This window comes from Acinonyx jubatus, chromosome A1 (genome assembly GCF_027475565.1).
Source record: "Acinonyx jubatus isolate Ajub_Pintada_27869175 chromosome A1, VMU_Ajub_asm_v1.0, whole genome shotgun sequence".
In the NCBI taxonomy this organism is placed as follows: domain Eukaryota; kingdom Metazoa; phylum Chordata; class Mammalia; order Carnivora; family Felidae; genus Acinonyx; species Acinonyx jubatus.
This window is the reverse complement of record NC_069380.1, coordinates 111228776-111299511: the sequence shown is the minus strand read 5'-3', so window position 1 is coordinate 111299511 and position 70736 is coordinate 111228776. Positions and strand designations below refer to the sequence as shown.

The window sequence follows — 70736 nt, the reverse complement described above, 5'->3', positions numbered from 1 at the left end:
TGGAAAAGCCTGGTCAGTAGTACCCACTCATTAAATATTTATTGAAATATCAGTTTGTGAACTACAGCTCTAACACCCTTTTGCAATTTCATGTTTTCTCTGAGTACACGTTGGGCACCTTCCAGAGGGGTCTGCGGAAATGGCTGGCGTTACTCCCAGGTACTGGGTTGTGTTACATCATACACAGTCACTTGACCAAACCAATGGACATGTCAGTGTTGCCACTTTGGAAGCTGTCACAATCAAAGCTGCAAGGAACATCTTTTTGTGTTATCTTTGCGCATGGCTGTGAGTTCCTCTGTAAGACAAAAAAACAAAAACAAAAACAAAAAAACAACCAGGCCATGGGTCAAAGGGCAAAGACAGGAGAGAGTTCTCAGGAGAGAACTCAAGTCCAAGGACTCAAGAAATGGGTCAGGACTCCTCAGCCCTGTCCCTTCACTCCAAATACACTTGCAGCATTTTTACATGGTTAACCCCGAAACCGCAGACAAGCATATGCTGGGGATTCTAGCATCAGTGTTCAATGTTAGAAAAGACGAGAAGGAGCAAAATGAGGTTTAAATAGAGGAGCATTAGCCAGAGTTTCATTTGGGACATCACTGATTAGAGGAAGAGAGGACATTTTTACATTTCTTGGGAAAAAATTAAAAGTTAATAGTATTGAAGTTGAATTCTACCAAATGACTACCCTAAAAAAACAACCAAACAAAGCATATAAAAGATGTAGATGTCTGTGTGCATGTAAGTGGGTGGGTATGATTAACAGGTTATGCAGTAAACGCTAGCAATACATTGACAGCTTTATGGGTGACTTTTTAACAAAATTTATAAAAATAATGGAACAAAACAATTCGACATGCGGAGCCAGGACAAGTTTCGTACCCCTTAGGTACAAGGGATATGTTCTGGTCTGTCAGCAGCCCTCTGGGGAATGACCCCTCCTGAACTCCGTACTCCTGTCTGATCCACGCGGCCCGGTGCCACTGAAACCGGGCAATTAGACGGCTCGTCCTGGCAATCGGCTCAGAGATAGGTAGGTGATGCAAGGGGAGACTCAGACTGTAGGCGACAATCTAGCTCTTTCATCTGAAATAGCATGGCGTCATCTTTGCCTGTCCCAGAACGAAGCCACATGGTGGTAAATCGGTAAGAAGAAGCAAAGACAGAGCGGGAAAGACCAAAAGAGAGAGATAAGAGATGACAAGTTTGAACACCTCTACTTCGCCAGCTGACTCCTCAGACTCCCCAGTGGTTTGAATCCATACATGTCTCTTCCTCACCTAAGCTAATCTGAGGTAGTTTCTGTCAGTGGTAACTAGAAGAATCCTAAGGCATCATCCCAGCTCCTGCAAGTCTGGGCCACATTCACAGACGTGAGCTGTTGGGTCTTACTTTAATCAAGAATGCTTTCCCCTGCCAGTATGATGTGATTTTTGCCCGAGATAAATTTTTCTGTGAAAGCAAATGCCATTCACAAAGCAACTGCCTCATGAGTAAGGAGAGCTTTGGGGACCTCTTCTTGCTATTGTCCATCGGTCTGTCCTAGCAAAGGGTATGGTTTTGGGGGTGATTCCACCACCCTCAGGCCTTAAACCCTCATCTGCACTTGCTCTATAGAGACCCTCATTCCCAGAAAATGTGGCCCACTCCCACCATCCAGGCTTATCACCTCTCAGTCTCTCCCATGCAGTTAAACTCCAGATGTTTTTCCTTTCAAGACCTCAAAACTGCCCAAGTGTCACCTGACCCCAGGCCTGCACCCACACTGCACCCCCCCACCTGCAACTTTATTCTGAGACCGTCTCCTTCCTTCGTGTGACTGCCTGCCTCTTCATATGTCAGCTTGAATAGTACTTGCAATATTCCTTCTTCTCACATCTTTGATAATTGAATTGAAGATCTTTTACTTTAGTCTTTGCTTTTCTTTCATGGCATTTATCACAAGACATAATTATACAGTTAGCTGTGTTTCTGCAGTCAGGTGTCAAGTATCTCTTTCTTTCTCTAGAGGACAAGCCCCACGCGGGCAGGGGCAGGGTCTGTTTTATCCGTGACTCTCTGCTCAGTATCTAGAAGAGTGCCTGATCCATGGTGGGTCCTCCCTAGATAGTTACTGAATGGGTGAGTGCATGTTCATGACCAGTCTTGGATACACTAGATAATTCCTGGAACACAGAAAGTGGCCTGATTTCAGAAACAGGGCAGCTCTTAAGAGCCTTGCCAATAAGACGTCAGCGGCCTTTGCATGACTTCACAATAAATAATCAGGAAGGAGGGTTTCCAGGAAAGCTCTGGAGACTGGGGAGCAAATGGATGGCATGGAGCCTACACACTTCCATTTGTTTCTTACAGACATCAATCAGGACTCCTGCATCCTCTTTAACGGAGTATTTTGCACCACTGTTCAGCCAGATTAACTAGGATGCCCCTGGCACAATCACCCTTACTTTCACAGCAGGAGAATGATAGCCATCGAATGCAGACGGTGTATTAGAAACACTCAAGCAGCAAAGTTGAAGAAATTTGCCTGATAAAGGTGTTGGACACTCAGTACAGAATAGAAATGGCTTTCATAAAAGGATGCTTTTAAATTTTAGGAGCATTTTTTATTGTTTTCGATTATTTCTTAACGTACAGAATAATGCCAGAGCAAAGATCCTGGAGTCAGCAAGACCTGGGTTTTAACTGGGCCCTGCTACTTACTAGCTGTGTGACCCAAAGCAAGTTGCTTAACCTCTCTGGGCCTTGGGTTTTTTTTTTCCTTCTGAAAATGGAAGATACTATCAGAACCTACCGCATAGGGTTATAATGATGGATGGGCATTAAAATGGCATAATCAGTGCAAAGTACTTAGCACCATCCCTGGCATCTAATGAACTACTGTTGTTAGCTACTGTTGTCTTATGGCTATTGCTACTGTTGTAGATACAAGGAAAGCATCTAGAATGGAGGGGGGTGACTGACACACTGCAAAGAGTAATGGACGAGTGCTACTCTTTTGGGTCCAGCATAGGTGATATTCATGTATTTAACAGCCCTGGCACGAGGCAACCACCGCAAAGCTAGGCATTGACCTTTGGACAGCTGGACTTGCTAGGTGAGGAGTGGGTACCATGGGACATAGGGATGAGGGATGACATCATGATGGCTGTGATGGTTAAGAGTCATTATGGGGGAGTCTGGGCAGGGGCTAGTTACCAGCCAGTGCAAAAGTAGCTCTGCAGTGAACCCCCAGCACGGCCACACTGGTGCAAACCAGCTCACATCAGCACTGGAGCAGGTACTGAGTTGGAACCTGTGGAGGATCCGAACTCAAGGGCATGGCTGGTTCTCACCCAGTTAGAAAATGGCCTGTCAATGCTCACATACACTGCCAGGACGTTAGCAGGCCTCCGCCTCCTTTTCTGGAGCCTTCTTCTTCAGCGGCTGCCTGCACAGGAACCATGAGCTCTGTCCATGTCCAGAGACTTCAGCCTCAACACCTCCTTAGCTGCAATTTGTAAGGACTGGCCTCAGCCCACGTTCCCCGTTGTAACCCTCTCTCCCCACCCCCGCACCAGGCAGAGTTGGGAGCCACCCCTCCCCACCAGCAATCAATATAGCAGCCATCTCACCGTCTGCTCTGTCACCACCACCCCCCATTCCACCCGCCCCTCCCTCCCCGCAGCGTGAGAGCCTCAGGGGCCCTGAACTTTGCCCCCGCTTCCCACTTTCCAGCAGGGGTGCAAGACACTCCAATGGTCAGAAGCTGTAGGGCTGGGGCTGCCTTCCTACCCCCAGCTGACTCCCACTCAGGAAATGGCCAGTCTCTATTTTGAGCAGAGAAACGTGTCACACCTCCCTGGGCCAGGACACCTCCTCTCTTGTTAAGAAACCACACTCCAACTGTGCTTAGCCAATGACATTTCAGCCGCCGTCTGCAAAAGCCCTGAGGACCTTTCAAGTTGCCTCAATCCTCTGAGCCTCCAAAAAGTAAATCTTATTTTCTCTTTCTTCCCCAAAGTCAGCTATATATAGCTCTATGCACAATAGCTAACCTTGGAGGACTGGACTCTTGGACGGAGTTGGCCTATTGTTTCAACACCAGCGCAACTGGCAGCTGTCTGCAGGAAGGGGTCCACAGAGCAGGGGCGGGGGGGGGGGGGGGGGGACCAGTGCAGCCATCTCAGGCCCCTCACATCCCGGCCCTGCCACTCCTTCGCTGTGCACTTTTGGAAAGCTGACGTCATGCCTTTGAGACTCATTTTCGAAACTGTCACACTACTCTAAATTTATCGGGAGGGTCAAAAGGATTATTGTATGCATTTGTCAAGAATCTGACTCAAGGAGGGAGTCAAGTTGGTTGGTAAATAAATACTTGCTGTTAATTATATTACACGGTGACTTTTTGAAGCCTCTGGTTCTTTGGGCACGTGAGAAAAATGTCTTCTGTTTTTGTGTCTCACAAACAGCACGCTCACACATACTCAGAGAAGTCTATTTGCTTTTTCTTAATGTTTAACTCTTATTAATGGCCCATCACGGAACTTGTTCCTGACATTTGTGGAACAAAAAGCAGAGTAACGGGGAGATCAACATACTAGGAGCTTCTATACTCAACAGCTTTATTGAGGTGCAATTAACACACAATAAACTGTATGCAATAGGTTGAACACACGTATACGCCCATGAAACCATCACTGCAATCAGACTGTGAACACATCTAACATTCCCCAAAGACCCCTCCCCCTGTATAATTCCACCCTGCCATACCTCCCACCCCACCCCTACCATCCCCAGGCAACCACTATTCAGCTTTCTGTCAAAAGGGATTAATTTGCATGTTTTAGAGTTTTAGGTAAATGATCCATATTATATGTGCTCCTTTCATTTGGCTTCTCCATCTTAGCATCGTTATTTTTTTTAAGTTTATTAATTTTGAGAGCTAGTGAGTGGGGAAGGGGCACAGAGAATCCCAAGCAGGCTCCGTGCCGTCAGTGCATGTCAAGCCCAACGTGGGGCTTGAACCCACAAATCCTGACATCATGTTCTGAGCCAAAATCAAGAGTCAGATGCTTAACTGACCAGACAGCCCTCAGCATCGTTCTTTTGAGATTCGTCCATGTTGATGAAACTACCAATATTTTATTCCCCTTTATTTCTGGGTAGTATTCCACTGCATAGATATGACACAGACTGTTGATCCATCGACTAGTTTTTGACTATTTGTTTCCTGTTTGGGGCTATTATGAATAAAGCTGATAGGAATATTGATGTACAAGATTTGGTTTCTACACATGCTCTTTCTCCTGAGGAAACACCTAGGAGGGAAGAAGCTGGTATGTTATGAGCATGTTGACTTTTTAAGAAACTGTCCAACTTTGCCTTACACAGGTTTGCCTCATCATTCATACTGGCAGTATGAGAAATAAGAAACTTCCAGCTCCTTCCCACCCTAGGCTGTGACTGCCACTTGGACTGGTCTCTCCCAGTCTAGCCATTCTGACAAATGTGTAGTGGAATAATCCTACTGTGACTTTAGTTTACATTTCCCTCAACAAGAATGATGCTGAGAATTTCTTATCATGTGCTTTTGTGTTATCCCTGTATCTGCTCTGGTGACATGTCTGTTCAAACCTTTGGCCCTTTTTTGAAAAATGAGCTGTTTATTTTCTTGACGTGGAGTGTTTGAGAGCTTTTCTATTCAGTGTTTTTCAGGTCTGTGATTTGCAAAGATTCGTCTCTCAGTCTCTGGCTTGTCTGTTTATTCTCTTAACAGCATCTTTCAAAGAGCAAAGTTAATTCAAATGATCATTTTTTTTTTTCTTTTTTCAATCAGGCTTTTCGTTCTTGTATCTAAAAAATTTCTGCCTAGCTCAAGGTCAAAAAGATTTTCTCCTGGAAGCTTTATGGGTTTTGGGTTTCTCATTTAGGTCTATGATCTGTAAGTTTTTTAAGAAAAAATTTTTTATGATTTCTTTTTATATACGGTGGGAAATATGGCTTAAACTTACTTTTTTATATGGATAACCAATTGTTTCAGCCCCATTAGTGGAAAAGGCCAACGCCTTCTTCACTGAATTGCCTTTGCAAATTGGTTAAGAATCAGTTGTCTATTTTTGGAGTCTCCGTTCTGTTCCACTGATATATTTGTCCATCTCTGTGCCATTATCATCATCTGATTTTTACTTTTCCAATCAGGTAAGGTGAGCTCTCCCATTGTACCCTTTTTCCAAGTCATTTTGGCTAATACAGGTCTATTACTTTTTATACGAATTTCAACATAAACTCATCAATTTTTAATTTAAAAGAAAGCCACATGGGACTCCGATTGGGAGTATATTACATCTATAGAACACTGTGGTGAGACGTGAGAGCAATACTGAGTTCTTCTGATCCATGAACAAACTAAATGTTTTTTCCATTTATTTTGATTTTTAAAATTTGTCTCAGCCAAGTTTAGTTTTTAGTCCATGGGTCTTGCACATCATTTGTCATGTTCATCCCTAAGGATTTTATGACTTCTGGTACTATTGTAAATAGTATTATCTTCAATTTCATTTTTGGTTGTTTGTTGCTGTGAAAGGAAGTAGAATCATAGGCTGATCTTGTGTCCTGCCACCTTGCTGAACTTGTTCATCAGTGCTGGTAGCTTTTCTTTGATCCCGTCAGATTTTCTACATAGATGATTGTGTCATTGGCTCCTAAAAACAGTTTTATTTCTGCCTTTCTGATTTGGGTAACTCATTACTTTTTCTTGACTTACTGCACTGATTAGAACCTTCAGTATAATGTCAAATCCAAGTGCTAAAAGCAGACATCCCTGTTAACTACTTGATCGTAGTAGGGGAAGTCTGTTAGTCTCTTCCACTTTGCAGGTTGTTAGATGGGCTCCTCTTGTAGGTGCTAGTTATCAAGTTGAGGAAATTCCCCACCATTCCTGGGGTGCTGAGAGTTGTTTTGTTTTGTTTTGTTTGTTTTATTAATCAGGAATGGACGTTGGACTTTCAAATGTCTTTTCTGCATCTATTGCTATGATGTGTTCTCTGGGCTTTAGTTTATTAATATAGTGAACCATGTTGATTTTCAAATGTTAAACCAACCTTCCATTTCTGTGGTAAAGCCTACGTGGTCATGATACATTGCATTTTTATAGATTGTTGGCTTCTATATGCTAAAATTTTATTTAGAATTTTCACATCTATGTTTATGAGGGATATCGGTTTGTTTCCTTGCAATGGATTTTCCTGGTGTGGAATCAGACTAACGCTAATCTCAAAAAATGAGTTGGCTTCCCCTTGGGAATGGACTGTTTTAGGGAGGATGTGAGGAGGGAAAGGTTCACAAAGACTCCAAGAGACACTCGGGGCCATTCTGGAGGTGACTTGAGTATCAGTCACCTGGAGTATGGTCTAAAAGGGGCCCCTGATGCCCAGGACTAAGGCACACCACCTCCATGAAGCCTTCTGGAATTCTGACTAGCTGTCATCTGGAGTCTTTGCTTAATATAGAGCTAAACTCTCTCCCTCCATGAAGCCTTGCTGTGTGAGTCATCCTGGTGAAAACACTCTCTAGTGAGTTTTCAACTTCCCTTGGCTACTATTACTGCCTTCCCTACAGCATTCAGACATGTTCAAGGCTCTCATCTTTTTTTTTTTTCTTAATGTTTATTTTTGAGAGAGACAGAGACAGAGCATGAATGAGGGTGGGGGGCAGAGAGAGACAGGGAGACACAGAATCCAAAGCAGGTTCCAGGCTCTGGGCTGTCAGCACAGAGGCTGATGCAGGGCTCGAACTCGGGGATGGCGTGATCATGACTTGAGCCAAAGTTCGACGCCTAACCGACTGAACCACCCAGGGGCCCCTCAAGGTTCTCATCTTAAAGGCCGCTAAAACATGAAGCTCTCCCCAGTCCCGAACCCACGCCACTACTTGCTCCCTCTCTCTCACAGCCAATTTCCAGCAAGAGCTGAATACCCTCCCTCTGTCCCTACATCCCATCCATCCCTATAAAAAGGGGAATGTGATCCTCACCACTCCTGCCAAGGTCACCAACCAACTCCTTGTTGCTACTTGGGAGCCCTTCTCTGCTTCCCCACGCACACCCTTGGGCACTGCTAGCTGCACCTCTGCCTGGGTTCATCTTCTGCTGGCTTCTGTAACACCCGGTCCTCCTCCTCTATCTCTGCCTTTTGCACGTCCACAGACCCCTACACATTGGTGCTCCCCTGAGGTCTATCTTCTCTTCTCTTCTTACTCCTCAGACACATGCCCTAATTCCAGGCGACATACCCCATCCTCACCAGCAGCCACATGTTTGCTCAGGTTGTGCGTGGCCTGACTACGGACAGCACTGTTCACACTGTGGTCATTCCTCAGGGCAGAGCCCGGATTTGAGTTATGCACAACCTGGCCATATGTGACTGCTCTGCTTCTACACACTCCCAGCACGCCCCTTGACATCTTCCACAGCAACGGTCTCTAGACCGTAAAGCTTTTAAATGCCGAATTTACCCCTTAATCATCTTTGACAGGCCTGGTGCACCGTAGATGATCTCTAATGGTGTGCTGTCTAGGGGAAGTCCACAACCCTGTCGCAGCCACTATAGATTCCCCCCCTGAGAAAGGCCACCAGGTCCCAAGTGGGGGAATGTCCTCCTTTCAGACTCTGTTCTTTTGGACCAGAAGAAGGGATTGAGCCTGACTCTAGGGGTGTCTCTTCCTCTGCCTCTTTGGGCCTGAGTTTGTTCAGCGAGCACATAATACGGTCAATCTTACAGACCGTGGGGAGGGAGGGTTACTGAGGCAAACGTCCCCTGCCTTCTGTCCCCCTGCCTCATTCCCAGGGCAATACCTCTAACAAAAACCTACCCCAGGAAAAACATTTTCTTATCCCATGGAGACAACAAGAGCCCAGACCCCAGCAGGTATGTCCTGCTTGACCCCTGCGAGCTCTCGAGGTCAGTTCTACTCCTGCGTGTAATAGCGTCATGTATGTATTCACTCGGCCATTCTTCTAACAAGTGCCCAGAGCATGCCATCGCCCAGGGGCCAGGCCGGGCACTGGGAGCCAGGAAGCACAGCTACGACAGATACGGCCCCCGTCCTCAGGACACTACACTCCTCCGCACTTGGACATGTCTGAGCTGATCTAGGTGTGGACTTGCTCACGGAGGAAAAACACCAGCTGCCGTGACAAGGAAGAAGGTGGGTGCTAACACCCGTTGGGCAGTGTTCATCGAAGGGCCCTCTGAGGAGGTAAGTGTTAAAGAACGAGACTGAAGGGCGGGGAGATTTTTTGAGACACAGCACAGCAGTAGAAAAGGCATGCTTGAGGAACCAGAGAGGGCAGTGTGGCGGCGACGCGACAAGGCAACAAGAGAGGGGCACCAGGTATCATCGGAAAAGGAGCCAGGTACCGGATCACCCGACGAACAGAGTCTGGGCTGGGTTGTAAGAATGGGAGGCCTTCGCTGAGGGTTCGGAGCAGGCATGGACGGGTCGGGGTTAGGCTTTCCAGGTGGATTTCCTTACTGTCAAGGGACATCTGCCCACCAGGGGGAGCACCCGCAACGTACCCGCTGAGTCCTCCCCTTCCTGCTGCCCAGTGCTTATTCCTCAACCCAGACCCCAGGCTCCAAAGCCTGAGCCACCTCAGACCAGCAGCTGGATTGCAGAGACGTGATTGGCGGCAGGTGAACTGAGTTCACAGCTGACAGAATCCCATGCACCTGGCCTGAAAGAGGGACAGTATCTCGGCACAAATTCCTAGGCCTCTATCCCACGTGATATTCTTAATACCCTAATTTTGGATGGCAATTTGGTGATTACAGTTTTGAATGTGTAAACGACTGCCCAGCAAGTCCGCTGCTGAGAATTCACCCTCAAGCAACACTCATCTGTTTCCGTGAAGAGACTTGTACAAAGACGTTCAGCGGAGCAAGATTGTAAAACTGATTAAAAACAAACAAAGTAAGAATCCAGAAACAACTTCAGTGTCTAATCCTACCAGGGGAATGGCAAAATACATCGTGGTTCATGTCCTGGTACTCCGGGAGAGCTATTATAAATAAGGAGAGATCTCCAGACACTGTTGTGGGATCGTTTCCCAGACACAATTGAGTTTCCCACAAAGCCGGGTCACTGGAGTCCCATCCTATCCAACAAAACAGAGACATAAGTTCACACGTGGTTCTGTCACTGAGTAGTTGTGCCACTTTTCCATTTCTTACTGTTTCAGTTTCTTAAACTCTGAGTCTGTTTGTCTACAAAATGGGGCAACATTACCAATTAGGGTATAAATGAGACGGCTTAACCCGGAGCTTTTCATGGTGCTGTATTCTCTAAACGGGTATGTTATTATGCTTGAGGTTTGAGTCCCTTTTTTAACACTTGTATATGTCAGGTCTCTATCCAGCTCCTGAATCCTCCAATAGGAAAGAAGTGGAGACCAGCCACGGGATGGGAAAAAGGAAGGACACTTAGCCCTACTTTATCCCTGGGAGAGGACTTTCTTATGAGCTATGAGGCTTTCAAGTTTTTTTTTTAATTTTTTATTGTTTATTCATTTTTGAGAGAGACAGAGTATGAGCAGAGGAGGGGCAGAGAGAGAGGGAGACACACAATCCGAAGCAGGCTCCAGGCTTCGGGCTGTCAGCACAGAGCCCGACATGGGGCTCGAAACTCACAGACCGTGAGATCATGACCTGAGCAGAAGTCGGCTGCCCAATGGACCAAGCCACCCAGGTGCCCTGAGGCTTTCAAGTTTTGAGCCTCCGAGCTCAATTCTGGGCTGAACCTTGGGGTCCAGAAGCCGGATAATCCTTCATTAGTTCACTCACGCCCCATCCCAAAAGCATTTGCACATCACGAACTCCGTCACTAGGGGCCAGCTCAAGGGCCTGGCATAGAGATGAAATGAGCTTGTCTCTTAGCCCTAGGCAAGATCACAGGCTGTAGGGGGAGATTTTACTGAGACTTGGGCTCCCCGGGCCTGCTCAAGGACACCTTGACAAGTTTCTAGCGGGGGAGGACTTCTCCAAGTGCTGGCTGCTTCTCATAGCCCTTGATCAGCAAACCCATCCCCTCCCTCCTGATTCTCATCCCCTCCCTCAGCTGTGCGGGAAGGGGAGGGCCAAGAGAACAGGACAAGCTCCCGGGGAACAGGCAGGACTGGGCGAGGCCACCAGCTCTGGGGGCGTGGAGAAATGCAGCCCTGCCCCTAGACGTCACTCCACACCACTGCAGCTGAGAGGTTGAAATTGCAGGCTGGTGCTCGGGTCGGCTTTAGCTCAAGCGGTTACTTCGCATGTGGTTACTCAACCTTACAACCCTCTCGTTGGGGTTCGAGACCCGCGGGTGCTTTCTGACCCTTTTGGCCTCAAATTCTCTGTATTAATTCCTTCTTTTTGAGAATTTTAGATTATGTTCTTTCAGTCTTCATTTTGCCCCGTTACTTATCTGTTGATAATATATATTGGTGTAGGTTTGATAGCCTGAAGGAGATTATGAAAAGGGTCACTTCTGGGCCCAGAGTCAGATTAGTTCTGTATGACAGGCTGACCAGTCAGATACCTGCAACGGGGCGAGGCGGGGGAGGGGGGGGGCGGTAAATGCCAGACAAGAGAGTCAAGGGGCAAGAACCAAACTGTGTAGTATGGATCATGGATTTCATTTCAAGTTTTAGAGAGCCTCCGGAACTTTAATAACAATTACTGCCATTTTTTGTTATTTTACCCTGCCAGACTATTTTGTTCGCGTATACCAAGCTCTCCAAGGACCTGCTGGCTCAACCACAGCTGAGACCTCCCCCTCCTATCTTACCCCAGATTTTGCTTTTAAGTCCTAGAATCCCCCTGTGGCAGCCTGTCGCTGTCTTACTCACATGGGCCGTCCCTACGCATGCCTCCCTCCCAATCAAAAGGCAATCTCTCCTTTTATCTACACCCCCACCCCAGTACCTTACTGGTTTCCTCATAACGCTTGCCCAAATCCTAGACATTTTATGGGATTTTGTTTAATGTGAGGGGTCTTTCTGGAATATAAACTGCATGAGGAGGGCAGCATCTTTGACCCCTGGTGTACCCAGGGCATCCAGCCCTTTCAAGGTTAGATTGAGTTAAGGCACATTTGAGGGCGTTAGATACTCGCAGCCCAAATTTCCTGTGGAGAGGTCCAGTTGGGGTGGGGGGTGACCCTTGGTTCCCCCCAAAATGCCTACAAGCCCCAGGAGGCTGAGACTGTGCGTGGGGCAGGGGATCCTGACATGATTGTGCTCTTGGGCTACAGTTCCGAGCCCTGGTCTCAACACTGCAGCCCTTCCGGGACAGGCGACCAGCGGTCCTGCCTGCTATCCAGCCCCCTTGACTCTGGACAGGCTACATGCATTGTGCAAACCACACTTCTAAGTCTTTGCATGTTTCCGAGTCCTTGCAGGCGCCCTGTTCTGCCGGCTGGCTGCACTGGCTCAGCCCTGTTGCCTCCGCACCCCGCCTCCAGGGGCTTGCCTCCCCTTCCTCCGACACTGTGGTGGGGGGCAGGGAGGCAGAAGTCCCGGGCGCACCCCCTCTGCTCCCTACCGGATAGGCACGAGATCCTGAAAGGGGACTGGGAGCAGGGAGCAGCGAGCAGCAAGCAGCCCCAGCCCACCAGCAAGCACCAGCAAGCACCAGCATCTGGGAGGAACCTTCCCGGCGCAGAAAAAGGAGCATGGGTCCATCATAATCCACCCGGATTCCCCTAACCTCCTCCCACATCACCGACCTCTCCCCCTCTACTGGGTTCTTCCCATGGTCCTACAAACTGGCCTTAGCATGGTCCAACCCTCCAAAAACAAAACTAAGACCTACACCAACAAAGAGGTTCCTTCTAACCTATGTCCTCTCCTGACAACACCCCCCACTTCCCCGCCCCCCCCCCACCCCTTCTTGGCAAAGCACCTCTGTCTCCATTTTCTCAGCCTTCAATTCTTTTCTCCTCTCACTGGGTTAAGAGCTTTTCTCTCCAGCTGAGGTACCCTCAGGCTAAGTGCAAATGTCAATTCCCTTTCCCAACCTTATTCTGTCCCACCAACTTCAGCCACACTTGCTGCTCTAAGCCTCCTGACACCACTGGTCCCCTTTTCCCACGTGCCTTCCTGGCCTGTCTTTCCTGGTCTCCTCTGCGGACTCTTGTTCTCTGGACTCCCAAGGGTTGAAGGCCCCATGGCTCTCCCATCTTTTCTGTGACTATCCAGCCCTCTTCCCTCCCCCTGTAACCTTACTCAACCCTCAGGCATTAAATTCCCAGGCTGCAGATGATTTCCAAACGCAGATGTCAAGCCCAGGTTTTTTTTGACCTTCACATTTTAATATCCAATTGCTTACCTGATATATCTCTGACATTTCAAATTTGATTAACCCAGACTCTTGATTCCCTCCCTCTACCCACCCAAACATGTTCCTCGCTCCTTCCCATCAGGAAATGGCAGCACTACCCACTTGGATGCTATCTTTTGGTCTTCGTCATCCCCCCCCCCCGCCCCCCATTCAAACCATTAATGAACAAGTCCTAATGATTTTACTTTGTAAAATAAATCTTTAATTCCATCACTTATCATTGCCACTGCAACCTGGTCCCCAAACATCCTGACTCCATCACCTTTCACCTAGACTCCGTGACAGCAGCCAGCTGGGCTCCCTGCTTGGTCTTAGCACCCTCCAGTTCACCCTCCACATGGCAGGGTCACCTGCTAATGGTCTATGAAAAAAGCAAGGAAATGCTCAAAGCTGTTGGGGTCTTATTAGAAGGATACAGAAGCTGGATGTTCCAGAGGGGCAGAGAGATGTGACAGGAGCTCCCTGGGATCCCTGAGCCTGAATCTGGGGAGGATGGCTGGAGACACCCAGATCCTTAATCCAACAGCTGGGGCAGGGATGGCGGGGTGGAAGGGGGGGACCACACTGCAGGGTGAAACATCCACATATTTATGTATTTGGCAGAGGGTGAAGTGGAGACCGCGTGCTCCTCTGCTCTGCCCTCCATGGCTGGCTGGCCCTTGAGGCTCACTGCTGCAGACTTGTCACAGCATCCCTAAAACACGGCTTCTCTCTTCTGTGAGGAGCTCTCAGCCCTTAGCTATCAAGAGACCTACAGGTGGTGTCCTGCTATGTAAAAAACCTCTGTGCGGGGCCAGGCAGAACAGGTGGACTTTGAAGGGGGTCTCATGTGACTGCCCAGCTCAGGGAATAGGGAGCTGGAGGGCTGGACTTGTTCTCCTGGACAGAAGAGGCCACTGGGCCCCCATTGGTCCCAGGCTCTTGTACTTCCTGCTCCTTCGCCTTCAGCCCTGAGCCCTTCTCTCTTCAGGACGCAAGGTTCCAGCTCAGAGAGGCATACCTATTATTTCATGCTCTACTTTTAGAAAAAGGGAATCCATCAGAATGCCCCCTAAGGCCCCTGTTTAAAAGCTAGATGTTCCCAGAATGTAGGAATGTGTCCCTATAAAGGGTACCTGGTGACCTGTAGGGGAGAGGATCCTGGCACCTGCCTCTGGGGTAGGCAGGGGGTTGGTGGGATGGGGTACACAATAAATGTTTCTGCCATTTCTCACCCTGCTTCCTAGCAGAGGGCTTGGTATACACCAGGCATTCAATATGTACTTACTCAAAGAAAGACTGAATCAATGTTCAAAGTGAGAAATAATCCCACCCTCTCCTTTCACAGAAGAGCTCGCTTTATTTCCTCAAGCCAGGGAAATCCCACTGCCTTCCAGAAAAGGGTATTTAGGCTCCAGAAACTGATGCACTGAGAAAAAACTCGACCTAACTGTGCTGCATCCTTCAAGAATGTTCAGTTTTCCATATTTGCCTCACAATATCTACCTGGCTGCCCCAGACCTTGTCAGGAAACTAGGGAATTTTTGCTGGTTCCAGTGTGGCTGCTGGAAGCCTTGCCTGCTTCCTGTTCCACTGACTTGTCCTCCTTGGGAAACAAAGCTTTGCCTTTGGAGCCCAAAGCAGAAACAACGAAGAGAACAGACACCCCTTCTCTGCCAGCCCTGAGCTGCTATCCCAGATATGGCCGATTTCTTAGTGGTTCTCAAAACGTACCCCACGTCAGAATTACCTAGAAGGTTTATCCAAAATGCTGACTCCACCCCCTGAATTTCTAATCCAGTAAGGCTGAGGTGGGGCCCCCCAGTTTCCCTTTCTGTTAAGTTTGCTCACCATGCTGCTGGTCCCCAGACTACACTTTGAGAAACATTGGTCTAGGGTGCTTCTAAGTCTGCTGGGGCATTGGCCACTTCAAATGTAGCCCCTGGACCAGTACCATTCATGTCAGCTGGAAACTTGTTTAAAATGCAGACTCTGAGGTTCCTTCTCAGACTTATGAATTGGAATCTTCATTTTTACCAAGTTTAAATAGCACGGACGGCTATTTAGCACACACGGCTGGGTGTGAAATATGCTAATTCTTGGTCTTTACCCCACCCCAGCTGAACCAGTCTCCCAGGGAGGCCCAGGCATCTGCGTATGTAAGGAGGGCCCTAGTAAGGATCTTTTGCATAACACTGGCGGAGAACCTCGGTTCTTCACCTTAAAACCACCAGGAGAGTTTCTCAACTATTGAGGCACAGGTTCCTTTAAAACCATTCATGTCCAAATATCTGTTGAAGTCCAGGCCTAGGGGTTTTAGAAGGTTGCTCAAGACTCTAACATGCAGCAGGATAAAAAACACTGCTCTGGGTTGTTGCTGAGGCAGTCCTTCCCCGTGGCTACCCAAGGTAGTGAATGGTGACAAGAGTCTAGAGTCAGAGCGGGATCAGAATCCCCACTTAATCATTAACAGTGCCTCCTTGGGTACATTACACAATCTCTTGGACCCTCAGCTTCTCCCTCTATAAATGAAAACAATAATGAAAGAGAAGGTGAGTGTAATAGGGAGCATAAGGCTTCACAAAGCTAGGCTTTCAGTAAGAGAGGTCTTGGTTTATTACAATAGGCACCAGAGGGTGAGATTGGTGGAGCCCCAGAGTCTTTGTGATTCAATTTCTCTCTCACGGGTCAGTCCTAAGGCCACCCTTGGCGGCTATAGAATAACAATTTGCAGGCTTTTCCGTGTGTTAAAATGCAAAGGTGGGGACTTGTTCCCAGGAGGCCCTCTGAATGCTCACAGGCTCCTAATTTGTCAGATACACTGTGTGGATGCCCTGGGGGTGAGCTAGCCCACTAGGGGTGTGCCTAGGAGCACCCCCAGCTCAAAACAAGTCTCTTGTGAATCTGGGAGAGCTTTACGGGCAGGGACTCACACCGCTTCGTGGAGTGGGTGCGCAGTGGGGCCTCACACGGCCTGGCCCTGAATCCCAGCCCCAGAGACCCCATCTTGACACAGGCTTTCCCTGGAACCAGAGCAATCGAGAGGCCGCTGCAGATGCCGAGTAGAAAGAAATGAAACTAAATCCACAAGATTATTCCCCAAAGTGATTTTCCTAATATTGAAAATACAGTTAGAACGATAAATGTGTTTTCCTTTTTAATCATTCACTAGTTTAAATACCTACATTAGTTTCTACTGCCGTGTAAGAAGTTACCACAAACGTAGTGGCTTAAAACAACACTAACTGTTGCCCAGTTCCATGAGTGCTCTGAGTGGGTTCTCTGCTCAGCATCCCCTAGGCTGACAGTATGGCGGTGGGGGGGAGGGGAGCGGCTCTTACCTGGAAGTTCTGGAGTAAGATCCATTTCCAAACTTCTTTAGGTGGGTGGTCAAGCCGAGTTCTTTGGGGTAGTAGGTTCTAAGTCCCTATTTCCTTGCTAGCTTTCAGTGGGAGCTACCCTCACTGTTAAAGGCCGCCTGCTTTGTTCTCCACTTGACCATCTCTGAATTCAAAGAACAACTCTGCCTCCAGCCTTCCTAAAACACCACGTCTGCCTAACGTCCTCTCCTACCCGTAGCTGGCGAAAACTCTGGTTTTCAATAGTTGTGTGATTAGATTGGACCCACCTGGATCATCTCCCTTTTGCCAACAAAGGAGTAACACTAGAGAGCCAAGGTCATGGAGGCCCCCTCCAAAATTGCGTCTACCACAACACCTGTTTTGTTTTTATTTTGAGACTTGTGAATAATTTATTTTAGCACAATTAAGGGAGATTATGAGCTGTTACATATGCTCACATTTGCCTCAAAAACAAAATCTGGCAGAACCTGCTCCAATAATTTGACCAAGGTTGTCCCTCGTTGATAGAGGTATAGATGATTTTTACTCCCCCCGCCCCCCGCTTCTCTGTATTTTCTGAAACTTTTACAAGGAGAAAGTGTTAATTTCACAAAAAGAAAAAAAGTTATCTTCAAAAGCAAAGAAATCTGACTCCAAGGTGTTAAAAGATGTTAAATTAACACCAGTTGATGGGGTGTGGTACAGGTGCCAGCACAGCTAGGTAGATGAAAGGAACAGAAGATGAGAAAACATGGTCCTGAGACACAGCCGATATGAATAAAAATCAAAAGTATCTCTGAGAAGACAAAACAACATAATAGGGGAGGAAGTAACTGTTGAATTTCTGGCAGGGGGATAAAAGATTGGAGGTGACATTATTCATCAAAACCTTGAATTTTGGGGGTGCCTGGGTGGCTCAGTCAGTTAACCATCCGACCTCAGCTCAGATCATAATCTCACGGCTTGTGGGTTCGAGCGCCGCGTCGGGCTCTGTGCTGACAGCTCAGAGCCTGGAGTCTGCTTTGGATTCTGTTTCCCTCTCTCTCTGCCCACCCTCCCCCCCCCCCCCCACTTATGCTCACACTGTCTCTCTCAAAAATAAATAAATAAACATTAAAAAGAGAGACCCTGAATTGTTGTCTGAAAGTAAATCAAATTCAAATCAAATTTAAACATGAACACGAATATGATAGATGCATTAGGAAATAAAACTAAGTTCACAAATAAGATTTTTCTCAAGCTAAAAGGTGGTTAGAAAGATGACTGAAGGGCTTTTATTTCAATCACTTACTGGTATAAATTCCATGATTTCCAAAAAGGTGTAGGCTATTGAGAACCACCTTCCCAGACTGACTTTCTGTATGGGGTGTCCTTGTGGTCGAGTCGACACAAGGATATAAACTATAAACCCCACATAGTGGTGCTTCCCCGTCACTCAAGGGCACAGGGGTTCCCATCGGGGTGGATTCTCTCATGTTAAAAACGTTTTGAGTTCTGAGGAAAGGTCTTCTCACACTCCTGACAGCCGCGGGGCTTCTCACCATTTCCATCTGCACCGGTGGGTGGGCCACACCATGAGACCCCAGAAGGCCTTTCCCCATCAGGCCTGGTGAGGGCTCTCTCAAGTCCCTTGCTGTCCGGCTACCCCTGTGCCTCTGACGGACAGCCCGTGTGCACTGTCACAGGCTCAGAAACTGGGCTGCTGTGGGATGGCCCACATTTTATATTTACTGGTGTATATTTTATATTTTATATAAATGTTTTATATTTCTTTTATAAATATATGCTATCTTTATTGGTGTACATTGTGTGTCCAAGTGGGATGCTGGGGAGGCAGAGAACTTGGTGCCAAGAAGCTCGCAGTGCTAGAGAATTCCAGCCAGTACGAAATGTGCTTAGGGCGGGGCTCAAGGGCAAGCGGTCATTCAAACTGAGTATAGGCGCCCGTGTCCCTGGGAGAGGGTCCCAGCTTGCATCAGGAGCTCCGGGCTCAAGGAGGGTGAGGAAGCCCTGCTCTAGGCTGGAAGTCGACGGGATCTGATTGGTGGTGTTTCCTGTCACAGTAGGATTGGGATTTGAGGCTGCACCCTGGCAGGTCAGAGTCTGTTCTTGCTTTGCTCTCAGATATGTTCTGAGCTCCTGTGCCTGTGTGCTGGAAGAACTGAGGATACAGGAGTGTGTGTGTGTGTGTGTGTGTGTGTGCGCGCGCGCGCGCGCGCGCGCGTGCACGCTAGCCTCGGGTCACTCCCCTCCTCCACCGACCACAGTGTGGTGACGCCACCCCCAGGTCTGTTTGCCTCATTCTCCACCTCTGGGAGCCCGACTGAGCGCTGTCATCAGGGAAAGGTCCCTGTATGCAGATGGCTTCCTTGAGCTCGAATTATTTATGGGCTGTTGCCAGGAAGCCATAGGGACGTACTGGCCCCAACTGACAGGGGAGAGAGTGGTTTTTCCATCTGTTCCCTCAAAAACTCATTTCCGCCCAAATGAGGATATTTAATCCAAAGTCTTTTCCCTCTGTCTCTGCTGCTTCCCAATCGCAGACCTTCTTCCTTCAATAGAACTGGAGGGAGAGGATCCTGCACACGGTGAAAACTACCTAAGCATGAAACTTCCTCCCCAGAGGGGTTAGAGGGTCAGGTCACCCGCTCAAGATGAAGTCACCTGCTCGATGGCGTGATTACCCAGCCGTATGTCTGCCGTCTGGACCAGACGTCCTCCTCCACCTGGGGCCTGCTGGCCCACGGGTGTCCCCCTCTGAGTGAGGGGGAGGCCTCTTAGCCAAAGTGGACTGAAGCAGAGCAGAGCAGAGCAGGCCACCCTCTGCTTTCCTGGGAGAGACCTCAGGAGAGCCCTGGATTCATGCTTCCTCCCATCCACATGCGTAACAGCCTCCAGAGGACATCCCCCGTATCTGGGAAGACTCCTCTTCCTTTTCAGAGAAGAAAAGGGGCCTGAGCCCACCTTGTTGAAGAAAGGAGCTATTGCCTGTCTGGAAACCAGGCTTTGGGGTAGTTCCTACTGAGCACTTACCGCGAGCTGGGCCCTGTGCCAGGTGCTGGGACAGAGTCCCTACCTGAGAGCAGCTCACTCTTTAGGAGGGGGAGGCAGAAAGGAAGTGGAAAACTACTCCAAATAAGTAATGAAAGCTATGATAATGGATGCATGGGGGATGGCGGAAGGGGCTTCTGAGCCAGACATGAAGGGGGAGGCTGAACGAATAGACAATGTCCAGGTTTTTTTTCCCCCCCTCCGGGGCTCTCGTTCCCTGAAAAGGGCATCTATTCACACACTCAGACCACAAAACATATCTGTCTCACCTTTGTGCCCTCCCACTCCAGATGCAGTCCTCTTGCCTCCACTGACCATGTTCTTGCCAAGGCTACTGAGGGCATTCATGTGGCCAAATCCCATGGGCATACCAGTAACTTAACACAGCTGACACTCTATCCTTCTGGAAAGGTTCTCCTCCCTTAGCAACCAGGGCTCCACACACAAGTTTTCGGGTCCCTCTGCAGCTTTCTCTGCCTCGGCCAGTCCTCTGGATGCTGCAGAAACCCAAGGCACTCTTCTTGACCTGTGTGATCTCACCCAGGCACCGTTTGTGAACAACCCTTAAGTGTCATGACTCCCAAACACCGCAACTCGGTCCTGACCTCTTCCCTGAGCTCTAGGCTCGGATATCGAAAAACCTCTTTGACACCCGAGCCGGATGTTGAACTGGCTTCCCCAGCTTCAAACATCCAAAGTAGAGCGATTAGTTTTCTTCTCCCGACAGCTTCTCCCTCATTCTGCATTTTAGAAAAAACTGGCACCACCTTTCAGCCGGATGTTCAAGGTGGAAACATTAGCACTTTTGAGTTCTCCTCTTGTTTCACACCACTCCTCCAACCCAGTTCCAAGTCCTATTTGTTGCACCTCCAGAATAGATCTCATCCTTCCATGTCCTCCCGTTTCTAGTGCCACCACCCTGGTCCTGCGCTGTCCCTTGACCGCATGACTGTAACAATCTCCTGACTGGCTTCCCAGCTTCTTTCTACTCCCTCCCTCCACCCTGAAGCCAAAGCAATCCTTTAAATACAAACTGGAAAATCAAGAAGACAATGCCATTTCCAATAACATCAAAAAATTAAACACCCAGGTATGAATTTAACCCAGGTTCTATGAAGGATTTACACACTGAAAAGTGTAAAACATTATGGAAAGAAATTGAAGAAAACAAAAATAAATGGAAGATATCCTGGGTCCATGGGCCAGAAGACTTAATCCTGTAAATGTGTCAATACTACCCAAAGTGATCTACATTTTCAGTGAAATCTCTACCAAGGTCCCAATAATGTTTTTTTGTTTTTGTTTTGCAGAAATAGAAACATCCATCCTAAAATGCATTTGGGATCTCAGGGGACTCTGCTTGGGCAAAATACTCCTGAAAAAGAACAAAGTCGGACAACTCACGTTCTTGACTTCAAAATTCACTACAAAGCTACAGTAATCAAAACAGTGTGGTTTTGACATAAAAATCAACATATAGGCCAATAGAAAACAGATCCCAGACATAAAACCTTGCAGATATGGCCAAATGATTTGCAAAGGTGGTGCCAAGACCATTCAACAGAAAAGGGACAGTCTTGCCAAGAAATGTTACTGAGAAAACTGGGGTCTGCATGAAATGAAGTTAGACCCTGACACCACACCTCAAAATGGGACAGAGATCTAAACATAAAAGCTAAAACGATAAAACTCTTAGAAGAAACATAGGGCGAAACTTCACAACATTGCATTTGGCAATGATTTCTTGGGTATGACACCAAAAGCATAGGGAACAAAAGTAAAACAGATACACTGGGCTTAATCAAAATGAAAAATTCCCATTCATCAAAGGGCAATATCAACAGAGTAAAAAGGCAACCCACAGAATGGGAGAAGATATTTGCAAGTCATATATTTTATGAAATAAAATATATCCAGAGTATGTATTTATTTTTTTTTTCCAACGTTTATTTATTTTTGGGACAGAGAGAGACGGAGCATGAACGGGGGAGGGGCAGGGAGAGAGGGAGACACAGAATCAGAAACAGGCTCCAGGCTGTGAGCCATCAGCCCAGAGCCCGACGCGGGGCTCGAACTCCAGGCCCGCGAGATCGTGACCTGGCTGAAGTCGGACGCTTAACCGACTGCACCACCCAGGCGCCCCACATCCAGAGTATGTAAAGAACTTCTATAACATTCACGAAGCCAACAACCTAACTCAAAAATGGGCACAGACTTGAATAGATATTTCTCCAAAGAAGATACACACGTGAAAAAATACTTAACTGATCATCAGGCTTCAGACGTGTGCGGCCTGCCGCCAACAGGCCTGAGGCCACAGCCAGAGGTTCCTGGGGGGGAAAGTGGGAGCCTGCTGCTCCCCTTCCTCTCCCAGGTCCCAGAGTCCCCTTGCCACCGCCAGTTACCTGCACCCCAGGCTCTGTCTGGCGCCTTTCAGGCCTGCGGAAGGGTGTGTGTGTGGGGGGGGGTAGTTACTGTGCGAGTGTGTGAGTGTGCATGCATGTGCAGGTGTGTGACCATGTGAAAATGAGTGTGTGCAGGCGTGTGACCATGTGAGAGCACATGCATACGAATGTGTGAGCATTTGGGAGTGTGTGTACTTCCCCAAACTGCTTCAGTCCGGCATTTGGCCACAGGATCCCACGGAGGGGATGCGTTTCTGTCCTCGCCAGCCTGGGATGGCCAGAGATGGCCTCATTTGACTTGTCTGGAAAGGGCACTGGGCCCATCCCTCATTCCATGGCTTTCTCTCCTGGCTTTGGAAAGATTTCTGAGCACAGTATTCTGGGCAGCTCCTCTCAGACCATGACACTGAATATGGCTTCAAGCACAAAGGCATTTTCCCTGCATGCGAAATCCCCTTCCTCTCTTCTTTCCTGACATCCCTGTGGCCTGGGCACCCGCAGCTGTTGCTGACCCCCTCCTGGCCACCAGCAGCACAGAAACAAGTTACGGTCTAAGTTGTGCAAACAGAGACCAGGCTTTCTGGGGCTTCTCAGAAGCGGTGGGGGCGTCACACCCTTTCCAGCCCCCCAGAACCATGTCCTACTTGGCCAGACACCCCGGTGTGAGTGGGGCCGAGAGGGCAGAGTGCTTGAGAGGGTGCGGTCTGGAGCCACGTGGGCCAGGTTTATGTTCCAGCCTCTGCCCGGTCTGCCATCTGGCAGACGTCCTCTTTAAGCTCCCATTTCCACAGCAGTAAAATGAAAACTACTCATACACGCTTATTTTATAAGACTGTAAAGACTAGGAAAGATAAGGCATTTAGGGCATGGCCCAGTGCAGGGTTCCCTCCTCTGGCCCCAGAGCCAGGCGGCCCTGTGTGGGAAAGGCACGGCCCTGCTCAGGGTCTCTGTGGTCCTCTCTACCCCGGAGGCATTGGCAGCCACCCAGTGGCTGAAGCAGAGAGAGAAGGGAGCCAAGCGGAGCCCTTCCTTCTCCCTCTCCTTCCTTTTCCTCATTGGGGCTCAGTGGTCAGGGCCGGCCCAGGCTTGGGCTGCCTCTGGCCTTCTGTTGGAAGGGGACACAGGGCAGGCACACACCTCCCTCCAGCAGTCGCCCACCCCCCCAAACATCCAGGGGCCGCTCCCCCAGCCCTGGGCATCCGTTCCCAGATGGGAGCACCGAAAGTTTAGCCAGGGTCTCCAGGAAAAACACAGGCGGGGGTCGGGGTGTTGAGGACCCAAAAAAGGGAGCTTGACCCTCTTTGCCCAGGAGGGGAAGGCAGGGCCAGGCTGTGTGTGATGCTCAGTCACAAGGAGGACACAGGCAGCTGAAAGAATGGAGCCCCTAGTTGGGGAGGCTGGGGTGGAGGCAGGGCAGGGATCGCAGGGACACAGGGCATTTTTAAGGAACTTGTGTTGATTTTTATTTTAAATTAAGGGATCTTTAAAAGTTACACCAACCACGTCTTTGGTTCTGGTGTTTTCTTGGAAGCTCTGGGGTGTGCATTTCGGGTGCTTAAGTGAGGTATGGCTGCAGCATGTTCCGCAAGAGCTAGCCATCACCAGCAGCCCCTGGGGGCAGGTGAGCAGGGCAGAGCTGTGGGAACAGCACCAGCCCGCAGAAGGGGCTAAATGTCACCTTTCAGGGCACCCTGTCCCCGAGAGCCCTTCGCCCCCAGGCTAGCTCCTGAACCTGCTCTCACTCCTCCCACTTCCGGGAGCTCCCTGGCATCCCTTCCTCCACCCCTACTTCCTCAGATTCTCCGTCATCTGTCACAGAAGCTCAGGGGGTAGTGCCACTAGCAGATTCACAATTCGCTTCCCCAGGAGCAGGGAAGCTTCATGAAAACAGAGCCTAACACAGCTATTTGTGGAGCCACTGAGAAGCGCCTCGGGGCGATGGATGAGTGACCTTAAGGTGTGAGAGGTAACGTATGTCTTTCCCCAGGCTGTGGGGCAGGGGCTCTATTGCCAGCAGTGGCTCTACGGACGCACGCACCGTCCTTGGGTCTCGGGGTCCTGGAAGTGGAATGAGCTCCGCCTGCTGGAGCCAGACAGCCCTGGCAGAGTGTGGGAGGCAGCACTGACCCCCTGCTCCGAGTAAGTGGGCTGCCTTCAAGACAGAACCAGAGAAGGGCTCTCAGCTGCACTGATCCTGAGCAATCCCCGACACCAGGACGGGAGTAAGGATACCTGATGCTGTGCTAAGCGTTTTACCAGGATCACCTCATCTCTTCCTCATGATGGACCCAGGAAGGAGATGATACGGTCATCCCCCTGGTACAGATGATGAAACAGAGGCCCTGAGAGGTGAAGGCCACATAGGCAGGGAGTGGTGATGCCCCGGTTGCACTAGCCTATCTGTGCTGAGGATATTTCAAAATGGAGAAGACAAAAGGAGCAGGGGCAGGAATTTGTGTGTGGGTCCGCACAGGGGGTCTGGGTCTAGAAAACCTTGAACGGCTCCCCTGCCTCGTCTCTGGGAGGCAGAAGGCTTGGGAGGCAGTCCCAACTCAGCTATTTTCTGTGTGGCCAGTGGCTCTCCCTTTCCGGAACCTTGGTCTCCTCATCTGTATAATGGGACTGTGCCTGTAAGTTCTTCACAGGGCAGAACGCTGAGCATTCAAAAGTCCAACCCGAAGGCGGGGCTCACGAGGCTGCAAGGGAGATGGGCACTTGGGGAGGAAAGCGAAGACTGAGGACTCAGCCCCCCAGGGCCTGTGGAGACTGAAAAGGAAAAAAGTTCAGCAAAGACTCAGCACGGCCCACAAACGGTCCCCTCAGCGCTCCTTGCAGGGCTACTGCAGCTGCTGGCGGGTGGAGCCCCGGTAAGAAGGACCCGCGAACCGCGAGAAACAGAAACCTATCCCTCGTGAATACCCAGACCAGCACACAGGTCCCGTCCACACAGGCACATGTTCCTTTGGTTTTATTTTCACCAACACACGAGGGCTCTGCCACACCTGGGAAATCCTGGGCTCTGCGTGTTCCACCTGCCCTCTCTTTCCTACCTGGACAGGGCCACAAAGAAGTGTCCAAACCACGTGCAGGCACGAGACGCGCTGGACAGAGCAGTTCCATCTCATAGCTTATAATGATGCCATTTCTCCAGTTGCTAAAGAGCTTTACAGAGACCACGCCAGGACTCCCCCCCCACCAGGATGCTGGAGCGTGTGATTCGTGTCTTGTGAGCTCCACAAAACCTCAGCTCCCTTTTCCAGAGCACTTGGCATGGGCAGGAAATTCCACGTTTGGGACAGGGCCTTTTTGGAAGCAACTCTCAGGCAGTGACATCCAGGTCTCTGCACGGAGTAGGTTACCAGCCGCGTGTGGGGGGAAAACAATTTAAAGGACATCTCTTTCTCTCCTCCCTCCACCCACCCAGGGCTCAGATCTCATTATGGTGCCGCCCAGATGCACTGAAGTGTGTGTGATATTTGGTTTCAAAAACATTCAGTCTCTTTGGTAAACTCAGAGAAAGTGTCAGGGAGCTGCCGAAGTGCGTTCTTCCTACATCTTCCGCACTAATGCTTCATCCTCTCTAATAGCCGCTGATAGACAGGAGCTGGAAGAGAGAAGTTTCAAGGTGAGATGTGCAAACTGCCCCTGTCTGTCAAGACACCGTCAGAGTCACAAGCGCATGGCCGGCGGCCCCTTCCGCCACTCTCTCCCGCACATCCCGGGTGCTTTTTGGGTGGTGAGCCTTGCTGTCTCACTCAACAATGTTCTGAACTGGGATTTTCTCCGTCTTCCAGCTGGGTTCCCAAAGCCAAAAACTCGCAGCAAGCCTAAAATGTTGGTACTCTTATTATCTCCATCTTATGGAGAAGGGAAGTGGGTGTTCTGCATCTGACCCCAAAGGCCAGGCTGGTTTTATTGCACCATGACGTTCTTATCTATATATACAGCAGATGGCACGTTTGGGCCTGCTTGGGGGAAAGGCCCAAACTAGTTAATATACAAGGACTTCAAATCCAGGCCAGACTTACCTAGTTTCACAGAGGTCCGGGCGGCCTGAAAAAACAAACAAACAAAAAAACGCACAAAGTGTCAAGTTTTCCAGTGAAAGCTGTCCCTGCATGTGTTCACAGCGATGGTTTTGCCCCCTGCCACACTACTCACAAAAAATGCCAGGGAGAGGAATGGGAATGTGTAGCTGCTGGGCCCCAGGGAGCCCCTCAGTCAGTCTCAGCAGCCCCAAGTGAAGTGTAAGCCCCAACCAACTAGAGTCTGGGGTGGATATTCCTGGGAGACCACAAAACCTGACTTCCACAGAGACCAAAGCCTAGGAGAGCTGGGACGGCACAGGGGATGGCCCTGAGGAGTAGGAGCTCAGAGCCAAGAACCCTTCTCAAGGGGCACTGAGGAGACCTCTCTGTCCAAAAGCAGAGGACATATTCCAGCTCTGGGTGGGTCTCTGGGGTAAGGACCACCTCCAGCCGCACCCTCTTGTCTTCTGTAAGGTGCCCATATTCCCAAGGGGCTCCACCTCACTCGAAGCAGCAAAGGAGCCTGAGTGAGGCTTCTAGGAGGCCCTGGGCAAGCTGGGGAGCAGGAACAGAAGCCCAGGAAGAATCACAGAGGCTCTGCGAGGAAAGGGAAGCTGGAGCAAGGAAGGGAGGTTTCACACATACACTTGCCCTGTATCCAGAATCCTCACCACTACCCTGAAGAGCCCCAGCATCACCCAAGATGGGCCACATCATGGAAACCAGAGGGTGACTTAGAGGCCACACTGTAAGGCTGATTCGGGATGGGTTGCCCTAGTTGGATAGATGGATTCTAGAGCTTTATCTGTTTTCACCAGCATTCTATGGGCTTCCCCATAGAATGAGGTTCAGAGGCCTTGGTTTATAGGCCTGGGTTTTGGCCCACAAAGGATACAGGGGCTGCCTGGGTTCTTTTCTCTGAACTCCACACAGGCCAGTGCTAAGGATTCCTGAATGGGAGTGAGGAGAAGTTTCACGGGAGCCCTGGGAGGGCAGCCAAGGAAGACAGGGACCCAGAGGGCCCTCCCCCACCAGGGGCCCAAGCAGAGGCACCAAGGGTGCTGAGGCCACAGGCAAACCTAGCCGCGTCTTACCCTGGAATATGCAGACGCCTGTTTGAAGATTTCAAGTGCAGAGTCTGCAAGTTCATCCCCTCGTTCCTGAGGTCTGATGGCTGGCGATGAAAGAAAAGGCAACTTTGGTGAGAGCAAAACTATTAGCACGGCATTCATAGCGACCGTGACTGAGGGGCACTGTTGGGTTTCCTGCCTCACATTCGCCAATGAATTTTTCCTTTAAAATTTTTCATAACTGACAGTGGATGGAATCTGGCCCATGGGGAGAGAGCTCCAAGAAAGGAGAGCTCCAAGAAAGGGTGCAGACAGAGGCTGGACTCAAGTTCAACTTTGCTGGAGGTAAAGAGAGCTCCCATGAGGCGAGATGTAAGAAGCGTGCTTGGAACCACGTTCCCAGCATCCATGTGTGAGAAAGCCGCGTCTGTGTCTGTGTCTGAGTGGGGCAAAGACAGCCAGGCAATTCAACAAAAAGAAATCTGGCTTGAGTTTCTGGGGTAGCGCGTTTGAAACCAACAGTGCCTAATTCACTTTTGGATCAGCCACAGCGATGCTGGCCACGGACCCTCTGTGGGCACGTTGCACACTAATCTTTGCTTCGAACAGTTTTCCTGTCGAGTACCAGCTGCTGTGTGGAGAAGAGTCAGCCGCAGACTGCGGGGCCATGGGATACTTTAGAGCCTTACCTGGAGGCTGCAGGACACTAGAGATGGCATAGACCACGCCATTTGTGGCCATGATGTCAGCTTCAGCAACAGGCTCCTTATTGACATTCACTACATTGTTTTTCTGGGAGAAAAAGAGACCACTGTTGAACATAGACCGTAGGTATCTTACTTTCAGCAAGTGCTCACTGAGCAGTTCTGGATGCCAGAGCCTGTGCTAAGTGTGAGGGACACCTGGTGAATGGAACGGTCCCTGCCAGCCACACCTTCAGTCGGGCGGACTCTTTCTGATCCCTTGTGTGCCTCAGCCGGGTGTAATTTACAAAACACCCTTCCGTGCTAGTCACTTGGTCCTCACAGTGACATGTGGTAAAGACACAGATGTCATCGTCTCACTTAGCAGAAGAGAAACAGAGATTCAAGAGAGGCCAGGTGCCTCCTTTAAGCTAAGCGGGTGGGATGGCTGGGAACAGAAGCTGGGCCTCCAGTTCTGGTGCAGGGCTCCTTCCTTCCACTCATCCTCAGTGCCTTACCTCTCCCATAGGAAGAGCACCCGGGTGTCTCTCTTTGTCCTTCCTGAACCTCAGGTGTCATCCCAAGGGGGAAGGAAGAACAGAAGCTTGTGACGGCATCCCAACACCCCAAACGAGGAGCTGGGAGATTCTCAGGTGACCTGCAGAAGTCAACTAGTCATCACATTCCTACCCCTCGATATGCAAAGGGATGGCGGAAGGTCGGGAGAGAGGAGCAGGCAGCAGAGGCCGAGCCAGCCACATACTGGAAGAGCGGTCCCTCCATGGGGAAGCCCAGTGACCTTGCCAGGTGCAGCCAGGGAGGCCACGGGCAGCTTCACAGAGCGGGGCCAGCTATCTGTTCTCTCTCTTCAAGGTAAGAACCCCCTGAGGCAGCTTCAGAGCGGAATGTGTGTTATCAAAGTGCAGAGCAAGGGAAAGCTTGCAGACCAAGCATCTGAAGGAAAGGGCTCTTGGGATGGTCTGGCACGTGGTACAGCTCAGTGAGCCCCAGACTGGAAGGGATGGGGCGGGAAGGGGCCGGGGGGACTGATCCCTCAAGACGCGTAAGTAATTGCCTATCGTCTCTTTAAGGGGAGGAAGATCTAATGTTCTCTCCCAGAGGCCAGTCGGATGCTTGATTCCTGAGCAAATCCGCGAGTTCTTATTTGTGGGCCGCCACAGTCTCGCCTCATTTCCCTGAAAACCCTTTTCTCTTTTCTTTCTTTGGACAGAATGCACTCAGAGATTCAAGGTGCATCTTCAAGACTGTGTGTGTGTCTAAGGCTGGCCCAGGGGCAAGAGAAGCCCTGGAACCCCAGTGACGGTGCCCGGCTGCCTGTTTGGTTCTGAAACACACTCACTGAGCTGACTTCCAGCTTGTCCCCCTGGAGAGACTTCAGCCGCACCAGGGATCCGATGCCTCCGCTGACCAGGATCTCATCGCCAATGTGGTATTTCAGGATGTTGGCAAGCTCTTTAGCATTGCCTGCAGGTTCATGGGAAAGAAGGGAGAGCAGAGTTCATTCCAAGGCTGGTCACTGGCATGGTCAAGGAGGGCCCAGAGGGGATGTGAGTGGTGATGCCCGAGATGGAGAACTCCCTGAACAGGTAACGAGCACTCCTTGAGCACCTGCCGTGTGCTCACCCCTCGGACCCCCCCCCCCCCCTCCACCTGCCTAAGGCTCAGGGGAAAAAGGCCCATGTCTGCGGCCCTGCATCTGCCTCGGCAGTCAGGGGGCTGATGGGCTAAGTGACAGCTCTCTGTGATGCCGAGAAGGAGTTAATCCATACTCCTCTATGAGTATGACTCATTTTTCCATGAGCTAAATATTTGCTTGGAAAGCTAGGAACCTTTCCAGCCCCGGCATCTGGGACATTTCATCATCAGCATGGCTCCCGATGGTTATAACACAGTAGTGAAATATTTACACGTTCTGCCCTCAAATGCATATTCTGTGGCCGCTGTTTCCTGAAGGGAGAACTTAAAAGAGTCAACAGCTGCAGTGTGGGGGGGTGCTGTGGAGCCGATGAGGTCAGGGCTGAGGGGGGCATTCCCTCCACGGCGCCCCTCCCGTCACGTCTCAACATTCCTTCCAGCCCACATCAGCTCCTCCACCAACTGGGGAGAGCATCCGATTGCTCATAAAGGTGCACAGGCATTTTCCAAATTAAGTGTGGGAGGCAATGCCTGAAGCCGCCAGCTGCCCTCTCCTCTCCATCACGGCCGCCCCGACACTTACAGTCCCAGCCCAGTGGCTAGATTTCCCCAGGGCCTGTGGATGGCTATTTCCAGCATCTCGAAACTGAGAACGGGGGAAGTTTTAAAGCATCTTGGAGAGTTCACTTGGTTACTGACAAATCCACATCAGTGCCCGTGGGATGGAGACACCAGGTACCAAGTCATTTCCAAACACCCACAGCCTGGCTGCCACGGATTCCCATTCCACGAAAATACTGCCGGGAGCTGCTGCGCCCAGCCGGCCCCCGGGGGTGCGAGAGGCTTCTTTCTTCCGAGACATTTAACACCTGGATTGACCTCTTACACCTGGACGGCCTTCCATCTCTGTCTCCCAGGAGGGCTGGGGGCTATTCCTGCCCACGGACCTGGCGGAAGGTGTGTGTGGGCAGCCTTGGGCACACCAACATCCCACCCCGTCCCTGTTCCTGAACGACCGAACACGTGAGGGAGGCCGAGCAGGACCGAGGCCACTGGGGAATATTGCAGTCTTGCTGGACACAGAGAGGATGGAACAAGTTTATGTTCAGAAGGAACTTCTCCCCTCTTCTCGGGAACATACGTCAGCATCAAAGAGACAGGCGTTTACCAGGCAATAAAGAATCTTAAACAGAACACAAGTTCAGCTTGGGGCTGCCTGCAACCTGAATTTCCTATTCTCCTGCTCCAGAGCAGGAAGGAAGGTGTCTATGATGTGGGCCCCAAGGTCTGGCCAAGGTCCTTCCTCCTCCTCCTCCTCTTCCCTCTCTCCCCTCCCCCCCCAATCCTCTTCCTCCTCAGGCTCACTTTTTTGTGAGGTGTGTGTCAAGGGCAAGCTCAACACTGCACCCCCACCCCACCCCCTCCTCATCGTAGCCATCCCCGAGGGAGGACGCGTACCCAGCGCCCAGCAGCACATTTATTCTGCACAACACACGGCAAGGTGCTCTCATTTTTCTAATGGGAAAACTGAAGCTCAGAGAGGTTAAGCAACTTGCTAGAGGTCACTCAGCTGGTGAATGTCCGAGCCAGAATGGGAAGCAGCTTTGAGTTAATCCCAGAGCCCAAGCTCTCAACTGCGAGGATCACCTCTGAAACATCCTCAACTAAATTTCTCAGGGCCAGGAATAGCTTGTTGGTAAAGCTTTTATCCCGAGGGACGTCTCATGAAGGTAAATGGCTTCATTATCGCTGTCCTCAGCGGCTGACATGTCTCAGTGACCAGGCTGGCTGTTACCCACTCAATGCCTTTCCACTCTTCTCTGCCTTGTATGGTTCCCAGGGAGGCTGATGGCTGTGAAGCACATTGTCCAGGCTCCCTTGCCCCGTGCCCCCCCCCAACTCACAGCTGATAGGAGGCCCACGGCAACGGGCATGCGGGAAGAGAACGAGGCTAAGGTAGTCCTGGCCCCCTTGCCCTGGTTCTGCCAGCAGCTGCGTGTGGCTCTGGCTGCTGTCCTGTGTCCCTCCTCTGAAGCCCTGGTTCTCCCTGTCCCCTCCTCCACCCCCAGGCCTGGATGTCATCACCCCCAACCCCAGGCCTGGGTGTCATCACCCTTTGCTGGTCCCTTCCTCCTGCCCATAGTTTTACAAACAGTCTCCTCACTAAGTTCCTTCCAGTGAAACCCTCTGTAACGTGCCACCTGTTTCCTGCGGGTCCCCTGACCGATACGGTCACTTTAGAAACCATGGAAAATGTACTTCAGTTGGTCTTTACCCAGGAGTTTGTTGAGCTCTCCCGGTGGCATGGCCTGGAAGGCTTCATTTGTAGGAGCAAAGACCGTGTAGACGCCTTCCCTGTTGAGCATCTCTGTCAGCCCTGCAGACTGGATGGCGGCCACCAGCATGCTGTGGAGACAGCAGAGAAAATGTCACCTGCCTGTGGTGGGGAGAGGGGCGGTCACTTTCCCAAATGCCTCCCCACTGTGGGTAGGTGGGGCCCAGCACTGGAATTCACACCCCTGGCTGGTTTTCACTCCCGGCTCGTACACAAAGAGGGAAGATTCCAGTCCGCATCTTCTCTCCATAAATGCTAAGCTCAGTCAAATGGCCGGAAGTCAGAGGCCAGAGAGGGAAGGAGGAAGGGAGAGGCCGGCAGCATGGCCAACCCACAGACTGGCCGAGCCACCAGGCCCTGAGGATACGATTCAGGGGAGTGCCTGGCTAGTCTCCCAGACTCCGGTGTCAGAGCACCCTGTGGTAAGTGAACAAGTCAGAAAAGGAGAGAGAGGAGCAAGAAAGCAAAGCAACACAGGGAGCCTGAGAAGGAGCAGCTGGGAGTCTCCAGGCGCCATGAGTGGATATCGTTCAGAGCGAGATTCATCCCACACACAAAACCAGGTGCTCTCCACTTACTTGGGACTTTAAAAAGAGAACATGATGTCTTCCTCGGACTTCAGTATAAAAATGTCACCCCCTCCCTGTTCCCAAGGATGTGAGGATCACATTCCCAGAAATAACCCTTTTTATCAACATAAGCTTCCAGTCTGACCTTCACCCTTCCCAGATCCCCAGCCTGGAAGGTGACCAGTGCACCGTCAGTGTTAACTGAATCCCCGAGGAAGTGGGGAGCTTGACAGATAGCTGAGACCCAACGTCCTGCCCCAGCATGACCACTCGGGAGAAGCTGGTTACCTGAAGCGATTGTCCCCCTTTAGGACATCCATGACGGTCCCCATTGGGGGGGTTAGCATTCGGTCCATGGTGAAGAGTGTCCCATACCTGCCCCTCTTGTCATGGGCGGCAATGCAGCTGTTCTCGATGCACAGGCTCTGTGCAAAAGAGGAGCAGAGAAAGGGCACGTTATCCTCCCACATGGGGGCCTCATAATTTGGTCAGGACATGTGCCTGCCGATGGCTTCATCCGCAAAGATCAATGGATATACACTGGTGTGGGTCATTAAGACTAGGATAAAATGTTGTGTTTTCTCCAGAAGAGAAAAAATAAAAACTGTGTTGAGGAAAAATGGCTATCGGGCCCCAATAAAGATATAGAGAGGTCCCCTAATGAGAATATCCCATCACACGTGGTGTCCATCAACAGTGGTCAAATCAATAGATCGAGTCTATTGACTCATCTATGTAACAGATGACAACCATCTTTAGTCAATGGTACTGGATGGTTCCAAGGAAGGACTGCATTGTGGTGTGCTTCCTGTTTGATATTTTGTTGGGTTTGAAGACAGAAAAGAGACTGGAGAAGAGAGAAAAGAGCCTTTTGGACCAGGAAGGGCTGTGCTCATTCAGTTAAGGGGGCTTCTGTTCACATAAGCCAAGGATTTAAAACCTCCATTCCTCCTCCCCTGTTCATCACTCTGAGCTTAAGGCTGACGGCTGCCTACCCAGACAGCTGAGACCGCTGTGTGGTTTATTCCCAAAGGCCGCCAGCAAAAGAGATTCTAATCCTTCTACAGTTTCCCATTTTGATCCTTTCAAATAAGATACTTTCCAGAAATTCCTTCCTTCCTTATTAGAAATCAGTATATATATATACACACACATACTCAGGCAAGCTTCTGTTTATTGAGATTTTATGTGTGTATATATATATATATATATATATATATATATATACACATATATAATAGGTATGTATATATATACACACATACATATACAATATATACGTATATACACGCATACATAGACATAGACATAGACCTATATGTTCTTTTACCACTAATACAGCTTCCATTTCTTAGACCTGAGACAAAGAAAGAGGACTATTGGGGAACCAGAACTTACATTGCGATAAACAAAAACTCTCAGTTTTTTGCCACCTAGAGTGTTGAGGGTCTGTCCATGGTACAGATACTTGGAGGCCAGCTGCTCTTTAATCAAGTGATTGAGAAGCAAATTCTTTGTGCGCGCATCAATGTTAGGGGTTCCATCTGTAAGGGAAGGTGTGCGTAGGTCCAGAGGTATGCTCCAGAAAGGAAGAGAATGAGAGACAAATGTAGTGAGAAGGCCAACCCTCCTTAAGTTTGGAAACGGGAGATTGAGAAATGCAGTAAGGCTGCCAAATTCCTTAACATCTGCCATCTTCTGCAAATTAACCAAACAAAAAGCTCTAGATAATCGAGGGTGTTTGGAGATTTGCCCGTGGAGGGAGGGGAAGGCATGGACACCATTTGGCCCCCTCCTCCGCCTTCCCCATGACCACAGCTCAGCTGTATCCTCACTCTGACCTTCTGATGATCACATGGGCGATTGATTCTGTACATAAAAAGGCATGAGAGTGCTCTGCTCTCCGGCCAGATGTGAACTTTTGAATTCTGGGGACCAGATCCCCAAAATGCATTCTCTGCTCTGCCAAATGATGTGCCAGAGCCTCCGAGGTTTCTGTTGAGCTGGGTGGGAGTGCTAACATTCTGCAGGGTGCTGGCAATCAGGGAGGAGGCTGCAAGAGGTGACAGTGGTGGTGGTGGGGTGGGGGGCAGCTACCCCAGAGACAAACTCCTGGGGCTGCTGTCGCCATGTTACCTTTGAACACGGAATTCAGGGGGGCCAGGAGGGTCACCCGCTCGTTTCCGGAGAGATGAGTGCCGAGGCCAGCTTGTCTGAAAAGGTCAACAGCTGTGGAAACGTCCGACTCTGCAGCCAACTCAAACAGCGTCTTGGCTGCAAGGAAGGAGAACGTAGGTTCAAAAGTTAGAAGTGCTGTTTTCATTTATCATCCGTCCACCCCAGAGCGTGACACACACCAGCAGGAATGTCATCCCGCGAGTCAACAGCCCTCTCGGCACTGCTGGGGCGCAGCGGGCTCGTGTCATCAGGGCACTGGTCGCCCAGGTCTCACTGGGCAGGGGAGTGAGGGGAGGTGCAGGCGAGCAGGGGCTGGCCTCTGTCCCCACCCTTGGTCAGGGCACCAGCTAATGCCTGCAGCAGGGCAGCACCATCCGTGTCATGGCTTCTGAGTAGTAGATAATGCCAGCAACCACACCCGTACAAAGTCTTCTGGTTTGGTTTCTTTCCTGTGAAATTGCTTCACTCCTGAGCGACCGACCTCCCTCGAAGTCCAGAATGGGGCTAGCTAGCATGCTGAATGAAACCCAAGCCAAAGTCCATTCAGTCATTTCTCCCAGGGTCAGCGACTCTGGGATGCTTGGGCATCATTGAGAAGGCACATGCTCTGAGGTCAGCAAATGGCCCTCTGTGCAGGCAGATCTTCTGAAAGGCTTCTTCTGTGATCGAGCGGCTCCCTCCCCAGCTCCCTCCAACCTCCCTTGAGCTTCCTCCACTGCCTCCAAGGAAACGCCTGGACTCCTAGGCCGGCAGCTCAAGATGCTTCAGTCCCGGCTGCAACCCAACAGGGGCCCACGCCCTTTCTCCTGAGAGGCTGTGAGCTGCGTGCGGGCAAGGAAATGGCCCCCCAGATCCCTACATTCCCCAAGTGTCTCCACCCTGGATGCCAGAGGGGACAGGAGGCCTGGAAGGGCCACAGCCTAGGAGGCCTGGCTCACCTGAGTCTGGGATGAGCAGCTCATCGATGTAGTGGATCACACCATTGGTGGCCAGGATGTCTTTGTTGGAGATGATGGCCTTCCCGTTGATGGTGAGCATGTCACCGCTGCAGCCCACCTCCAGCGTAGTGCCCTCCAGGGTCTCCACGGACATCCCTGCGACGATGGCTTCGGCACACATGGCTGACTTCAGGATGTGGTTGTTCAGCAGGTCTGGGGGGCGAACAGGACACAGGTTGAGTCGGTGCTGGCTCCAGGCTGATATCAGAGGCCAGCACGCAGCCTCCATGGCTGTACCGATTCTATTCTCTCTGATGCTGCCCTTCAGATGAGGCTGGGGCACCACACAAGCCTGGGTCCTCCCCTGCGCCTGCTGCTGCCCCGAGTCGAGCCCAGCTCCGCGGGCAGACTGCCTGAGTCTGAATCCCAGCTCAGCCACTCACCAACGGTTGCGGCCCCAGACAAGTCACTGAACCTCTGTGAGCCTCAGTTTCCTCCTCAAGGGAGATGATTCGGCACTCCTCTCCTGGGGGCAGTGTGAGCTCTGAACGTGAAGTACCCAGCACGGTGCTGGGCAACAGTGAATGCCCAACACTGGCTCATTTGTACCTGAATCTAAGGGGAATTCTCTTACTAGTACCTGAACCTTAAAGTGAGTTCACCCTGGGACTTTTTATCGACAGACCTTTAGAAAATGTAAAATGTGGGAGGCAAAGATGGAAACTATAGCAAATGAGAATTCTGGGAGTATTTGCTCATTTTATCTGTTTTTGTTCATTTTACCCAAGGGTCTCCTAGTTGGCAGGACCTTGCTTAGGGGCTGGGGATAGTGACCAAAAAGACACGGTCTTTGCCACTGCATTCACCCCACCCATAAATCATAAACAGAATCCTTTATTTACTTGTCCAAGAGCCCTTCAGGGACAGGGCAGAAGTTGGGGGCCCTGAGGAAGCTGCAAGGGGCAGTGGGGGGGGGGGGGGAGCACATGACCCCAGCCACGCAAAACAAGTTCCCAGATGGCCACTCAGGGCCCTTTGTCTTATGTTCTCGCCACAGAGGCGCGTCTCAATCTGTGCCGAGTGTGAGAACCAAAACCGCACAGTCACGGACAGGAGGAAGCCCTGAGGACCTGCAGAGTCACAGGGCTGCTGCAGGGGCGTTGGGGGCCTTGAAAGCCAGTGCTGACGCCCTTCGGCCGGCGGGAGAGAAAGGACAGCTGGGTCGCTATGGGAAAGAGGCCTCGGGATTTAGCTTCTCAGGGAAGGAAACTGAAGGCAGGGTGGGGTGACCCACTAGGGCCACTGGGAGGGAGAGCAGGGCCAGGGCTGGAAGCCAGTCTTCCAACAAGGCACGCCAGCCCAGGCCTCTGGCTTGTCTGCCAACCCACTAGAAACAACAGAGCCTGTCCGGCCGCACTCCTGTCCCTCCGCCTTCAAGCCCGCCAGCCAGAGCCCTGTGCAGAGGGCTCTTGCTTAGAGCAAATGGGTTACTGAGCAGGAAAAGGCAGATGTGCAAAAGGGAAAAATTAGTGCCTTTTTCTTCTCATCAGGAATTCTGATATCTACAAAGTTGCAAATGTGCTCTGCACAAAACAGGTGTTACGGGAAGCATAGCTCTGAATGGCAAGTTCAGTGTGCTGAGATGGACCCAAGTCTCAGCTCCTCCAGGAAGCTTTGGGATGCCTCGGGCTGCAGGTGCCCATGAGGGTGGGGGCATCTCTGTCACCACGGCCTGTCTTCAGAACCCACGGCCTGTCTTTAAGCTCAGCTAGGCTTAAACTTCCTTGAAGGCAAGTCTGTACCATGTTCCCTTGTGTGGCCCCAGTTCCTGCCACACGCCAGGCACAGAGGCGCCACAACATCTGGACACAACAGATCCCCATCTGTGCTCTCAGAAATGTGCCCTCGCCTGTCCCTGCGTGGCTGCAAGGAGAACACTTTACGTTTACAGGGTGTCTGAAATGCAGTAGGTATTGTAGATTGTAGATTTCAAAGGTGTGTTTAAATAGATTCAAAAGAAATGATGTCACCCCTGGATTATAGCTGGGATGACTAAGTGGGGTTGGGGTCCACAGGGGACCTGGGACCAACTCCTCTCTGCAGGAGATTCGCGGTCAGCAGGAGCGGCTCAGCACTCGTGGAGCTGAAGGGGGCAGTGGCAGGGGGCAGGGAGGGCCGGGCCTCCCCTCCCCTCCCTTCTCTCACGTGCATGGTCCTTCCAATAATCAATGCACCCCTAGCTAAGCAACCCACTGAGGAAGCACTGAGGGACTCTGCTATGAGGTTGACCGTAACTGAATTTAATTGTAATTTTCGATTATCCATGAGGCCCCTGGCCAGACATAGGAAGAATTCAAGGGTCAGCACGATGGGTTCATTTCCAGGATGCCAGGACCTGCCATCTCCTCCCCACACCTCCAAGCTGCTGCCTGCTTGGATGCCCTGCTCTGGTTTTGATCGTTCAGGCCTTTAGCTCTTTCTGAGTCTGGCCAGGGCCTGCTTTGGACCTCCAACTCTGCCTTGCTCCTCAGCCCAACTGTGTCATTAGACAAAGGTGGCTGGATTCTGTATTCGCCCCTCCAACCATGGCTCTGCTCTGGCTTCGGCAGAGATGGAGCCAGCTGGGAGCAATGAGACAGGATGTCAGGTGGCATGTCTGTCCTGTGACAGGACATCAGGCCACATGTCTGTCTTGGACAAGAGCAGGCCTTAGGCTCAGTCTTGCTGCTCCGGTGAGGGGGCAGCAGGAGCCGAGGGGTGCTCACCTCTCAGGGCCTCTGGGTCACCCAGGATCCGGTTCAAGGTTTCAGCAGGGATCTTCTCGAAGGCCTCATTGGTTGGGGCCAACAGCGTGAACTGGCCATCACCTTCAAGCAGTGTGTTGAGCCCAGAGGCGGCCACGGCGGCCTATGGGAATGGGAGAGGATGGAGGTTTCCCTAAAGGTTCTGGGATGCTCCGCAGGCAAGAGGCACACATGGTGTCACCAGTCTTGCCTCAAAGGGCCTCAGGCTTTTGTAGAAGCCCAAGATGAGATGGAGAGCCAAACCAAAGCTTACCTCTCTGAGCTTTGATGAGCTCCTACCCCTCTGGCCAGCTCTCAGTGACTTCACGTGGCTTTGTCCTTCCCACCCCCACGCTTTGGCCCCACCATTCCCTCTGCCCTTCCTTCTTTCTTTGCTTCTCTGACCCCTATTCCTTCTTTGGGACTTGACTGAAATGTCATTTCTCTAGGTAGCCAACCCCCGATCGCCCCATGCCCACCCCCACTCTGCAACTGAGAAGGGGTCTGTCGCCATACTCTTAGGGCTTGCTGTCCTCACGTTGTATAAAGAACTACTAGCTATACTACCTGGGTGAGCTCCAGGAGTGGGAGGGTCCCATCACCTGCGTCTACAGAGCAGCCAGAATATCTTGCAAAAGCATCAAGCGCCTCCCTGTGCTCTCGGGATGAGGACACACTCTTGTGCCCGGTCTGCGGCCCCGCAGGACCAGCCCCTGGTGGCCCGGCTGCTCCCGCCTCACGCTCTGTCGGCGTACTTGTCTTCATTCTGGCCCTGCTGGCCCCCTCCTTGCTCGACCTGTTCCCCTCTGCTGACCGTGCTCTTGCCCCTGTGCTTTGTTTAACTGGCCGTTCTCATCCTCTAGTCCTCAGCTCAAAAGTCACCTCTTCCAGAGAGACCTTCCCTGACCATCCAGCGTCAACTGGCCTCCTCTGCTCCCTACTCACTGACTTTACAATGCCCAGCACAATCCATGGCTACCTCGTGTGCATCTTGTCTGTCTCCCCAGGAAAAAATAAGAAGTGCCACAGAGGACACAAATTGGTCCATCTTGTTCACCTGTATACCCCTGGCACACGGAACAATACCTGGGAAGCAGCAGGTGTTACTAAGTACGGGTTAGTGGGAGGAAGGATGGGCGTTAGGGGGATCCAAAGAGGAAGAAGGAAAGAAGGAATATTTGCCAAACCTAAACAATAAGAGGAGGTTACTCAGCGGGGTCAACTACGGTTAATCAAAAGATGTGCCCCCAACTTTGTAGGGACATCATTCCCTTGCAGACCCCTGCCCTTGGAGTGACCCAGAAGGAAAGCAGGGGGAAAGTTTGGAGAGCAGAGTCTCCTGCAGAGCTACTTCCTGAGGCCCCCTCAGAGGCAGCCCAGCCCCAGGGTGTTTGTCTCTCTGTGTTGGAGATCTCCAGGGGAGGAACTACCCCACCCCCCTTGGTGTCCTTTGTGGTCAGGAAGTTCTCCTTGAATCAGGGCAAAACCCCTGACGGGGCAGCCTGTGTTCACTTCCTCTCAGCAGCCACTGCCAAGAGCAATGCCTGCTTGCCACTCCAGTTGTAAGACAAATGCCTGCTGGGAAGGGCAGAAGGAACAGTACTCGGTGGCCAGGTCAGAAGCCAGGCCAGAAGTCAAACCCAGCCTCCCATGTCCACATTGGTGGCCTCACTGCCGGTCTGGGTTCAAAGGAGACACGGGTATGGCTGCAGCAGGGCCCCATGGTAGGAACATGTGTTCCAGAAGATCAGGCAGCCTGACATTATTCTAGTCCCACGTATGGGAGCCACTGCCTGGGAGGAAGGGCCCTCTCCCCTCTGGAACCCACAATGCGTGCCCAGGCAGCCTCGGGCTCAAGCGACCTGCCCCGCTGCAGCTGGAGACCACGGAACTTTCCAGGGGAGTCACGAAAGGAAAGCTTGACAAAGGAGAAGACGGGCAGAGACATTTTTTTCCAGCAGAGGATTATGATGTTTCATTGTGGTCAAGCCGAGCTTCTGGTAAGTGGACCCTTCCTGTTCGTGGGCACTTAGAGGAGCTTGTTCCATGTCCCCTAAATGCTCATGAACATGGAGACATCATCTGCTTCTCCCACACAAGAAGGCCCTTTGGGGAGGTGGTGTGTCCCCAGGTCGGCTCCCCTCCCAGGGCAGTCCCTCACCCGAAGGGTCTCGAAGGTGTCCTCGATCTCGATGATCTGCTGAATGTTGTTGGTGACGGTGGAGATGACCTTATCGATGAGGTGCACCACACCATTGGTTGCGTGGTGGTCGGCTTTCAGCAGCCGAGCACAGTTGACGGTCACGATCTGCCCAGAGAAGAAATGAGGAGGAGTGGTTGACATATCGGAGGCACAGGCCTGAAGCCCCAGGAAGGGAAAACACAGTGCAGAAGGCGGGTTCCACACCCGTGGACCCAGAGGGCCTGAGGAGACGCAGGCACAGGAGGCAGGGATTACCTCCGGCCAATCTCACCTGCAGGACAAAACCCCAGAAACCAGCCCCACATGCGGACCAGGGGCAGGCTTGGTGTGGACACAGGGAAGTGTAGCTGGGGACTCCCTACCCCATTGGGATAGTGGTGGATCTGGATGTCCGAATTCTGGTACATGGAGGTGAGGGCCATGCCGTGTTTCAGCTCATCCGTCAGGACTCGTCTGTTCACCATGTGGTAGCGAAGGGCATTGAGGAGCTCGATGTTGACGTTGCTCACCAGGGAGTCCAGCACTTCCTAGAAGGAAGGCCGGAGTTGCACTTAGCTGCAGACCACATGTTCAAGGGGGGAGGTTCTCGTTACCCTGGGAAAGGCGCTTCTGAAACCCCAATGGCCCCACGCCTCCATTCTGCCAAGGACCTCTCCTCCGTGAGCACCAAAGTCAGTCTGCTGAGCTCAGTTGGACAGATGGGGCACTGGAGGCAACCTGGTGAGGTGTATTCTAACTTGGGTTCCCTGGCTTTCTCTGAGGGCTCAAGGAAGACGTTTCCTGAAACAGTGGGAAAGCACCAAAGAGCCTCATCCTTCATGCCCACAAGCACCCCCCTCTGGGAAGTAAGGTAGGCATCTCACAGCTGGCAAGGAAGCCCAGGCCTCGTTGCTGGGGGCGAAGATGGTGAAGCTGCCTGGCCCTTCCATCTCGGGCCTCAGCTTCTCTGTGCGGTCTGTGTACAGCTGGGTGGTGGTCGAGCCGACGACTCCCAGGGTCTCGTAAAGGTTTGAGAGAGGTAGGGCTGTGGGGGCAGAGGACAGAGGAGGCACAGGCTGTGGGGCCCACCCCAGGCAGACGGCCCCCTCCCTGGGCTGCAGAGAGCGTGGGTACAGCTGCGGGACAAGTGTGCGGGAAAGCCCAGACACGTCCACTGTGTCTCAATGTGCCTCAAGCTCGTCTCGTGTATCACACGCTTCTTACAGCGGCTCCGTAGGTCAGACGCCTCCCTACTCGGACTCAACTAATTGGTAATTTTTCATCTTTTAGCCATACGCAAGATGAAGCTTCTGTTCCCAGACATTTAGAGAGTACCGGCAGGAATGGACGTCGGAAATAGATATCCTTATTTACACACCAGGCCTTCTGATTCATCTAGTTGTCCCAACAGGGTTCCTAATGGCCTCTACTAGAATGAAAGAGCGTTACAGACCTCCCAGGTTCTTTGTATACTTACAAGCAATAAAATGTTATGTCCCACAAGGGGCCTTCCCCTCCCACAGTGAGCTCACCATCCATTTCAAAGGGCGCGAGGGAAGGCTCAGAGGCTGAGCTCCTCTCTGAGGCCATTCTCCTTTCTCCACTGCCTATTTCCCACTTGCCTTCCACCTGAGCCTCCCGCCACGCCAACCATGACCTCGAGACCTTGGTACCAACCAAAGTGCCCCTTCCTTTTAACTCCGTCTCACATGCTCAACGAATCAACAGCAAGTATTTCATAGTTAAAACTCCCACTCTGCACAGCCCCTGGGGATATGCCTGATAGCTGATAAAAGACAGGGGCCACACAGTCTTTGGCCATTGGTGGTTCCCTATGCCATTTCTGGGTGATCCTGCCTGGTCTACCGCTCTTCTTGTTGGACTGTGATGAGCCAAGTTCTGACAGAGGGAGGAGGGGTGGCTTCGTGCTCCAGCCTGGCTCTCTGGCAGAGCTGATCAGAAATCACTCCTAGCCAGAGACAACAAGGCCACCAGCCCATGGCTGGGAGGCCAGCACAGGCAGGCTGGAATTGGAGTCTGTTCCACTAGCCCCGTGAGGAGGTCAGCTTGCATAGGAAGGAGCAGGGCGGGAAGCTCCGTGTTCCCAGCTTCCATGCTCTGGCCCTCACACGAAGCCCAGAACCAGAGAGCACGTGGGGGGCCTGTCCGTGCAGCCTTGTGTGTCAGACCTGCGCCACCCTCCGCCGTGGACACTGCTGCCTCTCACATGGGTGTGCCTCCCTCCCCATCTCCCTCCATTTGTACCAACGGGCCAGGCCTGGCTTACTCACCTGCAGGACAGCCCTTCTCTCCTGGCACCTTCTCGTACCCAGGGCAGCACTCATAGCTGATGACTCTGCAATGAAACACACACATGAGGAGAAGGCAGGGCTCCCCTTCTCCTGGCTGTCATCAGTCCTCACTCCAGGAAGGGCGTCCACAGGCAGAGGAAGGGAAACGATGGTACAACACTGTACCATCTTGGAGGAGATCATTCATTCTCAGTCCTATTTGTGCCTTTTGGAACAAAGACCTTGTCACTCTTCCTCAGCTTTGTAGAATGTTCCTAATGGTCGCCATCCCTCCAGCAATCCAGAGAGGACTGTGGTGGCCTTTTCAATAGCAGGATTAGAAAAGAGCCCCACTAGGAACTTATCTCCAGCATAACTCACGGCAAACCCCCTCGTTAGCGTTCTTGGGACGGCAGGGAGGAGGAAGGGAGCCCCGAACGTGTCCTGGCTGAGTCTGCCACTAACCGATTGGGACCTCCTTTGCCAGTCCCATCTCCTGACTCCGTTTCCTTATCTGTAAAATGTACGTGTGTATCTTCCAACAGTCATGGGATTCAGTCTCTCACAGTCATTTGCTCTCCAATTCGAGGACCCGGAAGGACAGTGTATAGATGATCATCAAGTTTTTCTGTCTTTACAATCAAACTCTAACACTTTTAAAGTTAAAGTAAAAACAAAGCTCTTTTTTTCATTTCTTTAAAATAAAAACAAAATTTTAATCAATAAACATATTTATATGGTTTCAAATTGAAAATATACAAAGGATTACATAGCAAAGTGTCCCCCACTCACCCTCATCCCTCAACCAATTCATCCTATCGTCCTTCCAGGACAACATCATTGATATCACCAGTTTACAAGGTTCTTTGGTACCTGGATGAAAACAAGACTGGCAGTATACAATTTGTGGGTTGTGTGTGTGTGTGTGTGTGTGTGTGTGTGTGTGTGTGTTATTGTTGTTGTTATTGTTGTTTGGAGATAGAGTGAGAAAGATAGAGAGAGAGCAAGCAGGGGAGGGTCAAAGACAGAAAGAGAGAGAAAGAATTCCAAGCAGGGTCCATGCTCAGCAGGTGTCACGACCGTGGGATCATGACCTGAGCCAAAATCAAGAGTCAGATGCTCAATTGACTGAGCCATCCAGGCGCCCCTGGCAGTGTACAGTTTTAAACTTTGAAATCATTTGGCAGAAAAACTTCCCTTCTCCCAATTCTGGCCAGTATATTATGGGACAGTTGCTGTCTTCTGGAGGTCTGAAACACACAGCTTCAGCTAACCGCATGTCCTGGGGAACCAAAAAGACTGAGAATTCCAAGAAATATCACAAGGAAGTAAGTGTTCTAAAAGCTTACACCTAGGAAAGACTTGCTCCTGATCAAATCCCCAAGTTTTCTCGAAGACCACTCCTGCACTGGCAGTGAACACAGTCCTCTCTGGCAGCCTTGTAACCAGATGTGAGCAGCTATGCCCTGCCCCTTCCTTTCTTGTCCCTTCGGGACAGGAGACAATTCAGACTTGAACTCGGGTTTTGACACATAGGTGCTCACCACGGGGCTCTCATAGGATGTTCAATAACCTCGTTCAAAGACAGGCAGGCAGACGGGGGAGAAATGCGGGCTTGGGAGTTGGGGAGGCTGCTCTCCATGAGCCCAGGACATTCTGCTCTTATTAATTCAACAGGAGTCAGCTCAGGGAAGCCCTGGTGAGTCATGAGAAGACGAAGCCAGGTTCATCTGTCGTCCAGGGGGTGTTTCAGAGACAGACCGACTAGGATTCTCAGGCAGCCAGGGAGCTACAGGAATCGCTTTGCCAGAAATGAGTCAGTCCTCTGGGAAATGGCTAAGGAGTGACGAGCCACGCATATTCCTCTTTGCCCGGCTCCCTCCATCCTCCTGCCCACCCCATCCTCCTCCTCTCCAGCCTTTCCCTCATCCTGCTCCCTTCTAACCTCTTATCCCTAAACCCATAAGAGTTCTGCTTGTAAGGGCTAAATAGTCTCAGGACTCATGTCGACCAACCTACAATTTTATTTTCAGAAACTGAAGTCATCTTCTGCAACGAAAGTAAGATTTGACTGATGTGCAAAGGTATGCCACTGATTCTAAAGGCAGTGTGGTGTCATGGAAACAGTACTAGAGCTAGGAGACCTGGCTTGTGACCTCGAAAGTCCACTTCTCTCTCGGGGTCTCAGTTGCCTCATCTACGAAATGGGGTGAGGTTAAACTAGATGATATCCAAGGTTGATTCCAATCTCACACTCATGGTCCTAGTCCCTGGGAGTATTGTAGGGGGCAGAGAAGTTGTCTTTTGAAGGAGAGTGTCCACTGGCTTCTCCCAGATAAGTCTGGGAAGAGCTCCAAGCCTTGGGCCCATAGGTCCACGGGACACCCATACGCGGGATCCCAGGGCTCCTCTGATAAACGCCAGGGCTCTGTGGCTGGGGCTGGAGAGGTGGGATTACAGTCAGGTCCGCCAAAGCTTAGCTTCTTTCCAAAAGTACTTGGGTGGCACTCCATGAAATCAGAGTAGCACAGCTGGAGGATGGGTCTTCTCCTCAAAGCTCTCCTCATCCTGGGGGGCCCCTGTGCACATGGGTGCTGCACACTCCACACCCGGGAGCCCCCAGCTGTGCTGGCCAATGGATTCTCTCAGGGTATCCAGATGGAACCTTTTGAGTTCCATCTCAAAAAAAACAAGAGAGAGCTCCACAGCTCAGGCACCTCACCAGGATTTCACGGAGGACAGAGAAAAGCAACTCAAGTGTGCACTCACTAGTTTCTGTGGCCGCGTATACACGGGCATGTGTGGGGGGAGTGGGCTGCATTGGGGAGAAACAGGCGGGGTTAAGCGTCTGGGAGGTGAGACCTACTTAAGCAGGAAAGTGTCAGCATGGAGAAGGATACTTAGGATGGAACCAGAGAGCTGCAAGGGTGTTCAGGGGCAAAAGGGTGTCTTAAGATCACAGCTGGCTAGGGGGCGCTTGGGTGGCTTGGTAGGTTACGCTTCTGACTCTCGGTTTCTACTTCAGGTCATGATCTCACGGTTTGTGGATTCAAGTCGTACCTTGGGCTCCGTGCTGAGAGCCTGGAGCCTGCTTGGGATCCTCTCCTTCCATCTCTCTCTGCCCCTCCCCCAATAGCACGTATGCTCTCTCTCTCTCTCAAAAATAAATAAATGTTAAAAACAACAAAAAAAAAGATCACAGCTGGATAGGAGCAGACCTAGGACTCCCCTGAGATTTTATGGAGTCTAATCCCTTCTCCATTGCTTTTGGCAACATACAGATTGGGGGAAAGCAGACCGATCTGACATGAAGGGGACCCAGGGGCTCTCTCTGATGTGGCCAGAGCCTACCCTCATCAGCATCCTTCCCACCGTGCCTTGCCATGTGGGCTCTCTGCGGCCGCGTCCCACATCGGCTGGACGTGGGTCACCCCCAGCAGAGCTCAGTCCGCCAGCCGAAGGCTTTTTCCTGATTAACTGAGTGTGGCTCTGCCAGGAAGCTCTCTCCTCATCCTCTCGCCCTGCTGGTCTCCCCCAACTCCCGCTGCCAGTCTGGCATCCTTGGCACTCCCTAGGTGCACAGGCACGGGCCATGCCCCTCACCCCCAGCCTGACAGCCTCCTGGGCCGAGACACTGCCTCGGCTGGCAACTTCTCTACTCCCAATCCTACCCCACAATACCAGCTCTTCCCAGGACAGGTCCGTGTGGCCCCAGAGAAGCAGAGGGCAGCTGGAAGTTGCAGACTGAGAAGACAGCCCACCGAGCTCCTGGATGAGCAGTGTCTGTCGTCAGCCCAGCGTGCGTCCTCCTTGGGCTCTGGCCCCGGGGAGAACACACGTGGGAATATGTGGCTGGGGACCCTCACAGGCTCGTGCAGCTGATGCCGTCTCTCCAAGATGAACACAGGAAAGACGGACACTGTGGGGGCCTCCATCTGCGTCTCCCTAGTTTCTTGGCCTCCCTGTGCAGGGAGGACCATCTACTGGTCTCTGAATCAAATCTCATCAGCGAAAGCTGTTCTCAAGAGAGGCTCCTGGCTTTTCCTTGACCTAACACAGTCCAGTAAGTAAAGACCTGAGATCAGAAAAAGAATATCCTCTAGGACCGTGAGACACTAATATTCTCCTTCCAGCTTCCCTGGTCAGAAGAACAATTTGAGGAAGAAGGTGAGGAAAGGTGTCCAATTTAGAGGGGCATTTAAAGGAGGAAGGCAAAGGCAGCATCGGTCCAAGGTCTAAGAATAGAGACAGTTGGGAGGCTCTCTGCCATTCCCCTCCAGAGTCACTCATGATCAGATAGACAGAAGCATTGGTACTTCTCTCCCCAAAGTCATTTTCCGAGCAGTTAATATAATAAGTTAAAACAATCACTCTCTCCAAGTGCACTGCACACTTCTGGCCGGCTGTCATGGCTGTGAACATCTAGGGACTAAGCAGACTCTGGAAGTAGGCGGAGCAAGGAACGCAGCCCGAGACAGAAGGTAAACTGCTCAACGTGTCATGATTTCCAAGCAGAATCACAGAGCAAACACAGCCCGGTATGGTCTAGACATCAGTTGTCCCTCCCCCGCCACCCCCTCCGACAGACTGCCCATGTGGAGTGGTTCCTTTCCTGTCCTCCTGGCTTGGAAACTCAGCTGAGCTTTCTTGAGCCCCCAGTACAAAATCAAAATTGTGAGCTCCCCCATGAAAAGGGATTGTTTAACCTACTGTCCACCATCAAAGGCCCCATCACCAACCAGCGTCCAGCTTGGTTCATGAGGAAGACAGCACCTTTAAATTTTTTTTTTAATGTTTGTTTATTTTTGAGAAAGAGAGAGGCACATTGCAAGAAGGGGTAGGGGCAAAAAGAGAGAAGATACAGAATCCAAAGCAAGCTCCAGGCTCCGAGCTGTCAGCACAGAGCCTGACGTGGGGCTCGATTTCACAAACCTTGAGATCAGAACCTGAGCCGAAATCAAGAGTCTGACTCTCAACCAACTAAGCCACCCAGGTGGCCACTGATCAAATCACATCGTGATAGACGAATCCCCCATCACACATCTGTAGCACTTAACAGGGCCTGCATCAGCTACTCATTGTTGCAGTAATAAATAATCCCACACTTAGTGACTCACAACAACACACATTTATTGTCTTACAATTCTGGATGTTAGAGCCAGAAAGTGGCCTTATGAGGCTAAAACCAAAGGCTGCATTCCTTTTAGACGCTCTAGGGGGGAATCTGTCTTTTCCAGCATCTGGAAAAGCTGCGTGCACTTCTTGGCTTGTGGTCCCATCACCCAAACCTCACTTTTTTTTTTTTTAAAGTTTTTTTATTTATTTTTGAGACAGAGAGAGACAGAGCATGAATGGGGGAGGGGCAGAGAGAGAGGGAGACACAGAATGGGAAGCAGGCTCCAGGCTCTGAGCCATCAGCCCAGAGCCTGACGCGGGGCTCGAACTCACGAACTGTGAGATCGTGACCTGAGCTGAAGTCGGATGCTCAACCGACTGAGCCACCCAGGCGCCCCGCGAACCTCACTTTTAATTGCACCATCTCCTTCTCTGACTCTGCCCTCCTGCCTCCCTCTTAAAAGGACCCTTAGGATTATACTGAGCTCACCAGATAACCCGGGATAATCTCCCCCCCTCAAGATCCTTCACTTAATCATGTTGGCAAAGGCTCTCTTTTTCCTGGTCAGGTAACACTGTTACAGGTTCAGGGATTAGGACGTGGACGTCTTTAGGGGGGTGTTATTCACCTACCACAGGACATTACCCCAGATGGTACATGGATTCATGTAAATTCTCACCCAAGCAAAATTCCCTGGCAGCTAACCTGCCTCCTTGGAATTTACAGAGTGGGAGAGAACCTTCAGGAAAACCTATACGGCCAACGTGTCCGGTGAACCCCCGGTGTTTGCTCTACGTCTGATCTCAGTTATTTTGAAGTGGTTTATCCCAGGTGGCTACACAAGGAACATCAAACAAGGAAGGAAGTGCCTCTGTGGGCCCGGGGACAGCCTGGCGTCCTTGGACCATCCTCTTCTTTTTTCCTCATGGGACCAAGGCTGTGGGATACAGGACGGGGAGGAACAGGAGGGCTCTTGTTCAGCTTCCCTGCAGATGCCCCTGGGTGCCCTGACAACGTGAGACCTACTGGAAATGGCTCTGCCTGCTGACGGAAAGGCTCGGCCATACCCCCGCTGCCTTGGGTGCTGCAGCCTTAACACAGTGCTGAAGAAGTATTCATACTTCAGCCCCTGGGCAAAGCAACGCTGCTCCCAGAGAAAGGGGTGTGCCCCGCCAGCTCATCTTGGCTTCGCGGAACCGGCTGCTGAGCTCGTGAGATGTGTTAGTCACAAAATAACTTCAAGACTCTTAGAATGGACAGCTACCAGTCTTAACTGCCGGCTCCCCTGCCGGCCCTGTCTGTGCCACGTTTATGATGCCTGTGCTCCAACGATGACTGCTACGTCCCCGTGATGTCAACTCTGACCCGACTTGGCCGTTAAGCAGGCCTCCCTCTCCTGGGGCTCGCACAAAGGAGGCCTGTTGAGAGGCGGCGAGGTTTCCTGACCACCGTTTCCTGCAGCATTGCTCAAGCCGCTGCGTATAAAGTTTTTACGGTGACTGATCAGACCGGGGCCTGAAATCACAGAATGGGATGCCGTCTCCCCCCAAACCCTCTTTGCTTGATTAGCTATTGTATCGTGCTGGTGCTCTTTAGGACCTGAAATAAAAGCTCATGTGAATTTCCAAGTAATAAAATTCACTCAAGTCGCTAAATAGGGGCCCACTGGTAACCACTTCCTGTAATAAAATCCATATGGCAGGCTAGACGAACAGCACCAAAGACTCAGGTTCTTCTCTTTTTGGAAATGCAGCAAAACCTCCATCTGACAATGTCGTGTCCTTTGACTGGAGGACAGTGTGTGGCCAGTCCCCTTCCTTCCTCCATGGAGTTGGAATCCAGGGCCTCCAAGCATCCAACAAGTGGCTTCAGGGTCCCGGGTCTCTGTGTGACTGGACACTGCAAAGTCTTCACCCCGAGGCCCTGGGTTTAGTGCCACTTGTCTGCTTTCAAATTTAAACTCTTCCTCCAGACTTGGGCCCCTTGGTGACCTGGGCTGCCTCCTTCCCCGAGACACTTGGCTTCCTTTCACCCCAACACACACCTCTGCTCCAGCCTCTTCCCTAAAAATTCTCACTGCCCAAGTCGGCCCCATGCTGAGACAGTCCTCTCTGCTCCAACCACAACTATGTTCCCCATTTCCCACTCTCGTCTTCACCCAAACAAATGCACCAAGGGACCCATTTTGGCTGGAGGGACCCCTTGTCAGCTCCAGCCAACACAGCCCTCTGCCCCTCCCTTTGTGGCCACCTCTGGCACTGAATTCCTGGGGGTCAGATGGTAGCTCTCTCTCTCGGGTCTTGGTCCATGTACACATGTGAACCACAAGGCTGCTCCTTCTCAGTCTCTGAGAATGGGGACGCGTTCTACTGCCTCCCCTTTCCCTGCCTGAGGCCTCTGGACCTCTTCCAGGTCAGCTCCTCCGATGTTGCATGTGATGTTCCAGGAAGGGACCCTCTTGTCCTGGATCATGAAGTTTTATATCAACTCATGGTTTCCTATCCTCATTTCCTGTTTTTGAAGTCGCCCAAAGCAAAGGCCACATGGAAGAGTTGAATGCGCACGCAACCCCTTCTGCCTCTGCAGGACCGGGTCAATGGCTGGGGCTGGGCATGGGGTGCCGCATGACCCCACGCTACACCTCACTTTCCCCCCCACAGCCTAGCCGCCCATTCCCTATCTACCCCAGGCTTCCCCTGTGCTCACTGGCGTAAGGTTGCTGTGCTACCACATCACCACCCTCTTAAAGCCAGACCTTCCCCGAGGGAAGAATGGGCCATCGAGAACATTTGCCAACACACAGCTATGCGGCCTATGCCCTGTCCTGTCACATAGATGAGAAGGGTGTAGGTACTGAGAGCCAATAAGCCAAGGTTATGACTCATCGTTGACAGGGGTATCAGCCAGGAACTGCTGAGGAACATTACCCAGCTACAGGTAACTGGTCAGGCAAATGCTTCTACACAAGGCTGAACAAAATACCACAGCCAACGCCACTCCGAGGCCAGCTTGACATTACAGGTGGGTCTTATCTAGAGGGAAACCAGGACTAACAAAAGTGTGCAACTCTTGAAACCCAGGGCTCCGAGATGTAGAAGGGCTATTTGCTCGGTACAGGTCTTTGGTCACCTTCCAAGAAGCAATTATGTGCGGCCTACCTCTATGCTTAATTAAGTAATTAATTCACTGTTACATCGAGTAGACAATACACACACATGGGAAAAATCAAACAGTACTAAAGACTTTTTTGTTGTTTGTGTAACAAACACCATGGAAGGACACCATGGAAGGAGGTATGGTATAGAATTTGCATTAATCTCTTTTTGTCCACGGCGGCAAACACTGCTGGGTGTTTACTCAACTGAACCCAGAAGGTACGTCCTCTTAGTTCACTCAGCCCTTACTTTTGAGGCTGGGTGTGGTCAAGCGAGAGCCAGCTGTCATGGATCTGCCCTTGACAAGCTCCCAGGGAGCTGCCGGTCTCTCCCTGCTCTGCCATGAGCCCTAACTTCTCCTGATTCATACCAGGATTGATAATTGCCTAAAGCAGTCAGGGTCACAGGCTGGGATATTTCTTTTCTATGTACATTTTCAGGAAAGAGCATTTTCCCTTCCTTCGCAGGTTATGAAGCCGAAGGAGAAGTCTACTCAAAAGCAATGTCCCAAGCAATACATTTAAAATTCCCTAACATGGGAAAGAGTTCAAGAGAGTGGTTTGGAAGCTCTTAATCCTCCTAGTATGCAGACAAGAGGAAGGTCAGGCCCTCAAAAGTGGCCCAGGAGGTTTCTCATAGCACTTCTTCCTGTCTGTAGCAGAGAGCCAGCTTTGAGATCGGTTGACTGTTGGTGCCAAAACAGATTAAGCCTCCCAGGAATTCTGTTAGGACATGCATGCCACCCTATTTCCACCAGGCAGCACAATTGGGGCGAATGCCACCTCCGTGGATGCTGACAGAGGCACTGAAAAGCCCTGTTGTAACCACACTGGTCCACACCCCGTTGGCACTCTCACCACTGTCTGCATGGCCTAGATCTGCAAATAACAGCAGGTAGCATTTACTGAGCATTTACTATATGCAAGGCACCTTATTCAGCCTTAAATGCATTCCTTCATTCAATCCTCATGATGATCCTGTAAGGCAGTCCTTTGTTGTTCCCATTTGACAGATGAGGCAACTGAGGGTTCCAACGGTGAAGCTGCCTGCCCAACTAAGTGGCACAGCCAGCATCTGAAGCAAGGGAGCCTGAGCCTATGTTTTTAACACGTTTGCTGCCTCATAACATGCATGTTTCTAGGCATCCAGTCTTTTGGGGGTGTTTACCTTATGACTGCAGAGCAGGAGTGCTGTGTAAGTTCACCAGTGGGCTCTCTTTCCTAGAGACACAGGCCAGTGGCATCTCTACTGACTCTGTACCACTTGGTGAGTATTGAGGAGCATGCCCACACATACATGCACTCACACACCATGGTTCACGCTGCTTATAATCCCACAGCAGCCCTGAAGAATGTATCCAAGTCTTGTCAGGAGCCTTAAAAACGCAAACCAAAGTTGGCCAGCCTCCTGGGGCACCTGCGTGGCTCAGTCGGCTAAGCATCCGACTTCAGCTCAGGTCACAAACTCACTGTTCATGGGTTCGAGTCCCGCGTCGGGCACTGTGCTGACAGCTCAGAGCCTGGAGCCTGCTTTGGATTCTGGGTTTCCCTCTCTCTCTGTTCCTCCCCTGCTTGCACTGTCATTTTCCCCCTCTCTCTCTCACAAAAATAAAGATTAAAAAAAAAGAATTAAAAAAAAAAGTTGGCCAGCCTCCTAAAAGCGCCCCTCCCCAGGACACAGCTGTGTGACACGTTTGCACATGCATCTGCGTGACTCCTTAGGCAGCCTAACCTTTCAGAAGGCCAGCCCTGGCCCAGGGGCCCTGCAACTGGCTTACATGCAGTGTGCCCTCTGAGGTGGCTGGCAGTCTCGAGTGCTTACAGATACTCACGTTGATTTGCCACAGATCTTCCTCTGGTACCACTGCTTACAGTTGGTGAAGTACTTCTTGTTGGTGCCGATGAGCTTCTGCACAGCACACACGTTGGGGCTGAAATAAAAGCAGTGGTGTCAGCAGGACGGTTGGCACCTCTACCCGACTACCATGTCCTTCCCGCCATGTGGGCCTTCCAGGGTCGTTAGAATGTTCTAGAATGGGTCGTTAGAATGTTCTAGAATTGTCATGGGAATGTATTAGAATGGGTCATTAGAATGTTCTAGATATGGAGAAGGCACAGTCATGTCAGTGTTGGGACCTGTGGAGTGGCTCGGGGGCAGATACTGTCTCCCTTGATTTCGAGCGCCCCTGCAAGTTTCCTACCAAATTAAACCCTGTCAAAGTGTATCTCCCACACTGACATAATTTCATGGAAGTATTCTTCTTTGACATAGGCAGTGGGTCCGTGTAAATAAAAGCATCTTAACATTTTTAGATCACATTACAGATTGAGAAAGCTAGCTAAGTAGTACGTTTGTGAAGCCAGGCAGCTTTGAGAGAAGCCCCCAGCCCTTCTCTGCACCCCCAAGCCCCCTCTGAGCCACAATGTCCACAGGCTCTAACTGGGCATCCCAGTGCACATAGCCAGCCCCTCTGTCATGAGAGGAGGCCAAAGTCTGAGCCCAGCACCTCCTAGGCAGCTCCACACAGACATGCTCCGCATCCCTAAGCCAGGAGCCTGGCTCTGAACACTACTATGCTGGCTGAGGTGAGGACCTCGGTAGGCGACACTCTCCCAATGGACTCTCAGCCATTCACTAGTTAGGCCCCTGCCTGAGTCCACTGTCCCCAGAAAGCCTCCCTCTAGTGTCCCAGGTGACCCTCTCCTGTGCAAATCTACCCCAAAATACGGCCCTTGTTTGATGCTTGGTACCAAACAGAATCCAAAACTGATCAGAGTACATATCTTTCTTCTCTCCAATTACCACCCCCCCCCAAAGACCCTTGAGAGTAGGTGCGCTGCCTTGTTCTCGCTTTTACGTTCTACATGGGGCCCAGCACTGGGTCAGGGTGAAGCAAGAGCTTGGAAATGACCTTGCTGAAGATACTGTTGCTGGGACCACCCACTCGGAGGAGTTCTCGGGAATGCTGGAAAAGCTCAGTGCAATGCCCAGGGTTCTGCTGAGAAGCCCCCCTTCCCAGAGCTGGGGGGGTTTGTTGGTGTGTCTTTTAACCAATGTACAGAGTCGTGACCCAAACCATGCTCAGGCCACGCAGTGGCAGGATCTTCATTAGGAGCCCCGGGGGAAAGGAGTTAGCTGTGGCTGTGTAGCGGGAGACAATTGGGAGGGGGTCTCCCTGACCTGAGGCAGGAAGTTCCTCGGCTGAACCACAAGTCGGAGGAAAACAAAGCGAAGAGACTGAGGGCTTCCACAAAACCTCTGTGTCCTGAGAGATTCAGGTGTCATTTTTATACATCACCTCCTCTGTTACTTTAAAAACGTGCTTAGCAATCATCACTTGCTGCCAGGAGGCCATGGGTACTGCAGCAACAGCTACACCTACCATCCCTATCATATCAGCTGCAGGAACGTGGTCAGCTCTCAAAAAGTCAGAATCGGGTTATCAGGTAGGAGGGCACACTGACCTTTTGCTTCTCTGCCCTCTCTCTTCTACCATATAGAGGTCACTTCTTTGTCCAGCTTGTGGCTTAGGAGGCAAAGGTGCACGGGCCAAGGAAGCACACTAAATATTCGTGAGTCAGCATAAGAAGCAGAGGGCAAGGGAAGTCGGGGGGCGGCAAATCACAAGCTGGCAGGGAGGTAAGCCCGTGTCCCCTTAGTCCTAGCTGGGTCTGACCAGATGCCCACAGCCTCCAGAGGATTCTAACCGAAGCCACCTTGCTCCTCTGTTTGCCGCCTGGGATTCACAGGTTACAGCCGTCCCCAAATAACCCCTGGAGAGTCCCTGCTGGCCACACTCCAGCCCTAGGTACTGTTTATTGCTGTACAACCTCAGAAGTTCTTCTATCTGCCCAAGCAGGAAACAATTACTGTCGATGAATTCCCTGCAACTTTCCGTAGGCGGCTGGCAAATCTTCAGTGAGTCTCTTGTGGATGTGGCCCTAACATTCCTCTGTGGAGTGAGTTTCCACTGCTGCGGCCCCTTTGAGACAGGAGCAGAGGCTGGGGGTGGCTCCCACTCACAGCGGCGGGGGGAGGGGTGGGCTGTATACACAGGAAATCTAGGCTGAAGTTTAATAGAAATGACCTAGCCATTTCGGGGCCCTCTGCCTCCAGCACAACAGTTCTGCTGTTCAACTCGGATTTGAAAATCCGAGTGCTTCTTGGGGCACCTGGGTGGCTCAGTCGGTTAAGCGTCTGACTTCAGCTTAGGTCACGATCTCCTGGTGTGAGTTCGAGCCCCACATCGGGCTCTGTGCTGACAGCTTGGAGCCTGAAGCCTGCTTCAGATTCTGTCTCCCTCTCGCTCTCTGCCCCTCCCCCACTCCTGCTCTGTCTCTCAAAAATAAATAAACATTAAAAAAAAAAAAAAAAGGAACTCAAATGCTTCAGGAAATCCAGTCCAGTTTTGGAAGTTGGGAGTCAGAAGTGCAAATGAGTTTCTACTTCTCTGTCCGTATTTCTTTTCCCCTCCCTGTAGCAACATGGATGCAGCTGGGAGTCAAGAGGTGACATCACAGTCTCTACTCTCCAAACAGCTTCCCGTGTTGGGACTAAGTCACTCCATCCCACTAAGCTGCAGTTTCCCCACCTGTAAGATGGGAACACGAACAACAGATCTCCCGCGCTGTGGTGGAGATGGGGGTGTGGGGTGATAAAACGCTGTCTGTGGGCAAGGCATACTTCCTAGTTCTCCTTCACGTCTTGGAGCATGCCGCATTGCCTGAAAAGAGCAGATTTTTCTTCCCTTTCCGCCACTTCTCACTTTGAATGAAGGGTTGGGGCTTGAACAGGGTTACCCATTTTGCACAGGGTGCCACACCTATGTGCAAGGCCAGGCAGTCCCTCTGAATTCTCAGGGACAGTTAGATCACAGGAAATGCAACCGTGCCTGCAAGCGTTTGGTCACAGTTCACCTGCCTGCACACCCACACTTTACTGGGGAGGGTGTGTGTGTGTGACTTCCCAGACCATTCTGCCCATCCCGGATCTCCATAGGCCTTCCTAGAGGCCTTCCTTTGCACCCCCAAGAAGCAAAACAACAGGATTGGCCTGCAGGGGCATGGGGAAGAGGGGTGCAGAGGAAGTTGAGCTAATATCTGAAATCCATAACAAAGAGCACTCGCCTTGTTAAAAAAAAAAAAAATTCCTAATTTTCAGTTGGTCATTGTCTCTTCTGAGCTCTGAAGGGAAGGAGCTTCTCTATCGAGATGACTCTTGGTGGAGCCCTGACAACACCTTTGGGGAAGCCTCACTGTGGTGTGCATGGAGATCCCACTCTGGGGGACAGCGCTGCTCGGCATGCTATCGGGACCTTCTCCTGACTTAGTGGCTAACATACAGAAGGAACAGAAACCTCCCACGCAGACTGCGGCACCCAAACAGAACGTGCTTCTTTGGCAAGAAAGGCAAGAGGGGAAAGGTGAGCTGGGCAGAGACAATGAAGATGCCAGTCGCACACTTTTTGACTTTTATGTCTCTTATGATCCCCCTCAACTTTTTGAGCTGCCCCCCTCACCCTTCTGTACACACAGCCACAGTCGAAGGTGATTCTCCCCCTTCCCTAAAGACCCCAGGACATTCTCCCGTGCTCTACTCTTTCCAGGAGGGCACTAAGGCCGCAGCTCACCCTGCCAGTCTGCAGAAATCCCCCTCCCCGCAGCCCTGGGCACCTGAAAGGCCAGGTAAGCCCAAGGCAGAGGGAACTAGGACAACTGCTCTCTGTGGGGGGTAGCCAGCACCCACCCCTGGAGCACTCCTAAGGGTGGGGAGCCAAGGCATAGTGAGGCCTCTGAAGTCACCTGTAGTCACCCCCAAACAGTGAGTTTTGACCTAAGTACAGGTCTGCCCAGTCATGTGCCCAGGGCACCACCTGGGTTCGAATGCCAGACCCAGTGGCATGACTCTATCCACGTATGGTTTTACTTACTTGTGAAAAAAGAGTTGGTGCAACGGGACGGGCTGGAAGCTATGGCAAAGCCCGGGTGAGTGTGAAGCGGGATGGTCTAGTCTGGGATGTAGAAATATCACCTGTCCCTGCCTGGGTCTGGGCTGGTGTCTTTACCAGGTCAGACCCTCTGCCTGGGTTTGCCTCCTTCAGCCAACACATCAGTGTCAGTGTCTCAAAGGAATATCTGCGAGGATCATGTGCCACATTTATGATCCCAGTTAATCTTTTAAGGCAGATTCCAGTGTTGGCTCCAGGGCAGGACTAGAGAAAAGGGATGAGTCCTCTCTGGACTCAGTTTCCCAGTCTACACAGCGTGCGTGAGGCCCACGGAATTCTGCTCTTCATCTGGCAGGGGAGGAGGTGCCGCTCGGCCCCTGGGGTGCCTGGTGAGCACTTCTGGAGCCAGGTGGTGGGCGTGGAGCCTGACCAGGTGAACAAGAGCCCATGGGCTTTGGACGGTGCCACCTTGTGCCCCTCCAGTGCCACATCTGTAGGCGCTCTCTGGACAAGGCCCTGGCTGCACTGGACCATGTGCCCTGCGGGTGGGCTTCCTCTCTGCCCTGGCCACCTTTCCATGGTTATTCTGGGCACGGCCACCAACTCCCCCTTCCCACCCCTGGGAGAGGAAGCTGAAAGCCTCGGTCATCCGGTGCTCTTGTCCCGAGGGCCGGTGTTGCCGCTCAGTTCTCCCACCCCTTCCTCTACGAAGCCCGTGCCACGGGCATGCCCTCCAGGTCCCCCACCTCCTTCCCTCACCCGGTGCAGGGCCGGTCCCTCCGGCCTCCCCGTGCTGCCTGCTCGGCGTTTTTGCGCTCTGTCCCCTGCGGCCCCGGCCCGTCCCGTGGCCACCCCCGGCGCGGCGGCCGCCTTACCCGTGTTGGCGGCCCCGGAGCCGGCTGTGCTGCAGCACCAGCTGGTAGGGAGACTTGGCGGGGCCCGCCAGGGTGGCGGCGGGGCCCAGGGCCAGCGCCAGGGCGAGGGGCAGCAGCCGCAGGAGGAGCGCCATGGAGCAAGAGGACGCGGACCTCGGGAAGTGAGAGCGCCGCCGCCGCGGGCCAGGTTAAGTAGGCGGCGAGCGGGAGGGAGCGGCCGCGAGGGGCGGGGAAGCCGGGCGCCCCCGCCTCCGACCCGCCGCCCCCGCTGCGCGGCACCCCCGCAGCCCCAGGCCCGCGCTCCCCGCTGCGCCCTCCCCGGGGCCACGGGTCATCCGGCCGCGCAGCGGGTGTGGGGGGCTGGCAGCGGGGACAGCGGGGCGGGTGGGGCGGTGGTGTGCTGGGTTCCTCACACGTCTCTGTCCTCCAGGCCCGCAGCTTGCCCAGCTCCGAGGTCCCTCCCTGGTCTGAGGCTACAAAACTCTGGGGGAGAGGGGTGACTGACGGGCACCGCTGATGCCCACCGCACTCCCATCACACTCGGCCTCTGCATTTCGGGAAGAGCACTCACCCCAGGGCTTGCTAACTGGCAGACAGATAAGGAGTAAACCTTATGACTGCCAGAAGCTAAAAATACACGGGGCAGGTTTTGTTAGACGCTAAGCTACCCTTGGAAACCCTGGAGAAGGGTGGGGTCCCTCGCCTTGGTACACACTCATTCTCTTTAAGTAAACGTCTCTGCAGCACCACGCGCCAGATGGATGCTGTGAAGAGATGGAAGAAGAGGCAAGATTCCTGGCCCGGAGCAGCGCAGAGTGCCTGAGCAGGCAGTCACATGGGAGGGAGCTAAGTATCCATCCAAACACCTATTAATCACCCACCAGTTACCTGGCACTGGTAGCCCTGGGGAGACAGAGACGTGCTAGCAAAGGAGATCGAGGCTCTTTCTGAAAAAGCTCACCGTTTGGAGATCCCTGAGCCAATACCGTTCCATGGAGAGTGGCAGCTGGGGCCTGGGGGGCCAGGAGGAGACCCCTGGCTCTATGGAAGTGACACCTGTTGCTCGGCCTGAGGGTGAAAAGGAGTTAGCCAGGCAACCACGGCATGCATTCAGGAACAGGGAGGTCAAGGAGAGAGGAAGCGGGATGACACGTCACAGGACCCAGACCCAAACTAAGAGTCGTGCAGGTGATGGAAAAGCAGGCAAGTGACATGATCAGTGTCAGGAACAGGCTGGGAGAGGCCCAGGCAAAACAGGGGGAGCCTGGGGTGGGAAGGTCAGGTGACTAGGAGGGGGACCATGTAAGAGCTGGACCAATAGTGGTGGAGGTGGGCATTCAGAGAGGCGGACAAACTCCAGGGGTTCCGTGGAGGAGGTAACACACTCAGCAGGACTTGGACGCTGTACGTAAGAAGGGGAGAAGGAGGAGGCACAATGACTAAGGTGCTCTTGGCATGGGCATCTAGGTGGGTGATGATACCATTTTTAGAATAAGGGACACGGACGGGGTTGCAGGTTTGCCAGGAGAGGGTAAGCGGTTTTGGATCCTCTCAGGTTGATGAGCTTGTGACTCATCCAGGTGGAGGGTCCCACAGACAGCTGGATGTGGGATGTGGCTCTCTGGGGGGCTGGGGTGTGGAGATTTCCACGTGGGAGTCGCCCTGGGCCTGCATGAAGCTGAAGCTGCAGGAGTCCCTGAACTCTGGGGGAGGGCAGGCAAAGCAGCAGGTGGGTGGCGGCAATGATGGGGAGGAGGCAGGGCACAGAGCAGTCACCAGGCAGGTGGTGCAGCTGACAGAGGGACAGGAGATGGGGAGTGTGGAGCTACACTGGGGAGGGGGCCCCGCAAGGAGGGGCTGTTAGCAGCACTACTGTATACATGACAGACTCAGCCTGCTGTGTTACAGAGAGCCCCTGGGGACCTGGTTGTGGGCAGCAGGATGGCTGAAGCCAGACTGCGGTGGTTGGAGTGGTGACACGAGTATGGAGTAGAGAAGATTCTTCTCAAGAATCCTGTCTGGGAAGGGAAGGGGAGAGTCAGGACGGAGGTCAGGTGAAGACAAAATCAAGAGAGGCTTGTACATGTTAGAATGCTGATGGAAAGGAAGAAGAAAGAGAAGAAGGGGTCATCAGAGTGTGGGGTGCAAGGAGAGGAGGGGAGCAGAGCAGTTGAGGGCCTGGGGAAGGGGCAGGAAGAGCTATTGGGGGCCTGACTTGGGGGAACAGAGGGAGTCGAGAGGGGAGGACAGGTTGCAGGGAGATTTCAGGGTAGCCTTGACTAGACTTGGAAACCCCGTGGGCACTGGAGGGTAAGGGAGGGAGGGGGGTGGTCAGAGTTAACCGAGGCTTGAGGCTTGGATGACTGGATACATGATGAGCACCCCGGGAAGGGCACACTGAGGTGCCAGTGGGGAGTGAACCATGAGTCCGGGTGTGTCCACATCATGCCTTCTGGGTCCCCTGCGTTTCCAGATGGAGAGGCCCAGTACAGACCTGCCCTCACAGGGCGGGGGGCCAGGGGAATCCTGAGGCCTGGAGATGCAGATTTGAGTCAGCACACCAGCAGGTGGTGGCCAAACCGTGGACTAGGTGAGCTCTCTGCAGCTCCTGCGTTGGAAAAGACAAGGAGGAAGAGCAAGGGGAAGGGAGGTGAGGAAGCAGGTCCGAGCTTGTGGAAGGATCCATCTGAGAGGTGGAGAGGCAGGCAGAGAAGAAACCCTGAAGGGAGGCCAATGGAGAGGAGGATTTCACAGAGCTACCACCACTGTCAGCTGGGGCACAGAGTTCCAGCTGAATCCTATCACTAAGCGGCTTCTAGCCTCTGGCTGGCACTCAGGAAGCCAAAGACCAGAAGGCTCTAGTTTCCGGGAAACCCCACTTGTGTCTTCTGCCCTGAAGACCAGGAGGTGATCTGGAGTGGTCCTGACATTGACCTTCCCTGATGCCCTCCTTGTCTCCTCCCCTCCCCACCTCCCCAGAAGGGAGGGTTGGGACATTCACTCTGCTGGCTAGCTGTGGGGGCCAGGCTCAGCGCTGGGGACCTCTGGCACTTTGGGGAAAATATTCCCTTTGCCTATCTCTGTCCAGATGAGGCTCATTCTGCTCACTGGGGAGCACTATCAAATACACACTTCAGTCTGGAATAAATGCACTTTCCTGAAAACAAATTTCTGAGAGAGGAAAATGTCTCTCCTGCTGCCCTAGGTTCTGGGTTTGGGCCCCTAGGATTTAGCTCCACTTTATCTATGAATTCTTTTCTCATCGTGGTGCTTATTATCATTTCTTTTTTCTTTCTTCTTCTTCTTCTTTTTTTTTTTTTTCTTTCTGGAGCCTCTGGGAGAAAATCCAGAGAGCAGCATAGGAAGAACTATTTTGGTGATTTTCCCGTCAAAAAATCCTATCTGCTGACTTTCTGCTCAGCCAGTGGTCAAGCAAAGAGAGAGGTATCTTTGGCAATGACCCCACTCACTGAGTCAAGATGGATGGCCTCTCAGATCACCAGCTGGGAAGGCTGCATTGGCTGGGCTGAGGTATGAGCACACAGCAGCCTCCATGGATTGGCATCTGAGTATGAGCTGCTGTAAAATAACTCCTTTGTAAATTTGGGGTGGCTTTGACAAGAAGGGTAGGGTAAGAAACGACAGGAAGTTTCTGGGAAGGAAAGGGAGGAAGCAGCCCTTGGCAATTTCGCTTGATGGTTCAGGTTTGCAGCTGGTTCACGTTTGCCCCACGCAGGATCCACCATGTAGACAGCCAGTCTTGCCTGAGTAATGACACCAGTATAACAAAGCTGTTGAGTACAGGCTCTGGAGACAGATGGCCTGAGTTCAAATCCCAGCTCCTTATAAGCTGTGTAGCCTTGGGCAAGCTGGTCAATTCCTCTGAGCTTCAGCTGCTACTTATCTCATAGAGATGATCATCAAAACTACCCCATAGGACTTAGGGTAGATTATAATATAACTCAAGTCAAGTGGTCGATGCATATGAGTTGCTTACTTCTCCCCAGTAACTGTTTTATATAATAGAGGTCACTGATTAACAACTCTAGAAGCGATCATGTGAAAATGATCTTTTAATTAATTTCAAGCAGAACGTTTCTCTGTTTCAACATGACTGCTTGGCACAGGACATTAGGAAGCACTCAAAGAGATCCAAGCCCAGGCTTGAAATTTCCCCGGGGGCTGGAGCATTAGCTGCATCGCAGTTTTAGGGAAGATGCATCTCGTGTGTAAGAGCCCGGGAGCCCTGCTTTCCCAGCCTAACTCTCCCTGTAGCAAGATTTACGGGCTTTGGAGCCAGTCAGGTAATGTTGCTGTAAAACTTCCCTCATCTGTAAAACTAACATTCGATGACTTGAGTTTTTCCATGAGCTCAGTAAGAGATTACAGTAATATTTCATTGACTGTTTAGATGGAAGTAAAAAATAAATCCCGTTCTTGCCCACCACTGCCCCTCTCAGAAACTGTAAAACACAGAGCGCCGTGATTGTAAACATGCTCTCCCACCAGAGACAGCTGCTTGGAGGGGTGTTTTTGGACCACAGGACAAGATGCAGCTGGAGAGAAAAGCAGGGGTCCCCCATCCCCGCTGACCTGGATCCAGCCAGGGCGAGCACAGCTCACTAAAAGACCGCTCACTTGGAAGGGATTTTCTTTTTCTTTCCATGTCAGACAAACTGAAGAGAAAGACCGGCTTGTTTGGAACAATAATTACTAGGCTTTTTTCAGGCACTTTATAAAAATGACTACTTTCACATTCTGTGGCTCATGTAAGATCACCAAAAACGGTTCAGTTTTTGAAAATAACCCTGTTGTGCTTGACGACGCGCCTTAAACATCACGGCGAGTTGGTGGTTCCAGCAAGTTCCCCACAAAGGAAACCGAGAGAAACTGGTTTGGGGGTCTGTGGGTGGGAGAACTTGTGTTCGCAGCTTGGTCCACTTCATACCTTCCTCTGGCCATTCTCCCCAGAGTTCCTGGTGATGTCTGTGCATCAGTGGGGACAGATGACATGGCCAAAATAATTTTCAGAGGGCACTCGGCCTAAAAAAGCTGCCGCCATGTAGCGAATTAGCTCTTCAGCACCCTAAGACTTGCTGGGGAGAAAGAAGGATGAGCTTTGGCATGAGATATCCAACTAAAGGAACACATGAGTCACATGTGGGGGAAAGCTTCCATTCTTTGTACTTCACACAGCAATTCTCTATCCCCCTGACAAATGCAAGAAACAGCCCTGTCTACTAAAATTGAGGGGTTACTGCAGTGCCATTTGGGGAATTTGGATTTGGGTTGTCAAGGGCGTACCATAACCTTGCCCCTGAGAATGTGTGGAACACATGCAGAATCTTAGACACCCCCACCCCCCCTCAGATACTGTATTTTAACAGATCACCAGGTCATTTGTGTGCATGTCAAAGTCTGGGAAACACAGGCCAGTGGCGTTTTAGGTTAAACGGGTAAAGCTCAGATGAGTTTAAACTACGATTCAATTCATGTAAAGCTTTTCAAGAAATACAGACATCGACAAAGAGAAAGACACCCGAAAATTTTTACCAGCGACATGACCACGTTGGAAAGTGGTCAGCTGCTGCACTGAGGCCCAGCTGACTTTCTGAATGTCAGTCAAGATACCCTGGTGACTGGCAGGTGGTTTGTCTTTTGTTTTGCTAAGTCCAGTTGTTAGATATTCAGTGTCTTCACAATGAACAGGGAAAGGAAACTGTGTCTGGTCGGGGTCACCTTCAATTCTTGCTTTTCAAAGCCTGCAAAGGGGGCCTGGGTGGTCCACAGGCTGGTAACAGCAAGCACTTAAACCTGCAGCGTCAGTCTCTACATCTGAAGGGGACAGAACCAACTGTCACAGCCCTAAAATGGCATGAGGTCCCCAGTGTTTACTTTCCTAAATGACTGGCTGTTGTCACAACTTCTCCAAACACTGGCTTTCTTAAACAGGGCTTGCCAAACGCTACTGCTTGTTGGTTAGAACCCAACTTCATTTTCCAGGGAAATGGATTTTTCACCCGAGAGTTGCATTGATTTGGCTCAGATAAAATCTCCTAGAAGAATCTGCAGGCACTTTTGAGGTTGCCTGACCTCAAATACTTTCGAGGAGTGATACCCACAGTAGGGAACTTGAGACACAAAGCTTACCCATGCCTTTTCTCTACTCCCCTCAAGTTTTCCTGCTTGGAGGGCAAAGGCCTCAAAAAAATAGACATCACCCAAAGGCAATGCATTCCAAACTCCAGCAAGCCCCAATGGCTGCTCTGTCCCACTCCTCTCCTTCGTCCGACTCCCCTTGGCTTCTATATTCCTGCCAAGGGCACTGCCCAGGGTTGGAAACCCCACAGCAAGTTTTGCCTCTTCCCTCTTCTTGCCCCCCACGTGCAAACGGTCACCAAGACCCTCCAAGCATTCTTTCCACACCTCTCCAGATGTTTCTGCTCCCCCAGGTAGCACTCAAATACCCCACTGCCTCACTTCTCACCAGCAGCAGTCCCCAGCCAGTCTCCTTGACACCCTACCCTCACTGCCGCCATCCACCTTTCCCAACACTGCCAGCCTTATCTTCCCCAAATACCGCTTCTCGGGAAACACTGATCTCCTAGGACACGCCCAATGGCTTCTATTGTTTATGAGAGAAAATCCAGACTTCCCTGTCTGTTTTCTTTCATTTTAATAGACATTTTTTTTTTTCTGGTTAAAAAAAGAATGCATGCAGATTATACAGAGCTTGGAAAACACCGAAAAGGCTAGATCATAGAATAAAACTGATCCCATCCATAATCCCTACACCCAAAGTTACTTTCCACGCATTGCCGTTCTTTTGCTGTGCCTGGCCGCTAAGGCTCCTACAGAATGCCTCTTTTTGATGGATCTAGCCTGCTCTCCCACGTATCCTGACATCAGCCTTGGCTCCTGCGGGGCAAGGCACACAGCACACAGCCCACACCCCACACAGCCCCACTTCTGCTTCCGCTATGCAGAGCACTGGGCTCCTCCTGGTCTCCACTCAAGTAAGAACACCTTTGATCCTGAGAAGCTGTGTGCCCTCAGGCAGATTCCGTAACCTTTCTGGGCTGCTGTGTTATCTTCTCGTCTTCATTCCTTGGCCTTCCCACTTGAGGGAGGCTCTCCTTTCCCATGTTAGCCCTTAGGCCTGCCATGACACTTAGCCCAAGTGTTTACACATGCTCTTCCTTTAGAACAGAATAGCTCCGCATGGAGCCCAGTTAACAGCTACAGCCTCAGTAATTGACTGCTGTCTGTGTTTTGGAAGGCCCAGCCTAAATCCCTTCTAGTGCAACCCCCACCCATTGCAACGGATGGGTCTGGAGTAAGTGGAGACAGACACCACTTTAGCTGGTGGTTCCTCCACACAGCTAGAATTCTGATTTAAGTGGCCCTCAGAGTTGGGCAGAAACCAAGGGGCTTAAAAAAATGTTTGTCCTGCCTCCCCTCCCCACCTTCCCTCCCAACGTCACATCCTGATTTTGACTGCCCCCCACCCCCCACCGCGTGCTAAAATGCAGCGAAAGCCTCCACTTCCTCAGCCGCAAGCTGTGTGACCATCAGAAGAAGGGGGAAGAGGTTCCAGCCATGGAGAGATGTGGCTCTACAGCAGCCATCCTGAGAGCCATGTTGAAAGTGCCTAAGAAATGCTCTGATCCTGCCCCCACCCTGCCTCTCCCAAAAGGCCTCAGGACATTTGAATCCATGGTACAGAAGGTGATTTGTGCAGGCCAGACAGCTTGAGAGATAACAGACACATCTTGCCTGCTGGTTGGCACACTTTGAAACATGCCCGTTCTCTAGATCAGCACCTTTACCCTGAAATGGAGGCAAAATTACTCCGCATTTCAGCGTTCTGTGATACACACGCTGACTTCTCTGGACCCGCCTCGCCCCTCACGCAGCGGTCAGGCTGGGCCCAGAGCCCACCTGTCAGCACCAGCCGCCTCTCCGAGCCGGCTCCCTCCCACTCCCAGCCTTCCCCAGCATTTCCTCCTCAGCCCTCCACCCATGGGGCTCCTGACCTTTCACCAAGACTTGAGGGCCTAAATGCTGCGATGAGAGGAGCCACAGAAAGGGGCTTGGACTGCTGCTTCCCACGACAGCAAAAGCAGGGTTTAGCCCGGGGATCCCCTAGATGAGGCTGTTTCTAGAAAGGCAGTGAGCTTCAGAGCGATGGGGAAGCCGAGAAAGGCACATAGGTGCACGCATGTGCACAGGCTATACTTGTACATATGCGCACACACACGGACTATTTACCTGTTTGCACACCACTCCTAGCTGACCAACGGCAGGTGCTGTCTTAAGTACTTTCTGTGCATTAAGTCATTTCATCCTTAACATAATCCTATGGGGTGGGAATCGTTATTTTTTCTGTTTTACAGATGTTAGAAAGGCAAGGCTGGGAGAGGTGAAGGAGCTTGCCAGAGAAGTGATGAAGCTGTAAGCGGAAGAGTCAGCATTTGAGCACAGATGGCCCACCAGGTCCTAGCAGCCGTGCTGCCTACACCACTGTAGAATGCCCCTCGGCAGGCAGTGTAGTTGGACACTTTTCGAAAGCTCTAGAACTTTCTCTCGCTTGCACAGATGTTCACTGAGCAAACCCCTGCAAGTCTCCAGCAGACTTTCTGGTGAATGAGGCAGCTTCGGTGAGGAAAGTGGTGACACAGAGCCATTCCCTCCCACCCCAGAGAGGCAGAGGACTGAGCTGTGGAACCATCGTTTATCTTCACCATGAAATCTGTGTTCCTTTGAGTGACTCAACTAGAATTATTTAGCACCCCTCAACAACCTTACCGTTAGGCCACTCCCAGCCTACAGAAAGAACCATCTGTATTTACTGCTTGGTGAATCTAGATGAGCCCGTGCCTCCCAGATACAGGGGAAGGGGTTACCCACCTGCTCCCATAGCAGTGACTTGCTGCTCCTCCAGATTAGCCACTTGCAGGGTCCTCTGATGAAGTCTCCAGAATTTGCGTTGAACAAATAAAAATGCTACTCAGCTGGCATGGGCAAGACGAGAATTGCTTTCTTGAATTTGGGGGAAGCACATCCCCGTCTTTTCCCCATGGCTTACGCAGACACCTGAGGGAGTTTGCAGCACTGACACTGGGCTCCCCATGACCTGGGACCTCCCAAAGGGAACATTCCCACCTGCACCCAATTTACCATCAGGTAGCCTCTAGGCTCCCAGAGCTAACTTATGGTCTCAGCACATGTGGACTCTTAAACATACTGCAGCAAGCACTGGCAAGGCCTCGTCATTCCTCTTTAATTATCTAGACCCCTCTTTGCAGCCTCCCGTACGCCAGCAATGACCTCCGTCTGACTCTTTGGCTGGCAAGACAGATCATTTTCTTTCCTAATACATTTCACACTGCAGATGGACTATGTATTCTGAGCCCTCATTTCTCTTAAAGCACCGTAAAAGTGTGTAACATAAGAAGTGAAAGATAATTCTTTGGGGTGCCTGGCACAACCCCACATACGACAACACTTCAGCAAGTCTCATTTAAACAAAAACCCAAACTTTCCTTTTATTCCTTTTTAAATTACTGATCAAACATCAATTATCTGTCCTTGAGAATTCTTCAAATTAACAGCACAGTCACTTAGATTAACATTTAATACAACAGAATCCCAGGACAACAAAAGAATTAAAATGACCCCCAGAGTCTGTAGAAAAGATGTGTCCGGATTAATTAGCACGTTTCTGAAGTCACAGTTGAACTGTCGTTTGAGTAAGTCCTATTTTTCTATGTCATTAAAAAAAAAAATGCTACTGCTGATGCATGGGTCAACCGTCTCGCTCCACAAAGTGACTCTGGACTGATTGTACAAACACTCACAGAAATCATGCTACGAGCTCAGCGACGGGCTGCCTGTGGCAGTTGCAGAAATGACTCAGTCATTCCCCGTCCATGAGGCACTCAGTCTGGTGGGGGAGCCAGGTGTATATACAATGAAATAAGTGCTTAATACATGGCTCCATAGAAAGGAGCTCCAAAGGAAAGTACCCAACCACACGGGGCGAGAGGGGGATGGTGGCTGGCTAGTCGGTCGAGGGTGAGAGGAGTGGAGGGGGTTTGGGATTCTTCCCAGAAGAGGTGATTCATCATCTGGTTGGGAGGGAAGCCAAGTCAGCAAGGTAGACTGCAACTCATCAAACCCCAAACCAGAGACAGAGTTAGTACCAGAGACAGACATACTGCTAGTCTGGGTTTCTGGTTCTCGTTAGCACCTTACAGTTTCTGAGACCTACAAGAGCCTGGAAGAGTTGCTTTTCTGTGCATCCACTCTTAATGGCCAAGGAAAATGCCTTCTTGATCATTCGATTTAAGACCATCCTTCTCCACCCTTCCATTGTATAGAAATCTAAATATCCTAACATTTGAATTTGGGTCCTTTTCAAAAAGCCCATCTTCCATATAGCACTTTCCAAACTTTAGAACCAATAAGCACTCTGGAACAGGCCCCTAGGCCTTGTGGACTATTTCATCTTCAGGGCACTGTCAGCAGCTAACGGCACATGGCACTGGTGCGTGCAGACACAGGTCAGCCTCCACTGAAACATTTCAGTTACTTACAGTTTAAAGGAGGCAGGCGGGGGAGGTAACAAGTGTGTCCCTGTGTGTGTGTGTGTGTGTGTGTGTGTGCGCGCGCGCGCGCGCACGCACGTGCACAAACAGCAGGCTCTATCTGCATGTCCAAATCCAATGAGCACAAATCCTAGCGTGCCCTGGAGACCTATGTGGCAGAGTCCTGCCAAGTTGGGGAGGAGCATGAAGCTCGAGGCAGAGCTTAGAAAGGCTTGGCTTGGTGATTAAAGTCCAACACACTATGCAACTTCAAAACATGTTTATTTAGATGTAAAGTTCATCCAAGACCCCATAAATAAGATCTTGGCCTGTTTTCGGAGCGTATTGTGACTGTCGTGGCCCCTTTTTAACTTCGGTTCCTGTAACTTACACTGGGGACCTGAGTTGATCACTCCAAACCAGCAAATTAATAAATAAAGCAGCAGAAAGGAACACTGCAGGGTCATGAGGCCCAGGCTTTCATGCCTCTTCTTTCTTCATAACTGTTTCCAGATGTGGGGATTGGCACAGTGCCAGCTCAGTGACAATAACTAATGAAAGTCCTTCCTCCCCAGCTAGCAGCAGGCGGCTACCGGTCCCGGCAGGATGGCCTGTTTGTGTTTTCATTTCAGAGGACTCACTTGGCTGGAAGCATGGCCCTTGTTGAGCGTGTGGCTGGCACAGGCCTTGGAGTTAACTGCAGCCAAACACAAGCACCACAGTGCAAGGTGTCTCCTGGAAAAGGCAGTTGTGCAAAATGGCCTATTTGCAAGAGGAGTCCTAAGCGATGGAGGAATATAGGGGCTGGATTTGGGCTCAAACATCCCGCCAGTAAGGAAATGGTACCTGTGGAGTCGGTAGCCTCGGACCCCATCCCTCCCATTGACAAAATGCTCCTCTAGAGCTGCAGAGAGGACAGTCAAGAAATGGTTTGTTCCTGACTTCACAGGGCTTACAACCCGAGGTGGGGCACACAGCCATGAAAGAAAACCCAAAGGAGTGACCAGGGCCAGGTGAGATTGGTCAGGAAAGACATCCTGGAAAACACACATGTTAAAGGTCTTGTAAAAGAAAGTTGGGACTACTTTTAGGAGCAAAAAGAAGTGCTCTTAGAAAACGGCAGGCTCACTACTAGGCATTTATATCCAAAGGATATGAGAGTGGTGATTCATAGGGGCACGTGTATACCAATGTTTAAAGCAGCACTATTAACACTAGCCAAATTATGGAAAGAGCCCAAATATCCAGTGACTGATGAATGGATAAAGATGTGGTGTATATGTGTGTGTGTGCATATGTGTGTGTGTGTGTGTGTGTGTGTGTGTGTGTGTGTATAATGGAATACTACTCAGAAATGAAAAAGAATGGAATCTTGCCATTTGCAACAATGTAATATGCTAAGTGAAATAAGTCATTCAGAGAAAGACAGATATCTTATGTTCTTACTGGTATGTGGAATTTGAGAAACTTAACAGAAGACCATGGGGGAAGGGAAGAAAAAAAATAGTTACAAACTGAGAGGGAGTCAAACCATGGGAGACTCTTAAGTACAGAGAACAAACTGAGGGTTGATGGGGGGGGTGGAGGGAAAATGGGTGATGGGCATCGAGGAGGCCACTTGTTGGAATGAGCACTGGGTGTTGCATGTAAGTGAAAAATCACGGGGAATCTAGTCCCAAAGCCCATAACATACTGTATACTCCGTATGTTAGCTAACTTGACACTTAATTTTATTAAAAAAAAGAAAGAAAGAAAGAAAATGGCAGGCTCTAGTATGGTTCAAGTGGCCAAGTCTCCATGTGCAGGGAACTTCACCCTAGACCTCAGGCTTTGGTCAATGTACTGGTCAGGCCAACAGAGCCAAGTGTTCTCACATTCTGCTTTACTCTTTTTCTGATCTTTGGGAAAGTCTCCTTCTACTGATTTTTCTTTGTCAGCCAACCTGCTCATCACAACCACAGGGAAAATAAACTGAATTTTTAAAACTGGAAACACATAAATTAGTTTGACATAAATGTAACCTTCGCTAGCAGACGGATAGGGAGTGTGTTTAGGGAGTGTGTTTGCCTGTGTGGTGATATCACTGACCACTCTGGAGCCAACTGTAAGAATGAATTTCATTGTTTCTAGTACACAAGTAGCACTTACTTGTGGATTTCCAGGAAAATCTTGCAACTGGGAAGGCTCTGAAAAATCACAGAAAATCT

The 70736-nt window shown here is 51.2% G+C and overlaps 1 protein-coding gene across 1 annotated transcript; it reads right to left on the bottom strand.

The window, feature by feature from the left end:
* Nucleotides 1-25087: 25087 nt before the first annotated feature.
* On the bottom strand, nucleotides 25088-58252 carry TGFBI (transforming growth factor beta induced). The gene is made up of 17 exons (XM_027076631.2): nucleotides 57941-58252; nucleotides 52950-53048; nucleotides 42848-42912; nucleotides 41441-41601; nucleotides 40940-41104; nucleotides 40536-40682; nucleotides 38357-38498; nucleotides 35592-35804; nucleotides 34612-34749; nucleotides 33874-34019; nucleotides 32764-32900; nucleotides 31847-31977; nucleotides 29276-29400; nucleotides 27922-28024; nucleotides 27257-27336; nucleotides 26163-26187; nucleotides 25088-25738 (listed from the first exon to the last, which is right to left on the bottom strand). Exons 1-17 carry the CDS (start codon nucleotides 58072-58074, stop codon nucleotides 25698-25700), a joined length of 2052 nt encoding a protein of 683 aa, XP_026932432.1. The 5' UTR covers nucleotides 58075-58252; the 3' UTR covers nucleotides 25088-25697.
* Nucleotides 58253-70736: the final 12484 nt, after the last annotated feature.

Coding starts and splice junctions, on each gene's coding strand:
- TGFBI (XM_027076631.2), bottom strand. CDS start 58,074: ATGGCGCTCCTCCTGCGGCTGCTGCCCCTCGCCCTGGCGCTGGCCCTG. Junction 38,499..40,535: donor ACACCTTCGAGACCCTTCGG/GTGAGGGACTGC, acceptor CCATTCCCATAG/GCCGCCGTGGCCGCCTCTGG. Junction 26,188..27,256: donor AGGCGTCTGCATATTCCAGG/GTAAGACGCGGC, acceptor TTGTTTTTTCAG/GCCGCCCGGACCTCTGTGAA.